At 37.4% G+C, this 72,089-nt stretch overlaps 3 protein-coding genes across 4 annotated transcripts; all 3 read right to left on the bottom strand.

The window, feature by feature from the left end:
• Positions 1-1,800: 1,800 nt before the first annotated feature.
• On the bottom strand, positions 1,801-2,181 carry LOC112194643 (DNA-binding protein HEXBP-like). Its single transcript, XM_024334857.1, has one exon. It carries the CDS (start codon positions 2,179-2,181, stop codon positions 1,801-1,803), a length of 381 nt encoding a protein of 126 aa, XP_024190625.1.
• Positions 2,182-19,619: 17,438 nt separating this feature from the next.
• Positions 19,620-35,276, bottom strand: LOC112192276 (histone acetyltransferase KAT6A). 2 transcript variants are annotated; one of them, XM_040516375.1, is made up of 8 exons: positions 35,033-35,276; positions 34,247-34,448; positions 33,284-33,531; positions 32,712-32,864; positions 32,450-32,606; positions 30,630-30,769; positions 30,494-30,529; positions 19,620-20,905 (listed from the first exon to the last, which is right to left on the bottom strand). In XM_040516375.1, exons 3-8 carry the CDS (start codon positions 33,290-33,292, stop codon positions 20,108-20,110), a joined length of 1,293 nt encoding a protein of 430 aa, XP_040372309.1. In that variant the 5' UTR covers positions 33,293-33,531; positions 34,247-34,448; positions 35,033-35,276; the 3' UTR covers positions 19,620-20,107. The 2 variants fall into 2 exon arrangements, with proteins under 2 accessions (XP_040372309.1, XP_024187698.1); XM_024331930.2 differs by having other exon boundaries at positions 34,338-34,448.
• A 16,316-nt stretch (positions 35,277-51,592) lies between these two features.
• On the bottom strand, positions 51,593-55,077 carry LOC112194642. The gene is made up of 3 exons (XM_024334856.1): positions 52,550-55,077; positions 52,351-52,456; positions 51,593-52,249 (listed from the first exon to the last, which is right to left on the bottom strand). The coding sequence occupies exons 1-3, from the start codon at positions 55,075-55,077 to the stop codon at positions 51,593-51,595; spliced, it is 3,291 nt and encodes a 1,096-aa protein (XP_024190624.1).
• Between the last annotated feature and the right edge of the window lie 17,012 nt (positions 55,078-72,089).

Raw genomic sequence — 72,089 nt, 5'->3', positions numbered from 1 at the left:
GAATAATCGATCGGTATGAAATTGCAAAAATCATAACAATTCCATACGAACTCCAAAATTTGCATATTATATATCGAAACGCTCGTATCAACGAGTAGAACATATATAATACCAAAAACAGTTCCTTAAGTGGCCGGAACACCGCCGGAACGCCACCACAGACGGTGGTGCACCGCCACCAGCCAAAACACATTATTTCACAAAACTCCCAACATCAAAGTTCTTCATCTAAGCATGCTTGTGAATTCTCATAACTAGCTCGAAGTCAGAAAACAAGCTTAAGGGATCGAAAACTACCTCACAAGCCGTGAACAGTAATCCCAACTGAGTTGAACCGATTTCCACGTCAACCGATCAAAACAAACACCATGGATCGATCAGCGAGCTTGTTCTGAACTCAACCCTAGAGGCCTGAAGTCATGAGGTCGCCGGAGTTGTGTTTTCCGGCCGGGTCCGAAAACACAAGGCTGCACCGCCTTGAACTGCCACCGAGATGGAGAATCGCCGTAAGAGAACACCAGAGGGACGACCAGACGGAGGAGACGACCCTGCTGACCAAGTTTCACGGCCAGAGACCGCCGCAGTTGGCCGGAAAAGCCGGGTCGGGTCGGCCGGGTTCGGGTCGGGTCAGGCGGTTTTCTTCGATACTGAGGGAGCGGACGAGAGAGAAGAGAGAGAGAGAAAATTAAAAAGTTTCCGGAAAAGGAAATAATGAAAAAAAATCTCATTTTCCCTTTATATACTAAAACGGAAACTTCTTCCGATAGTCATAACTTCCTCATACGAACTCCGATTTACGCGTTCCGCATGTCCACGAACTCGTAACGACGCGCTCTACAACTTTCGTGAAGGAAGTTTTCGGAGAATCCCAACGTATAAAAAGTCAACCTTTGGCAACCCCCTAAAACCATACTTTTCAAATAATTATTCGCCCGAAACACTTCCGCTCCATCCACGAGCCACGAAACGTCCAAAAATCACAATTTAGATTCCGGAAAATCCTCGGAAAATAAATACGAATTTCTGGGGCATCACATTCTACCCCCCTTAAAGAAATTTCGTCCCGAAATTTTACACGTACCATACCCACAAGTACGCATAGACCAAGCTCAAGTCCAAATCTCAGTTCGCAACAACCTGTTCTTGTCTCACTATACAACATACTTAGCTCAATAATGGATACAGGTACCCTACCTAATATCGCAATACAAATGCATCCTACCATCCCACTTGGAGATAATCTAAACATCTCACCTGTTTCAATCACGTACTAATGCAACAACAATTATGCACAACTACAACACTATGCACAACCACCTAAGATTCCATAGTCCTGTCCTCACAGTATCTGCATCGATATATCATCAATTACAACATTCTCATTGCTAAATTTAAAATGACATTTCATTTCAAATCAATCGATAAAACTCTAGGTTTTTGCCACAGTCAACTATTTGCAAAATCACAATAAGCATTCCAACTATCTCCGAACATAGTAAGATGAGATTCAGCCTCGGCCGAACTACCCATCAATTGTCACATGGTATCGCACATACAAACAAAGTTGTAAAAGACTCCTCTGTTACAACAATGAAAAATGCATCATGCAACATACCACCTAAAACAGTATTTTACAAAAGGAAGCCACACGCAAAAGTCTAACTATGGACATCAGGCAAAGCCTGTCACAGCACACAAAGGAATTAGGTTCTCCACTATCATACTTCGCCTTAGCAAGAAAAGTCTTAAGGCCGATAAGACACCTCCATTCCCTACACTTTGCTGAAAATTAGCATCCACTCAGACATGCCCCAAAGGCTGCTGTCCTCGCTGATTTCCTTGTCCCCTGCCCTGCTGCTGGGTACAATCCCTTGAGAAATGCCCTGTCTGGCCACAAGTAAAACACGCCAAGTTCTTCGGTTTTGTGCAAGCCTTAGCAGTATGGCCAATCTCCTTACAGTTGTAACATCTCAGAGGTGCTCCCTGCCCAACAGGTGCAACCCTAGCAGGTGTAGCCGCTTCCCTAGCTGGCGCCTGCTGATGAGTCCTGCGCCTCTTCCAGAACCCACCCTGAGCATCTGTCCCTTCACTGTTCTCAACAGTTGCCTTTCCCTTCCTTCGGGAGTCCCTCTCAGCAGACTCCTGCTCCTGGAAAATCAAGTTCTCCTGCTCAATGGCCATAGCCTTAGCAAAAATGAGCTCCACAGTCTTCAGTTCCAGAACAGCGACATCGCGCCGGATTGAAGCATTCAGTCCCCACTGAAACTTCATAGCTAAGCTCTCAGCATCCATCTGTCTCACAAAGCGATACAACCTTGAGAACTCAGCCTCATAATCCCTCACACTCTTAGTCCCTTGGACTAACGAGATGAATTCCCTTTCCATCTGCTCCCTCACTGAAGGCGGAAAGTACTTCTTCCTGAACAGTTCCACAAAACCGTCCCAGGTCATGGCGGACACATCCATCACCCTCTGTGTGCCGCTCCACCATACCCGTGCATCGCCTTGGAGCATAAACGCCGCAATCTTCCTCTTCTCAACGTCGTCGCAGACGACCATCTCGAAGTAGGTCTTCATGTTCTCGATCCATTGATCTGCCAACATGTGATCCGTACCTCCCTGGAATGGAACTCCTCCCAACCTCGAAATCTCCTTTGCCAACTTCGACAAACGAGTGGGATCTACAACATTCGCAACCTCCACAACCGGTGGAACAGGCAGCTCAACATTCGATGCCTCGATATCATTCTCAAACATCTCCTCAACAGGAGGAGGAATCCTGCCCCTACCTCTGGCTCCACCCCTGCCTCTGGGTCTACCTCGACCCCTAGCTCGGCCTCCTTGTGAATCCATCACCTAAGAAGCATAACAACCTGTGATTAATACTTGTACAACTTCCAACTACAAGTATAAGTCAACAACATGACTAAATCAACCACCTTACTACGTCAGAAGATACAATTCTATCCCCTACGTAAATCTTGAGTCAAATCTAAAGGTCCTCATTCCTCAAAAGATTATAACTCCTAGAAGCTACCTTAAGCTCCTACACTTGGTTCACTGAGCTAACACTACCCTGATGACTCGCAATCCAACACTCATTGCATACCCAATGACTATATCAATACCGAAGAGCATCAGATGGGGATCCGCTGCAGACGGGCCATCACTCGAGGAGTATTGATTGTCACCAAATATGCACCTTACGCTCTGATACCAAACTGTCACGCCCCTGATTTTACACACACGAAAATCGATATATATAACCCCATAATTATATATGCGTGAACGTCCAGTCATCAATACAAAATACCTGAAATCTTTTTCCCTTAAACTTACACACTTATTGATGCCCTGAACCCTCAAAGTTAATATACACTCACTCCAAAGAGTTATATATTACACAAGCTTACGAATTAAATTGTCAACAACAAGATAAACGTAATGCTCCTCAGAGCTCACTACAACGGAAGTCCAAATAACGGTAAAGTCACAAAATTGGCTTCCTACCGTAAAGCTGCTAGCTCGCTGCCTCAACCTCGATTATCCTAACCTGCAGGATTAACCCCTACACCGATGGAATGGTGCACCGGGTTGCCACACAACACCCCGGTAAGCTTTTGCAAGCCCGTATGAGTAACTCAAACCACACACAACTCACGCCAAAAATAAGGAAAACAACTCACGCTTTGATTCCTTAAAACACGAAATAAAGGAGAATAACTCACACTTTAATTTCCTTTCAAATCGAAATAAAAGAAAGCAACTCACACCTTGTTTCCTTTTAAAACGAAACATAGAAAACAACCCACACTTGAATTCTATCAATAAAACATAGAAAACAACGCACACCTTGAATTCTATCAGTTGTACCATAAGCGTACCATAGAAAGCAACTCACACCTTGATTTCTATCAGTAAAACATAGAAAGCAACTCACTCCTTGATTTCTATCAGTAAAACATAGAAAACAACTCACTCCTTGATTTCTATCAGTAAAACATAGAAAACAACTCACACCTTGTTTTCTATCAAATGTACCATTATCGAACCATAGAAAGCAACTCACACCTTGATTTCTATCAAAACGTTAATAAGGAAAACAACTCACACCTTGTCCCCTTAAAAACCATTAATAAGGAAGCAACTCACACCTTGTTCCCTAAAAATACGTAATGTCATGAGTTGTAAATAACCAATTCCCGTTACCCCATGAATTACCTATATGGCAGACAGATTAGAGCTCTAACTGAAAAACGTAACCACTCGTCCGGCCAAAGACGTGGTCACCTGGTATTCTGCCCAAGGTCTCAGACCTTCGATCCTCGGGCCGCAATGTCCCTTGGAGCAAAACATTAAAGGAGTCGCATCTGACCCAAAATGTTACACAAATCGCAACGCTTTTGAAAACAATCGAAATCAACATTTCCATAATCATTGTTTTCCGAAAAAGCCATAACACAAAACAATAAAAAGCATCAATTCATGCCCATTGTTTTCATACCCAAATCTCAACACTTTTCTCAAATCTCAACGCTTTTCAAAACAAATCGAAATCAATCATTTCCACAAATCATTTGTTTTCCAAAAGCCACACCCCAAAACAATAAAAAACATCATTTCATGCATATTGTTTTCATAAATCCACAAACCACCCAAAACATATATATTTCACGTAAACATATATCTACTAATACATGAATACGTATGTATATACATACATCCCATAATATACATATATACACACGTAATCATCTACTCAAAAGTGCCACTAATACCATCTATAGTTTGCAGTTAACTAAATAACTCTCAAAACAGTATGGTGAACCCGTTCGTGATATGAACTTCGTGAGTTTACTCACCTCAGAATCCCGCTGCGTCTTCTATACAGAACCGAACTAGTACACTATCACCAACAACTCGTCCAATTCACCTTCTAGAAGCACCTATTCACCAATGATCTCAAATCAGTAACGATTCATAACCAATTTTAAGTCCGAAACCCCTGTTTTGAACTAAAATCCCCCAAAGTGGCGCCAATCGAGGCAAAACCACATCCGAGACCTCCCGAAGTCTCTGGAATACGTCCACGATCGATGTGACCAAACCACAAGTCGATCGGACGCTCAAATCCTCACGGATAGAATAATCGATCGGTATGAAATTGCAAAAATCATAACAATTCCATACGAACTCCAAAATTTGCATATTATATATCGAAACGCTCGTATCAACGAGTAGAACATATATAATACCAAAAACAGTTCCTTAAGTGGCCGGAACACCGCCGGAACGCCACCACAGACGGTGGTGCACCGCCACCAGCCAAAACACATTATTTCACAAAACTCCCAACATCAAAGTTCTTCATCTAAGCATGCTTGTGAATTCTCATAACTAGCTCGAAGTCAGAAAACAAGCTTAAGGGATCGAAAACTACCTCACAAGCCGTGAACAGTAATCCCAACTGAGTTGAACCGATTTCCACGTCAACCGATCAAAACAAACACCATGGATCGATCAGCGAGCTTGTTCTGAACTCAACCCTAGAGGCCTGAAGTCATGAGGTCGCCGGAGTTGTGTTTTCCGGCCGGGTCCGAAAACACAAGGCTGCACCGCCTTGAACTGCCACCGAGATGGAGAATCGCCGTAAGAGAACACCAGAGGGACGACCAGACGGAGGAGACGACCCTGCTGACCAAGTTTCACGGCCAGAGACCGCCGCAGTTGGCCGGAAAAGCCGGGTCGGGTCGGCCGGGTTCGGGTCGGGTCAGGCGGTTTTCTTCGATACTGAGGGAGCGGACGAGAGAGAAGAGAGAGAGAGAAAATTAAAAAGTTTCCGGAAAAGGAAATAATGAAAAAAAATCTCATTTTCCCTTTATATACTAAAACGGAAACTTCTTCCGATAGTCATAACTTCCTCATACGAACTCCGATTTACGCGTTCCGCATGTCCACGAACTCGTAACGACGCGCTCTACAACTTTCGTGAAGGAAGTTTTCGGAGAATCCCAACGTATAAAAAGTCAACCTTTGGCAACCCCCTAAAACCATACTTTTCAAATAATTATTCGCCCGAAACACTTCCGCTCCATCCACGAGCCACGAAACGTCCAAAAATCACAATTTAGATTCCGGAAAATCCTCGGAAAATAAATACGAATTTCTGGGGCATCACATTGGTCCACTAACAGTATTGAAACAAAGTAAAAAGTGAAAGTAATTGTCATTTACCGTCCAAATGACTAGTAAACAGGTAAATTAAGGTACGTGACGTAACACTAATAATGCTTTCAAAGCGCCTCAATCAAGGGAGTTTGAGCATAGAGATGAATGTTCTCGATGTGGAGCGTCCGGTCATTGGGCATACATTTGTAGAGCTCGTGAAATTATTGTCACCGCCTACAAAGCATATTGTGAAGCAAGAGAAGCTCACTATGTGGAACAAGAAAGTCAAGAAGGTGATCTAGAGTTAAGGGTTGATGACTTCAAATTTAGCTGGGATCAATAGATTGCCAATTTTGGTTAAATCTTTATTTTTCCAAGAGATGTAACAGGCAATGGCCATATATTTTGTACTAAATGTCATTGGTTTAATTTTTCTTCAACTAGGCTCATCCAAAATGAGTGTGATGTCTAGGAAAGCTTTGAGATAAGTGATACTTAAGCGAGCTTTGCTCCACCGATATCTCTCTACTTACCTGGTCACATTTATTTTAGAGTTATCAAAAGAAGTCAAACGACTACCTCTGTTTTAAATTAGTTAGTTTCGGATTAGATTTTCTTATTGGTTAAGAAACAATGATGTGCATCGTTGGCTTATGAATAAAATTTCAAGTTCTTTTCATTATGACTCAATTTTAATTCTGAGCATATTACTCCGTGACTACGATGGCTGGGCCATTAGGTTTAATTCAAGGACATGGAATGGCCCAAATTCCTCTTGCCAAATGGCACCTTGATTATTGTCACAGAAACTCTCTATGCTCCTAGGGTGAATCGAACCCTATTGAGTTATTTGAGCCAACGGATTCCATGAGAAAATGCATGTAGAGAACGGACAAGAGTTCCTTTGCAATACCTGTAATAATTGCGAATAAAGGTGCATCTTAGAGAAATTTATATGTCTCTCTAGTGGACAGCATGTCACCACTATTCGAGCTATTAAATCCAATAAAATTATGAGAGAAGTTCTCTTGGATTTAGACACATATTGGCTTTGTTACGATATGATGATCCGTCTGCTAAAGACTTCACACGGGCATCCATTCTTTAGAGCGAAACGAAGCAAGAATCAAAGGTTGATTCCTGGACTAAGTGTGACCACCGTCGCCGCTTCTGGTGCCGCCACTGTCCACCGCCAACCTAGAGCCAGTGTAGTCCATATCCTAACGCCATTGTTGGCGTCCATCATGGTGATGGCACCCCAGGTGATGCCGCAATCACCAAATTTTGCTTCTAATAGCGTTTTAGACGCTTAAGCCTAACCAAAATCCTCATTGGTTGCTTCTAAAGCCTCTCGCTCATTCTACAAAGCCTGTTCCTCATGGAAATTAGTACTAAGATCGTCCTATGCAAAGGATACAACAATACTCATTCGGTTCTTACATAGAATCCGAGGGGATTCTGTGGACTTAGTCAACCAATTTGCGGATATTTAAATATTTCATGATGTTGGTTGACACACAAATACGATGGTCACGTGTTGTGCCATTGTCCACTTGTAATGATGCTTACGCTACACTCCTAACACAGATTATATGGTGACAGGCTCACTCTTCGGATCATCCCATTCAATCATTTGACTTGACAATGCTAGAGAGTTTACATTGAAGACTTTTGATGATTATTGCATTGGGACTGATGTTGGACATCATATTCCTATGTACACACCTCAATGGTCTCATAGAAATGACTATGATGGTAGCCAGGACATTGGTAATGAGCACCAATCTCCTTATATTCGCTTGGGGTGATGCAATATCGCATGCAGCTATACTAATTCGTCTACGACCGACCCACCACTCAATATTTCTCTGTGTTATAGCAAGTGACTAGGTACAAGTATTCGTACTTACGCATATATGAGTGTGTCATTTATGTGCCTCTTGCGCCTCCACAACGTACTAAGATGGGTCCTCACAGACGAATGGAAAATACGTTGAATTTGAGACTCCAACCATCGTCCGCCACTGAATATCCTTGCTAGGCAATCTCTATACCGCTAGATTTGCTGATTGTCACCTTGACAAGATAGTTTTCCCAGCGTTAGGGAAAGATAGGAACACGGATGTTCAGCATGAATGACAAAAATTGTCGTGGTATGTCCTCACTAAGTTCTCATCTCGATCCCCGCTAAAGTGACGATATCACACATATCTGCTGCAAATATGTCTGTAAGGATGAACGTCCCTATGAGAGGACGTAGCGCCACCCTACATGGAGGTAAGCATGGCACCAACGCCACAAAGAGTGGCACTCTGGCGTCACAGGCCATGGCCCCAGCTCGGATGTGTGGGAGGCCTGTGGGTTCGAATGATTCTTTGGCACAACTCAATCCTTTGGTCATCGACACTCAAAATCCGTATTGTGAGAATGTTCTAGATTAAAGTTATCATTGGGGGATGCCTCAGCATCAGAACCTATTCCTGAGAATATAGAGCTCTTTGAAAATTATACTAGTGTACATGAGATGTGGGATAAAAAATCTATTATAATTGATGATGTATTCGTGACTTTTGTTGCGCATGAGTTTGTTGAGTCCGATGATATCGAACCATGCTCCGTTGATGAATGAATGCCAATGTAGAGAAAATTGGCCTACACGGAAAATGCGATCCAGGTTAAGTTGGATTCTCTAACGAAGAGGAAGGTTTTTCCTGCCAGTGATGCCAACACTTCCTAACATAAAATCTATTAACTAATGGGTCTTCAGCGTGATGAGAAAAAGAGATGGTAATCTCGCCTTATGGCGCAAAGCTTCTCATAAAATGCCCTTGAATCGACTACGAGGAGACATATTCTCCCGTAATAGATGTCATTGCACTCCACTACCTAGTCAGTTTGGTAGTTTCCGAATAACTGAACATGCAGCTTATAAATGTGGTCACTACGTATCTTTATGGGGATCTAGATATGGAATATAAATGAAGGTTCATGGTGAACTTCATTTACCGAAGTCAAGTGGCTCTAGACCATGGAGTGCGTTTGCAAAGAGGTTGAAACGCTCACTAAGTGACTACTTGATTGGGAAGGAATATGTCTGTTCCATGACAAGTTTCGGATTCTATCACGGTTCTTGTTGGTGACATGATCTTCATTGGAAGACGCTGAACACTTGAAATCCGATTTTGAGATGAAGGATCTTGGGATAACATGATTTTGTCTCGGTTTGGAACTTGAGCACGTGTTGATGGATGCTTAGGCGTTTTGACAAGGTCAAACCTTCAAGCATGCCCATGATCATCCATATTCTTAATCCTAAAAAGGATCATCTTTGTCCGAAGGATGATGTCGAAGATGTGCTAGAGGCAGAAGTGCCCTTCTTAAGTACAATAGGCGCATTATTGTACCTAACTCAATGCACAAGACCGGACATCTCATTTGATGTGAACTAGTTATCTTGATATAACTTTGCGCCAACGCAACGCCACTAGATTGGTATAAAATATATCATTCGACACTTGAGATGTACGATATTGATATGGGCATGCTCTATCCCTACATAGAGATGATGGATTCAGACCCATCACACACTAGGAACGCAGTCAACACTGGCCGGTGTCCTTTATCCCCATCCTAAAACGACATCAGTGTTTTGGAATGTTTTTTTTATGTACCTCTCTGACCCACATGAAGGTCATTTCCAAACTGGTTAAGTGTTCATCATGAGTAAGACTGCGATATCTTGAATGTCTACAGAATAAACTCTAGTCGCTATATCTTCGAACCATGTAAAGATTAGTGCTCTTCACGAAATAGTTCGTGAATGTATACGTATTGGATCCAAAATTACGCATGTTCGAAGCAATTGTGGTTTGAAATCTACCACAAGATGAGCCTTACAAGCATTGAATATGAGTCTTACAAGGAAACACAACTTATTCTCTATTATCAATGAAAACACAACTTATTCTCTCCCAATTTCGTTTCCCTAAAATACATTTGTATTTTAAGAGTAATTTTCTTCTAAATTTTTTCAAATGGGTCGATTACAGAGATGACCATTTTTAAATGTTATATTACCCAACAGGCCACCAAGTTTTTTTTTTTCCTCGTAAATTTTTCATATTAAAAACTATCTTCAATTTTAGATTTCAAAAAGGGCTCTTGACCATTTACTTAATTTGGGCGCAACAAATGCCTACTTACTCCACTTAAAGATTTATGTGCCCACTTACCACCGATTGCCGAAATCTGGTCACCGGTCTGAGGTTCCCAAAGAGTTCACCAGAAACTTTTATTACCCTCCAATAAAACCCAATAAATTTTTATTGAGGGTCAATAAAACAGGATGCCGGACTCCGGTCACCGGTCACTAGTCGCTGGAGGACCCCAAAGAGGTCGTTGGAGATCTTATAGGTCACCAGAGAGGTTGCTGGAAACTTTTATTACCCCTCAATAAAAACCAATAAATTTTTATCGAGGGCCAATAATAATTTATTATGGGGCAATAAAATTTTATTGGGTATTATTGGTGGGCAATAAAACCGAACGCCAGTCCCCAAAGAGGTCGTCAGAGACTTTTATTAGCCTACAATAAAACCCAATAAATTGTTTGGGGCAATAAAGTTTATTGGGTATTATTCGAGGGCAATAAAACTGGACACCGAGGGACTCTCATCATCAGAGTCCCGTGAAGTCTTAGATGATTTATCTCTCTCTAAGTGACAAAGAGATAGAGGGTAAAATTGTCCCAAAAATAAGAAAAAAAAAAACAACAACAACAACAAAAAATACTTAATTGGGTATTAGGGCAAAATATATGTAATTTATTGGGTAAATAGACAATCTCATAAGATGTTTAGATAAGTTGGTTTAGTGTAGCTCAAATTTGGGGAAATTGATATTTTTCCTATCAAAAATCAACATATTTTCTCTATCAAATTTGAGCACCATGTCGATGAAATATTGATTCATCAATCGCCTTACATACAAAAGATGCTTTGGTACTTTAAGGAAGATAAAGTCAAGCCTGTCAGCACTCCGAAGGTCGTCTAGTAGGACCCGCGCAAACTGAATTTCTTTCTGAAACCTGAAATAGGCCATGTGGGGTCCCTCTTAGAAGAAATTCTACTAAAAATTTGGCAGAACTTCCCCTAAAAGTGTACTGCCCAAATAAGCAAAACTGGACATGGAACTTAAATCAACATCCCACCAAGTACTTTTACTATACATTCCAAGTACACCACTTAAAAACATACTTAAACAGTTTGGTAATTAGAGCAATTCTACAAATATAAAACCAATATACAAACATGAGTAGGTTAAACAATCCTACAACAATGTTGAAGGTGGCGAACACTATGCCTCGACGAGCATTTAAAAACCGTTAGAGTGAGTGGACGAAAATAAGTAATTGTAGATAAAGTAAAATGAATATTTAATGTTTTCCCAAATTTATTCTCTTAAAACCCAAGCATGCAGTAAGGATTTGAGAAAATACTTTTAAATACTACAGAAACGAGCATCTCAAAAATAGTGCAAGACTCTTGAAATTACTCTTAATCATCCTTTGTACTGAAATCTCAAAATGTACTGTAAATCAACTCATGTTGTGAATCATCTCGAGACCCTCTCAAAATCTCATTAAAATACTCATGTGATAAAGTACCTCAAAATCTTTCAGAAATTTCGATAATATACTAATACTCAAATCATATTATAAATCTCATCTCAAAACTCTTGAAATCTCGAAAATCTCGATAGAAATACGCATGTCTCCAAAATAGGCGATGACTAGAGGGAACTGCCGACTAGTCATCTCATGCCACCTGAAGGGGACTGCTGACCTAGGAATGCATCAGAGGGTACTGCCGACGAGATGAGGAGGTGATGGTTAGAGGGTACTGCCGACTAACTATCTTATGCCATCTGGAGGGTACGTACTGCCGACTAGATAACGCATCGGAGGGTATTGCCTACCAGAATATTTTGGAGGGTACTGCCGACCAGACTATTACTTGGAGAGGACTACCGACCAGGTAATGCATGCATGCGCTAACATATTTATCTCCTCAAATAAACTGAAATCAATCTCTTTAAAATATTAAACTCATGAAATTTCAATAACTTATTTATACTCAAAGACTTCAATATCATACTCATAATTTCTCATAAACTCATTGGCTTTCTGAAGAGATATCTCAATAATACAATCATAAAACAGATACTCAAAAATTAACAAATGCTTTCAGAAGGAAAACTTAATATTAACTCTGTAATCATCAATAAATCATCAAAAGCATAACTCAAGAAAATCTCGATAAATCAAAGCTCAAAAACTCAATAATTCAATAAATCATAAATAAATCTCATAATAAATAAATGCTCGTAAATAGTACTACTGCATGCATAATTTATTTTATAATCAAATGTCCACTCACAGATTACGACTACAATGGCCATCTCACTATTTCCTCCTCGAACTCAGTCTACACGTCATCCTGACAAAATGATATTATAAATAACTGTTTCTCGATATTCGAAAATAAATAGACGATAATAAGATCGAATCCCTATAAATGATAATTTATCAAAACCTCGAAATCGTGTTAGAACGAGCTTAAACTTCATATGTTACGTTGACTCAATAGTGATAACAACCTATCGAAATCTAAGGTCGATCTAGTGGTCAGATCTTCCCAAATCAAAACCCGAACTTCCCAAAACTTTGGAAATTCCTATCATTTTTTAAAACTGCACCGATTGGTACAAAATCCATATCTACAAGCTCATAACGATATGCTCGACCCAACAAACCAAAATAGAACACCGGGAATGGCTGGACAAGCCCCCATGCTTAGCCACAGGCAGCTGCAAGTGGGCCCCACGTGCCGCCTGTTCCAACCCCAAATTGGGTCACCAAATTTCATCTATATGATCATCTCATCATTCCAATAACTTTCTCAACTATGACAATGATCAATTTTAAGTCTAAGAGTCAGAATTTACCTCGAAAGCTCAAAAACCCTAGATTTTCCTCTGATTGTCGATTAAGCTTTCTTTGGCAAAATTGGAGCTACCCACTTGTTGGGTTTGAACCACAAAGAAGAGGGCTTTAAGATGTGAGTGGTGGTGCGGCCTGAGGTGGCCGAAAAACTGAGATTTGGCCTGAAAACCGAAAACAAGGTCGTTGGAGTTTTTGCTCACTGCGCTTCCAGCTGCTGGAATAGGCTTGTGCTATTGCCACAAAGAAGAAGAGGGAGTCAAGAAGCTTCAGCTGGAAGTGGTTTCACGGCCGGAGGTGGCCGGAATCGGCACCAGCGAGGTTGAGAAGTTTGGCATTTGCTCTCCCCCCCCCCCCCCCCCCAATGCTTAGCCAATGGCAGCTGCAAGTGGGCCCCACGCGCTGCCTGTTCCAACCCAAAATTAGGTCACCAAATTTCATCAATATGATCATCTCATCATTCCAATAACTTTCTCAACTATGACAATGATCAATTTTAAGTTTAGGAGTCGGAATTTACCTCAAAAGCTCAAAAACCCTAGATTTTCTTCTGATTGTCGATTAAGCTTTCTTTGGCAAAATTAGAGCTACCCACTTGTTGGGTTCGAACCACAAAGAAGAGGGCTTTAAGATGTGAGTGGTGGTGCGGCCTGAGGTGGCCGGAAAACTGAGATTTGGCCTGAAAACAGAAAACAAGGTCGTTGGAGTTTTTGCTCACTACGCTTCCTACTGCTGGAATTGGCTTGCGCTATTGCCACAGAGAGGAAGAGGGAGTCAAGGAGCTTCAGCTGGAAGTGGTTTCACAGCCGGAGGTTGCCGGAATCAGCACCAGCGAGGTTGAGAAGTTTGGCATTTGCTCTCTCTCGCTCCCCCCCCCCCCCCCCCCCCCCTCCTTTCTCTCCCTTTCTCCCTCTCTGACTTCCCTAAATGGAAGTCCCCAAAATAGAAACTTCTATTTCTGGAAGCATCAAATATGCTTAAAAGAATTTCCCAAAATTAAAAGACTACCACTGCTTTTAAACCCTTATAACTACTTCGTTACAACTCTGATTTTATCATGCCGCATGTCCAGAACTCGGTTTATCGTGATCTACAACTTTCTATAAGGAAGTTTCCTCAAAACCTGATCCGAACAAAAAGTCAACTCTTGAAACCCTTAAAAAGTTTGAAACAAAGGTAAAAAGTAAAGATAACTATTGTTTACCATCTAAATGATTAGTAAATGGGTAAGTTTGGATACGGGGCGTAATATCGTCTGTAGTCTTGACCCTAAAAATGATCCATTTCATCCCAAGGATGATAACGAAGATATATTAGAGGCTGAAGTGACTCATCTAAGTGCAATAGGCGCATTACTGTACTTAGCACAATGCACAAGATTAGATATTTCATTCGCTATGAATTTGTTAGCTAGATATAGCTTTGCGCCAACTCGACGTCTTTAAACTATTGTAATGAATATCTTTCAATACTTAAAGAGTACGATAGATATGAGCTTATTCTATCTCTACAAAGAGAAAACAAAGGATGAGATGATGATATCAGACTCATCATGCCTCGAAAGCGCTTGCGTCAGTCGGCATTCCTCCTCCCCTCACCAAAATCCAAACAATATTTTTATGGGTTTTGCTGATGCCAGGTACCTCTCTAACCCGTATAAAGGTCGTTCCCAAACCGGTTATGTATTTGCCATGGGAAACACTATGATATCTTGGAGGTCTTATCGCTACTCTTCGAATGATGCAGATATTATAGTTCTTCACGAAGCTGTTCGTGAATGTATATGGCTTAGATCCATAGTTAGGCATATTCGAGAAACATGTGGTCTGAAGTCTACCACAGATGAACCTATGTGCATTTATAAGGATAATGCCACTTTCATTAAACAAATGAAGTAAGGTTTCATCAAGGGCGACAACACTAAGCATATATCGCCTAAATTCTTCTACAATCAGCAACAACAAACTCTCCTCAAGATCAAAGTAAATCAAGTTCGATCTGAGAACAATGTGGGAGACTATTTACTAGTCACTGCCTAAATCCACATTCGAGAACAATGTGGCAGACTTATTGATCAGCCACTGCCTAAATCCACATTCGAGAAACATGTGAAAAGTATTGGTGACAGGACCCGCCCCGGATTTCACCTTGAAAATCCAAGGTGGCCCTGCGGGGCCCACCTCAGAAGAATTTCTACCAAAAATTTAGCGGAACTCTCTCTAAAAGTGGACTACCCAAAAATCTATAGAAAGACATTTACACTTCTAAAATAATCCACCCTTATTCTTCTAGAGCCACCCTGCTCCCTACATCACAACATCTCCCATTTCACAAACAATTCTGAACTTAAGAATATTAATCTCATAGGTTATCAGAGCAATCTAATGTACAGGCGTACAAGAGAATAGAATACAAGATAAAGGACCGATACTTTTATAATGCGGAAGCTATGACAGCTATGCCTCAACCCCAAGTACGCTCGACCTCAAACTAAACTGGCTTGCAAACTGGGCATTTAAAACTGAAGGGCCCAAGGGAAAACATTTAAAAATCGTTAGAGTGAGTGGACGAAAAATAAGTAATTTCAAATGAATAAGTAAAACTTAATGTTTTCCAAAGTTATTCTCTAAAACCTCGCATGCAGTAATAATCTTAGAAATACTTTTAATCATCATTTTTACTGCAATCTTAATCACGTAAAACAAAATAGAGCATCTTGCAATCTCTTAAAATCTCATCCTCACTCCTTTTTAAAACATCATTTTCAAGTGGTTCGTTTGATGACTAGAAAGGACTGCTGTCTAGTCATCTCATGCCATCTGGGAGGGACTGCCACCCAGAAGACGCATCAGAAGGGACTGCCAACCGGAATAGGAGGCGGTGGATAGAAGGGACTGCCAACTAACCACAGGTAGTTAGAAAGGACTGCCAACTAACTACCTCATGTCATCTGGAAGGGACTGCCAACCAAGTGACGCATCGGAAGGGACTGCCAACCAGACTATTACCTAGAAGGGACTGCCAACTAGGTAATGCATGCATGCGCTAACTGATAGCCTCCTCAATAAACTGGAAACAACCTCTTTCAATTACTTGCTTTCGGAAAGAAATCTCAATCTAACTTCAAGGCTGATAAGTGCGGAGCTCAAAGCTCACTAAATCTCGATAATTCAATCATGCTCAAATATTCGATGAAACATTCGTACTCGTAAATTCTCATAAAAACCGATATTCGAAATCAATAATTCTCGTAATATTTTCTTAATCAGTCACTTCCCAAAATTCATTTCCCAACTCAATAACTCAAAAATAAATAGCTTCAAAAATCTATTGAGAGCCCTCGGGAAGGAAATCCACTAAAAAATACCGTAACTCATAGAGCATAATAAATCTCAAGAAATCAAGTCATAAAATCATAACACTCAATAATTCAAATAATAAATTAAACCTCAATCGGAAAAATAATAATATACTGCATGCACATTTAATTTAAAATAAATGTCCACTCACAGTACTATTTAGGCGATCACGCATACGAGTTACTACATCGAGCAATAGCTCAGTATATCGCCCTGTACACAATTAAAATTCATGAATAATGATTCGGCAATTAAATACGATTCCTAAAATCAAATCCTCATAATCATATCTTCACTTCTTCTCAGATTCAACCCAAATTATACCACTAATACCAATTCGTTAATTTAAAGGTTCTAAGGCAGAACCGAGAGATATCCGACGGTCGGATTTTCATAAATCGATAATCAAAACTCATAATCTTTGAAAATTCCTAATAAATTCAAAACCTCACCAATCTTCACCAAACTTCATATATAAGCTCTACAACATTTATAGGATTTAATAGGCTAAAAATTAAATTTAAAACGCGCCTCCACGCGCAACCTACAGTGGCGGCGCGTGGGGTTCACGCGCCACCGGAAACCACCTCCGATGGCCACCAAAATTTGGCAGCACCACCTACTTAACAAACCCAACCTCTTTCTCAAACCTGGAAGAGCTCCAATTTGGCCCGGTGAAAAATTCCAGAAAATTCAAGAACCCTAGGATTTGAAATTTCTTCGATTCGCTCTCTACACCACGAATTGAAGCTAGAAGTTTGAGGGGAAATGACAAATGGCTTGAGGCGCTTCTACTATGCCTGGTTTTGTGGCCGGAGATGGCCAGAATTGGAAGACATTAACGATTGAAGCCGACTGCTACAGTAAAGTTTGGAAGCTCGATTTACGAAATTCTGGCCAAATCGTTGTGAATCACCACCGTAGGCGTGTCAAGGGGGAGGAGGAGCATCGTCCTATGCCCTGGGTTCGTCGTTTGGGTGGCCAGAAGGAGGAGATTGGCTGGAAATCAAAGGGAGGCGAAAGGGAAGAGAGAGCTCGGGGAAGAAGAAGAGAGAGTTACCGAGCTAGGGTGGATTTCCAAAAATGGAAATCTACCAACAGTAATTTCCATATATATATAATTACCATGAACAGTAACTTTCACATTTTAAGCCATAACTTTCACATACGAATTCTGATTTTTATGTACCACATATGCACACCCTCGGTTTAACGTCCTCTACAACTTTCATGAAGGAAATTTTCTCAAATTTTGACCCGAACAAAAAGTCAACTTTTAGGGCCACTAAAAGTATCAAAATAGAGTAAAAAGTTGAAGTAATTGTCGTTTACCGTCCAAATGACTAGTAAACAGTTAATTGAAGATACGGGACGTTACAATTGGTCTACGTAAATTATCCGAACTCCCATGATCACCGCCATTAGGGGGAGGCTCGATGTCTACATGTTTTTATTTCGAAATGTGAAGGGTGTGTTGTACTCTTTTTCCCATTCGACGAAAGTCCTTTTTGTCCCATTAGGGTTTTGTTATTCGGCAAGCTTTTTAATGAGGCAACGTGAGGAGCACGATCGATGACATGTTCGGACAACACAACGGGGAGTGTTGAAGGAATTGTAATTTAGTGTGTGTAGTCCAAACAGGTTTATGTATCCTAGTTGGAATAGGGGTAGAATTTTCTAGATATCCTCGTCTAAATTAGAATAAAATTCCTTATACTCAATGGTATTGTGCTTGTAATCCTCTATAAATAGAGGTCCCTATTATCAATAGAATACACAACAACAACAATTCTCTTGAATTTCTCCTCTCTTTTCCCTTTATTTTACAACATTTTGGTGATACAGTGTGATATGCTTGTGACACATGTGTGACATGGCAGGCCAAGCTCCACAAGGTGATTTGAGACAAAATGGTATGAACATATGTTTTTGGTGATATATAGGTCTGATACATGTTTGATACAATATATATACTCATTTGATACATGTGCTATGTGACAAGTCAAAGGGTGATTTTGTGCAAAATTGAGTGAAAATGTGTTTAGTGATACGTATGTGATACACGAGTGACCTGGCAAGCTAGACTCGCTAGGAGATTTGTTACAAATTAAAGTGAAAACTTGTGATACCGTATTGATACACTTGTTATATATCTGTGACATGGCAAGACAAGCCCTACAAGGTGATTTGAGACAAATACAGGTGTGACTTGATGACTGGACCCGCAAGGTGATCAGATACAAAATAAAATGAAAATGTGTTTTGGTGATACAATGTTGATACATGTGTAACATGGCAGGCTGAGCCCACAAAGAGACTTGGGACAAAATGAAGTGAGATTGTCTTTTGGTGGTACAGTATTGATATATGTGTAACATGGCGGCCCGAGTCTAAAATGTGATTTGAGACAAAATGGAGTGAATATGTCTTTCGATGATGCATGCATGATATAGTGTTGATGCCGGTGTAGTACATATATGACATGGCGAGCAAGAGTCCCTAGGGAGTGGGGAAAAATTGGGTCAAACTGTGTTTTGGTGATACATGTGCGATACAACTTTGATAAAAATGTGATGCAAACTAAAGTAGCAGGCTCAGATCCTGAGAGTGGACAAAATTGAGTGAAAATGTGTTTTTGTGATACTTAGGTACAACTTTGACACAAGTGTGATATAGCTTTGATATAGTTTGACGGGTTGAGCTCGAGCCCCAAGAGTGATTTGGGAAAAAACTAGGTGGAAATGTATTTTGTTGTTACATGTATAATACAGCTCTGATGCAGGTGTAGGAATGTGATTTAGCGCAAAATTGACTTAGCCTCTAGGTCCGTTATCCAAAGAAAAAAAGTATGAATGAGTGTTAACCACAATCGGTTGAAACCATGGTATGTTAATATTTCTCACACATCAACTATTTTTACCACTTTAATAGCTCATTTTACTACTTTAAAGACTCATGTTACTACTTTGAAAACTAATATTACTATTGAGGACTCATTTTACAACTTTAAGGCAATTGTATGCATGTCATACGTCCACACATTCAGTTCTACTTCCAACAGAATCCAGGTTGAGCAATTTAGTGCAACAGTGTAAAGATTAATGCATACGATTATAAGTCGTGCTATAACCACGAATCCAAGTATGTAAGCAACAAAGCATAGTCCCCACTCATAGGGTGGGTCAACAAAATCCGTTTGACTGGGGCTCATGTCAAAGCTAACTGGGTTTCGGCCTCTTGGAGGCACCTGAGGATACTAACAAAGCACATTCCAAAGTACAAATTTTAGTGACGCCCCAAACTCTGGTTTACAACGCCAATGCAATTGGCACAGGTGGTACATTCACGTTAGGCACTTCATGTCAAATTGAAATAGAGCTATCATGAAACTTCCTTTCTAAAAGCCATAAAAGGACTGCAGATATTGACTGAGGGAGGGTAGGCCTAAACATTTAGAAGAAACTTCTATCTACTAATTTACATAATAACACAACACCTATAAGAAATCCCACTGGTTCCATACAGTTTCCAAGAGGAAATCTTGGCTAAACTTGCAGATGTCCTGGCTGATGTCCAGTGCTCATTGTCGAGGAACTGGCTGTGAAGCTGACTGATTACTTTGCCCATAGAACCCCATACCCAACGGCCGATAATAACCTCCACTAGCTGGCTGCACCTGCTGTTGCTGTTGCTGCTGCTGGGGCAGTGACTGTTGTTGGGGTTGCGTGGGCCTCGACAGACCCATTGAAATATGTGGAGGCATGGGGGGCGGAGGTGGCAAATTATTTGATCCATATCCATAAGGCATTACACCCACCATAAGGCCACCAGTTTGGACATACTGATTCGATGGTGGAGTTGCAGAAGATTGAGATGGTGCTGGGGGCAGTGGGGGCGGACCAAAAGGACTTTGCATCTGGTTAGCTTGGGACATAGTTTGCATGCTTGTTGATGGTGCCAGTGGCACACTAGTCATTGTTTGCTGTTGTAGAGGGGTAAAATAGGCTGCACTGCCAACTTCAGCATTGCCATCAGAAACAGACATAGATTTCTCAAGTTTCTGCCTTTTTTCTGGAGAAAACATAGATGCAGCTTCTTCAGCAACCAGAGAAGAAAGAACAGAAGTCAACATTTGTGCAGAGGATGTGGATGCAGCAAGTTTAGCAGCAACAGCAGCTGCTGCTGCTTTCTTGTTCTCTTCATCGGTGATTTTGACAGGAGCAAAAGAAATCACAGGTTGGTTAGGAGGCTGCGATTGGATGCCAGTTGGTTCTAACATCCTTGTAGATTCAGCTGTCATGTTACTGACATTGCTTTGTGGCGACAAAGACAGTCTCCTTCTAATATTGCTTACTTTCTCAATCTGATGTTGTGTAACCTGAGGGGCAAAAAAGTTCCATTAATTCAAGAAACTTTAGATCCATATACTTTCAACACAAAATCTAAAGTGAAACCATGAAAGAACTGCAAAGCATCACTACCAAGCAAACAGATATGAGTTTTATTGTAAGAAAGATAAAAATGAACGGATGCCAGCTCGAGTGGCTCCTAGATTCAAAGTTAGAAATCGGATAACAAAGGGCGAGGCTAATGCAACCACCTTATTCCCTTTCTTTTTATAATAATAATAATACAAAAGTGATAACTACAAATCAATATAAATATATATATATATATATATATATATATACACAGATCATATCCAGAGCGGAGCTCCGCTTTGAAATTAACTTGTGAAGTTAAAGTTTTCGGTCACTTTTCGGTTGCATTCCACATCTCAACCGTTCAGTTTTTAAGTACTAGTGTATAGATCATCTCTGCAAATTTTCAGCCAAATTGATAATAGTTAAGGTATCCAACTCGCTTAAACTAATGGATGGACTAAATCTGTCAACCTGAACCGTACTAGCTTTAAGACAGTTATCAATGCCTTAACGATCATCATTTTGGCTGAAAATTTGCAGAGATGATCTATACACTAGTACCTAAAAACTGAACGGTCGAGATGTGGATATGCGACTGAAAAGTGACCCAAAACTCTAAATGCGCACTTTAATTTCAAAGCGGAGATAGGATATATTCACACGATTAATTTCAAAGCGGAGCTCCGCTCTGGATAGGATCTGTATATATATATATATATCCTATCTCCGCTTTGAAATTAAAGTGCGCATTTAGAGTTTGAGGTCACTTTTCGGTCGCATATCCAAATCTCGACCGCTCAGTTTTTAAGTACTAATGTATAGATCATCTCTGCAAATTTTCAGCCAAAGTGATAATCATTAAGGTATCTAACTCGCTTAAACCAATGGACGAATTGAATCTGTCCAACCTGAACCATACTAGCTTTAAAGCAGTTATCAATGCCTTAACGATCATCAATTTGGCTGAAACAGGAAGATCTTTCCCCCTCTTTGAAACAGGAAGATAAATGTTTGCAGTGAGTAAAAAACTATAAAATGGAGCATTCATTTTGGAAAAGACACAATCAACTCATTTATTGTCAACTCAGCCTTTTTCTATGGACTTTGCTTTCATTTGCCCATTGGAGTTATCAAAAAGCTACCGAAATCAGTGTGACAATTTGGCATAGAGAACTATGGGATACAAGACAACCGCACTGCCTTGGAGCTTCACCATATGCTAACTTAATGGAATTGGATAGCGCCTCTGCAGCAATCTAGTTTTCTGGTTACCGCTTTCTAATATATTGGCAATTAAAGCCTCCTTGTTTCTTCACATGTCTTTTTCATGTGTACTTTGTTTTATGTCGCATCACCTAGGTTATGCAATTGCACATGCAACAAGGTGCAAACAAAAAACTGATAAATCAAAGGTCTCAAGTACTACAATCTCAGAGTACACCACAAAAGAATTAATTAAAGCTTTTAACCTTTACACTCATTCAATATTCATCCGTCATGAGAATTCTTTTTATTAATATCAAAACTAGTTTCAATACCCAAGCTACAAGATATCAACAAGAACAAAACAACACACCACAATTACCCTACACATCATCTAGACGGCTAGACCTGTCAACACTACTTATACAACAATTCCAGCACACCTCAGATCAACCCTCAAAACCATAGAGCAAAGAAATGAACATTCCAGTTCACCTTTACCCTCTCCAAACCTTGTAAATTAAGAAAAGAATGCAGATTACTGAGGAAAAATTACAAAATGCATGCCAGCAGACCCAACTAACCTTTACCATTGTTCAAAACCAATAGGGCTGTAAAGAAACAGATTATCCCAAAATTTTGACTGTCCCTTACATACCAGTTATGAAGTAAGTGTGGGCGTCTTTTCTCAGAAAATATTCAAAATGAAGTCTTTTCTAGTATGGTTAATTATAACATTTTCCAGTATAGCTAATAGTGCAGTAAGCTCCCCAGTTTTATTCTTTTTAAATTTTATATACAATACTCAAGCTCAACGGAGTAGGGAGATTATAGCATCTAACCCAAAGCCAAATGGCAATGAAAAAGGAGAGGCACATTGTATATCATTGGGCAAAGCTTATAATTCCCCCCCCTTGTAGGAATCTATATTCTCATTTGACAAAGCTCAATATCCACACTGTAGGAATCTATATTCTCAACAACATTCAGGCCTTTGCAGAACCTAGTCGCCTTCTGTATTACGAACTCACATGTCACTCGTATCTTTGAGGAATATATCTCCCTGAGACAATGTATTGAAACAGTTATCGCTAGCTTAGTGGCCCCCAAAAAGTTTCACAAATTGCAGATTTATCAGTCTGCCATAACCAAAATGGCCAGCTCCTCCTTTACTGATGAAACATATGCACACAAAAAAAATACTGGTCCACATTCCTGAGAAGATTCTCCAAACTTTTACCATATCGCACAGGGAATATCAAAGACAATGGTAAAATTTACAAAAAGACTCTTGCAACATTCTAACCTCTTCTCCGCTCTTTCGGGAGTACAAGAGTAGTCTTACAAAAAGCTAGTCAATGGATGCCCCATAAGAAGAATACGGCACAACAACTGCAAGCGAGAATTTCAATTTTCTCACACCCCACCTTCAACACCTCCACCCAAATCTGCCTCTCAACAACAACCAAAAGGTGCATAAAAATGCGGATAAACCGTTCCCTTATGTGAAGGCACTTGTCCTTCCATAATGGAAAATTTAGAGAACTTAACAGCCCCAAAATCCACCTTCTCCAACTGTATTCTCACCTTCACATTTTTAACAAAAATAAAACACAAAATAATAAGATAAAACAAAATCCCATTGCACATGGTTGTATGCCTTTACAGATAATCCTTGCAACCAACCAAAATCCCACACGCCTCTTAATCCCTGAAGCACCTTACAGATAATTTTGTAAAAATGGCTCACCAACCTTGTCGGTCTGACACTAAGTAGCACCGATACGGGTACGAGTATCCGGATACGATACGGTGCGATACGTGGATACGACAAATCTTAAATCTTCTAGGATACGGGTACGAGAAGGATACGTCGATTAAATATTTTTTTAATTAATTAATTAATTATATATATATATATATATAATTATAAAAGAACCGTTGCTTTGCTGCCTCCCATCCATAGCCCCATTGTTTTCATCTATCGGAGCGTCTCCTCTAGGACCAATTCTTTACCCATGGATACGCCCACTGTTTTCATCCATAACCCCACTGTTTTCATCTATAAGAGCTTCTCCTCTATCACTCTTGTTCCTGGACAACACAATTCTTTACTCAACCAATTCAATTTTCGATTATATTGAAAATTGAATGAACAATACATTATCCCCAACCTAGAAATCATATACCCAATCAAAAATACCATACCCAAAGATTGAATTCAGAAGAGAAGGAGAAGGAGAAGGATAATAGTCAGAATACCTGTGTGTTTGGGCGAAGTAGAAGAGCAGAAGAAAAACAGATCAACGAAGCCTGGAGAATCACGATGGGTTTGGATTCTCCTTTATTTTTTAATTTTTTTCTTCTATTCTTTAGGGTTAAAAAGTCTATTATGCCCCCGCGTACCCAATTTATTTACAAAAACACGTATCCAAAACAGATACCATCGTATCCAGTGCGTATCTAAACCCGAGCACATTGGATACGCGTATCCAGGCGTATCCAACCCGTATCCGACCCGTATCCCATATCGGTACGGGATTCGCGACCATTTTCACGTATCCGTGCATCCTAGGTCTGACATAACCAATCTTTAGCAACTCTGAATTCCTTGGAGATCAACAAATATAGCCCCATTTAATGCTGCATTTACCATCCCATTGCTAGAGCACTCTAGAACTTACACCCTACTACATTTAAAATGTCCCAGCAGTTCTGACAGAAAGCCTTCTATAACCATCTGAACTAGGTCACTTTCCATTGAAACAATCAAAGTTTTTCTCACTTCTTCAAAGGTCTCTGCAGTCAGCTGCCATCTTCCAAGCTAGTACTGCCCAATCCAATCCTTCAATACCTGTTCTCACCCTTTTATTTCTTGAATGACAACTCCGAAAAAAAATATCAGGTCCTCTATAAAACAATACTCATTCGCAGTCATTTCGATTGCAATATTTTCTTCGACAATTCAGCACGCTACCCTACATATCGCATTCTGTAACCCTAAGAACGTTGGCCTTTTGCCACATAGAAGCGAAAATATCAACCCTGAAGACCTCATTCTGTGATAACATCGAGCCCCATACTTCTACCCTCTGCCTCCTCCGTGTCCACTCTTTGGTCTACAAAGGTTTCCTTTACTTATCCTCCTCCTTAACTTTCTGATCAACAAATGTTCGATCTCCAGCCAGCTCCTCCAACAAACTGTCCTCTCCGGATCGATAAAAGTCACGAACCCTGAAATCCTTTATCTTACACTGAATTGGAAACACAATACGTAGATTCCAATACAGAAACAGTCCGATTGGTCCAAACTTACAGCAGGAAGGAAAATCCAAGGCTATACATCTAACTCCCCCAGTACTACAGAACATTCCTTCTGCTATTTGTGTATTGGTTTCCTGTAACATCACAATATCAACTTGGTTCAAAACACGACTTCCTTAAAAACCCTCTCTTCCTTTGATTTCCTAAATCCTTACAGTTCAACTATTAGCATGCTCTGCCCCACCACTCTACCAGCGCATCTTCCATCACAATTTTGAACTCATGTCTTTTAGCTCATAGTTCTCTGTTTCTCTACACACATTTTTCTTTCCCTTCTGTTGTTGCAATTATTTGGAGACAAACCAGTAGCATATTGTCATTCTGCCAGAAAACTAAGGATAATTCAATAGCAGTACTCCTCTTTCAATTTCTTTTATTTTCTAAAACCAGTTGCACTAAAGGAGTGGAGTCATCCCTCTTAGTCCTGTTTGCCCAATTGCCTCGTACCTGTTATTGCTGCTCCCTCACCCTTGTTCTCACCTAACCAATTCCTGAAATAATAAGTTGACTCCACAATCAGACTTTGCCACCATTAGAAAGTTAGAGCATTCCCACTGCTCAAAAAAGCTCATAGTCTCTTCCATACATTAGCCAGCACTGCTCTCAATATCTGTCTTTCCTCAATAGAACCAAATTCCTAATTACTTCTGTTTTTTCCAAATCTACAAAGTTTAGAGAGCCCTCCTCTTTCATCAATGAAATGTGCAAGTAAAATCAAATTCCTCCTCTTCAGGTCATAGCTAAATTGTGACCCTTTTCATTCCAGTAAAAAGGTCAAGTGACTTGGACACCAAGACTGTCTAAATGATTAAATATTACTAAATTTATACATGCATTTTTTTTGTTTATTAGATAATTCTAAACTAATACATCCATATCATAATCAGAAATATCTAGCTGAGCTGCATGCTGGAATAAGAATGTTTTCTTTTTGTCCAACAGCCATATGATTTCACATTATAAATTTATAATGTCTAAAGATATGAGACGGGATGAAAATTGCCAAACTGAAGTTGCCTATAATGGGTTGAGAACAGCAATCAATTGGCTGTGCTAAATAATGAGCATGCAGCTCCCTGAAGAGCCAGTTTTGTGGGACTTTCCAAAATGGTCCAAAACCTCTTCCGTGGGTGACTTTTTTCATCTCTTGACAACCAAAATATCATTAATGCTTTCCTCGTAGATAAATTTTCACACCAGTCGCATATTTCCACATCCATGGACAAGTGACGGATTCAATTGCATAATGGTGGACACAGATGTGTTGTGAGTATTTTAATTGAGATTACAGCAGTGAATTATCACTGGGATAGTTAGGAGTGGTACACATGAGTGGACCCTGTGAAATGATGGTGCATCAAGCAAAACAGAGTATCGTAGAAAGAGTGAGGGACCGCAATTGCATCTGGTTGGAAGACTTTGTAAGTTTGTAGTTTTTTCCTCGCATTTATCTCTGCCTACACAAGATTCTGTTATTCTCTCTTCATAAAGGTTTTCCATGTATCTGTTATGTTAATGTATCTTCTGTATATAATACCAATCGGAGGAGGTCAATCACACATATTATGCTCAAGTAATTCTTTCAACCATAGTCCAGGAAGAAACATAATATCACTAGGTGCCGCCTAGTGATATTTTGCATGTTTATCTTGTTCACCTATTTTGATATACCACTGCAATTTATTTGCTCATGTGTCTACTTGCAGTAGTGTTATGACAGGTGAATACTATTCCTGAACTGAACTAAATACTAAATACTTTTACTAGTCCATTCAAGAATTAGTGAACTTGTTCAAACCATTCCAGGTCATAAGTGCCCATGTTCCAGGCTTTTCAAGAAACATCTAGTTATTCAAATATAATTTGAAAGCCCAGGCCTATATTTTAACTACTTCTTGGGCCACCTTCACTATAACCTTTCCAGAAAACAAAGTCCATCTATCATCCAAAATATTTATCTCCTTCACAAACCTTGTCTAAAATACCCACTTGTTGCCCCTCATTTTAATCTTTGAATCCTCTTACTGTATGGCCCACACTCAAGTCCATATATAACCACCACTTCTATAATCACAATCAAAGTAGCCAGACCCATAGTCCAAGAAACCTAGATATAGTCTAAAATCAACAGGTGTCATCACTTCAAAACTTTATATATGTACCCAGACTTGCCTTCAAACTGAGCGCCTTAAACCCATCTTCCTACATATTTGAGATCTCACTTCCAATGGATCAAATCATAAATTAACTCTTAGACACTTCTTGTGGGATCAGACTATCAGTAAATTGAACGTACCGTTGTCACACATGATGAATGCAGTGTAACAGCAACAGACACCTCTTCTAATCTAAACTAATTGAGGTCGCTCAAAGACTATAGTGGCCTCATGCAGAGGGAAAATTCTTGCATTGTCATTTCAATAAACCCAACAGACACCACATCGGATTTGGAAATCAAATGAAACTTAAACAGAAGTCTTATACAGTTATACTATTAAGTATTAACCACTTATAGTTACCTACTCTTTTGCATTGTTGCCAAAGCCAATTGCCCCAGGGAAGCAAATCTCTGATGCACACCCACAATCCTAATTCATACCTTCCTACCCTTACTCTCAAGAAAAACCAGGTTCTACTATAGAAAGGAAAATGAACAACCCACTTTCTAAGTTACACATAAGAAAATTCCCCATTTCCAATGAATCATGCACAAATTTCATGTTGCAAGCCACTGCACAATCCTAGCTGAATTGGCAATTGCAGCTAAAAAATTTCTTCTTACTTCAGTCTAACTGATAATCAGTACCCTCTGTGGACCTCTTTGCACCCTGCTTTCCATGCCGCTCTTTTGATGTTCCAGCAGTAGTTGCATCACCCACGATGAAGCCTTCAATTACACTAGAACATAATGTTATTTCTGCACGAATCCGTTTCCCAACCAACTCCTAACCTATTCAAGCACCGACAGATCCAATATACCCCCCTCCTGTTCTGACTAGCGGGATGTTTTTCGAAAGATAACCCTTTTCGAGATTGTGTGATGCCACTTTAAAGCTTTTGCAGTCATTGGGTAGTCAATCACTGAGGTACTATTAAGTATTCCTTTTTTGTTTTGGTGATATTACAAAAGAACTTTCATAAACAAAACAAAGACATACAAAACAGAGGACAAGGAGTCCACTAGACTAACCGAAAGTATGGTCTACATACAAGACGATCATTCAACAATATATAAGTCACAGCTGCATGCCAATTACAAAAGAATGCCTAGACTGAGTAATATGTTACTAACGTCTTGATCTCTAGCATCCGCAGACAAACCCTACTAAGTTTTTTTTTTTTCCCTGTGATATTAACACATAGATCCACAACCTCACCCATATCAATCTATAAACAATTTACCTTCTGGCTAGTTCTCTTTGAATCTCTGAAATGTCTATATGAGCCTCTCAACCCTTGAAGACTCACACTCTGCCCTGCCTCTCATTTCTCAAGCTCTCTTTGAGCCTTCTACTCTCTTTATCTTACTTATTGTCTTATACAGACATGAAATCAGAGAACAAAATGACATAAGAAACCTATTATTGAGCACCACACCCAATCAAAAAAAAAAAAGATTAACCAAAAAAAACAAAAAAAATAGTGCAGGAGACAAGAGATCCATTGTATCCATTGTATAACTCCAGTCTATACCTATCAATCATTCCAAACAATAACAACAGATTCAGCATATACATATGTTGTGTCTAATATTCAGCATCCTCTTTTAAACACCTTAGGATCTAAGTTGTAAGGCACAAGAAGACAGCTGAAATGAAAGCAAACTATTATAGCCAACAAATCTGAAGGAAAAAAAATGAGATAAAAAACCTATTATTGAGCATCACAACCATGACAAAGATGCATTTTCGATGAAAATTACAAGACACAAGAATTCAAAATTTTCAATGAAAACTACAAGACCAAGAAAAATACAATGCAGTTAGACAAGATACCACTAATTGTAACTTCCTGTCTACACCTATCAATCCACTCCAAACAATAATAGATTCAGCACTACCAATTACAACAGAAGTAGAACTAACATACAGCTAATTCAATTCTGAAAATAATGCAGAAGAGGAGCTATGTCTAAAAGATATGTTAATGATTGCATGCAGAGCTTAGCTGCTAATATCTAACTCTCCCTTCATTAGTTCCATAAGATATCCTTAAATCACTGTTCTTTTATTTTTGTTTCTTTTATCCTTCTAATTTACAAGTACTAAAAGATATATTGAAGAGGATAAATCTTTTCTGCAGCACATAAAAATGGTGGCCAGGTAAACTAGGAGACAAATAAACTGAACAAATTCCTAATAAAGCTAACACAAGTTTTGAGCTAGTGGATCCAGATAGTACAAGACTAGATACCACCAACTGGCAGAATTATAGAAACAAAATTGTACCCTACAGACACGTCTCTGTAAAACTCCTATAAACTTATATAGTTATGGCTAACTTAACAAATTGATAATTAGATCCCAGTTTTATAAAAACAAATGTAATCAATCTACACCCTATATACTCATGACACAAGTAGATGCAGATAATGATTAGACCCAAACAAGATACAAAATTATGATATTCTACTCTTATGTCAGTATGTAATTCAAAAACCAGTGTTCTATTCTTTATTAAAAATCAAAAATAGCCATATAGAAAAAGTAAAAGATTTTGTGAAAGACTGTTGACAGAATATTCTTCAGACTCTAGCAAAGCTGCAACAACTAAATCTATCATCTTCCCCTACTTACATCATTAAAGACCTTCCATGAAAAGTTATATCAATTTCAGCTTTAAACATCTTATCTTTTAAACTATGAATCTCAATCTCTACTTACCTAGATGAGAGAATGACATTCAATGAAAAACTACTTCAAAAAATTGATTGTGAAGATGCGTAAATGCACATCATTTCCAATAAGTAAAGGCTTCTTAATTTACAAGGCAACTAAAGAGTGGGGGGCTCTTACTTGTAACTGAGTGCGAACAGCTTCCAGCTTTGGTTCCTGTGAAAATCATATTTACAAGCAACAATCAATATCTGGAATTTAAAAAAACAAAAAATGCAGAAGTGAGAGCATATGTGGAATAATAAAGAATTTGTACTTGGTCCTGAAGTGCTTCTTTAAGCTGCAAAACCAAGGCAGATCTTGTTGCTGCCACAGCTTCAAGCTGTCCAATAGATAGATTAAGTACATCTTCCTGCTCCTTCAGATCATCCAACAATGTAGATCTCTGCTGAGTCCCTGATTACAAAATTAATAAACAGCATAAATGTCTGAGAATTAAGACAATGTATGGAGGAGATTATTAATCAATGGCATCTATAGAAAAAAAAAAGATCAAGGGAAATAAGAACTAGAACAAGAAAGTTGACTAGATAAAGAGAAAGAACCCAACTAACTGAATGCAACAAGGTATTCAAACATCTCCATTGTTTACGCGCATGTAAATCAAACAAGTTGATTGAAGTTTGTGAGGAGGGCTAATCAAAGTTGCTGAAGGAAACGGATTTATAAGCTATTCAATGCAATATAGGATCCATACAATGTTTTGCTGAAGAGGTGTACCAATCAAAGATCTTTCAAAATTTGGGTTCAGGGAGACTTTTGCAAGTGTAAACATTAAGTAGACTTCAATCTTCCATAAATGGAGCCTTGGAATCATTCTCCCTCTCCTCTCATTCCATCCCATTTCAAAAATGTCTAACAGAGGGTTAAGAGCTTCACTGGGTTTTCCAAGGAGGTACAGGTACTCAATTGGGTGCATATTTTGGGTCTGCAATCAAAATCTCGAGTCAAGTTTACTTGTGTCCAATTCAATATTCCTTGCACAACTCCGCTTGTGATTTGTTCAAAAATATGTATAATATTGCATTTTTGTCACTAATATATAGTCTGTACTCTGTTGATGTATGAAGATGTTTCAGAACTACTACCTACTCTTGGTATGCTCTTGTAATTATTCATCTTGGCCTGGTAATTTTTCTAGCATTGAACAAATCCACAGCAATCATAATGGGAACATTTGACAAAAGTTGGGAGTCCACTCCATATGTGTGTGGAAGAAAATAAATAAAAACTGAAAAATAGTGGGTAATTTTTTTTTGAAGAATGTGTGAAGTTTTTTTTTTTTTTGTGAACTGACCTTTTTATCCTTGAATAATTCAGTTTCAAAGGTTTTTTTTTTAATATTTAAGGGCTATAACCACAAAAATAAAATAAAATTCAGTTACAGCGACCAAGCCCTCCTCTTAAATATAGTATAGATTTTTCTTTATTTAGAATTTATCCTTCTTACAATTTAGGCCTCCGCCTTATATTTAAAATAGAAAATAAATTACTTTGTAGAAGGTGATAGGCCCTTGTTATTTATTTTCAGTTAATGGGCAACATTTGCAAACAGTTTATTAATTTAAATGTTCCTTTAGGATTACTAACATTAGCCTGCATCTTCTATAGCTGCACAGTGACACAACCACCCAAATCAACAGGTCCCAAACCAGAAAATGAAGAAAACAGGAGTGAAAGATAGAGACAGAAGGATACAAGAAGTGTTTTCTATGAAGAAATGTCTCAAATGTTAGCTAAACCTCTCTTCTTATAATTTTCAGGAAAGAATTCCAAGATTTAGCAGATATGGGCTGCAGTTATTGTGTTCACTCCCTCTTTCAGTACTGTTATCCCAATTTCCTATATAAATTAATTAATGGAAATCTCAATCTACATGTCACCCACATCTGGTACAAGAGTCCCACACACTAAAAGGCACTAAACTATACCCAATTGAGTGGTAGAAGCAGAAACGTAAAATCCAATAACCAAACTTTGAAAATAAAGACTAAACTTTTAACATTAAAACGGTTGCATTGAGCCATCTAGTTGTTTGATGCACTGATGAACTTAACAACATAATCCAGCTCATACCTTGAGTCAAGTTGTTTTCAACCTCTTCCTCTATTTTACCCACATAATGTGCAGCAACACTACACTTGTTTAAAGCAGCTTCTTCGCTAGCATGTTCATCAAGAACAGGTTGAAGTGCGGTGAGTATCTTTTCTGGTAGACCTCCAACAGCCAATTTCTGATGTTTAGAAGGATGATAAGACATGTTGAAGCTCTAACAGATAAAAATAAAATAAAGGAAACTGAATACAGATCAAACTTAGATGCTATGCCAAGTGCTTACGATTCTAACTGAGTGTGCATCCCTCTTCACTATCTTGATAGGATTTGAAATCTTTCCGTTGCTTATAGGTGGAGGAGGATTCTTTCCCGTCATTTCATCTTTAAGAGTTTGCCCTCGAGAACCAAAAACCTTCCTTTCATCCCATATGTCAACCTGAATAAACCAATGCAGCAGTCCCACCCCCAAAAAAAAATAAGCAAATGAATAAATTATCCAAGAGTGGAAGTTTCCTTGTAGATGAAGAACTATGATTACAATACAATTGGCTCCACAAACATGGTCAGAAAACAATGGGAATGGCCAGATACTAAACTGGTGTTACTTGGGGAATTAAAGCAAACTAAGAATTTTATTAACTGATGGAAGGTGCTAGCACAGCTGGCTAGCTCAGAACCTACTTTCATCGAGTTACAAGCAGAAGAGGATCTTTTAGTAGCCCAGTCCCACTACTTTATACTAAATAATCAAGTTTCAAGTTACGCAAATGCATGCATACAGACATCCAATCACTTGGTCTTTTACTGTTCGGTAAGTCAAACAAAAATTTAAGAGAACATTTATAAACTACTAACCAGTCTCATGGCAGCTTTCTTTCCGTGGTCATCACCATTTTCATAAACATGCTTGAGAGCTGCAGGAAGAACTTTCCAAAATTCATTCACAAACTCACTGCCCTTTCGCCTACTGTTTTGCAATATGTCATTCGCCAGATATAGAAAAGACACACGCTGATCTTTTTGGGAAGAATTGAAATACTTGTCCCATGTTTCAACAATCTGCTTTGCTTTCTTCCGATGAGAAATACACCAACGAGAAAGAGCTGTTTAAATGTTTAAAGAAATGCATAACATATCAAAACATCGATGTGAAGCTCAATGGATTTAGTCCAACATATCTATCTCCACATTCTCATGAAAATTACGGGCACAGTTACTACAATAACTCTAAGAAACAAATAATGTTGACGGTTACATTACCAAAAATTGATAGGGGCCAAAAATTTTACAAAGAAAAATAATTTTGTAGAACCCAACATATCAAAACACAAAGCCAAAAGGATTGCAGAATTGGACAAAATTGTACACTGATATTGATGTTATTCAAAATAGATAACAAAAGATTAACTGCAGGAGATACAGGTTAAACCATCCTGTATGCTCAATTATCATAGTTGAACGATTTATCCAGAGTCACAGAAGCAAACTGCTTAAGAAATTTAGGAGCTGTCTGTTTTCAGAAACAACTGTGGTAAAGCCACTAGCCTTACAGAGCTCATCTTGAGTACAAGCCCCAGGCTTGTGAGCACAAGCCTTAATTACCAAGATGAAAAAGAACTAAAAAAATATATAAAAAAAAAGGGGAAATGAATGTTTCAGTAGGACTGTATATGGTTTTCAGCTAATATAAGGAAGGGGGAGGACTTGTAATACACAAAACTCATTCTCTGAATGAGTTAAAAAAATGCATTCAATAAAAACATAAATTATAAAAAACAAAAAACCAAAAATGTACGACAATTAGTCATGCAATACTACCACAAAAACAAATAAGACTCCCTCAGAAGATGATAAACGAGTCCATGACACTAAAAATCAGATACAGCAAGTAGTATGTTTTTGAGGATACACTCGATGCTTTGTTGTGAATTGTTGAGTTTAGAGAGCTTCTCAGACAGTATATGTCCGTCAAAACCTTCGTTGTTGCTCATCCTGCTGTTGCTCAGTTTTTTTACATCCCCTGTTGCAAAAACGTTATAGTCATGTTAAAAACATGAAAATAGAAGTACCCCAGTAAAATACACCCATTCAAGCAACTGGCTACAACAATTAGATTAACACTCTTTGCAGTATACAATAACAGAGCCTCGTCACAAACATCAAACGTCATTTCAGAAATCCTGGTACTCAGTTCTCTACTATATATTTATCAGGGTCCTAATTCCCCTAATAACATGTATGATAAAAAAAAATTGAACCGGTTTCCTACAAATGTAACTAAAATAGTGCTTACTGTACCAAAGCCAATTACTTTAATCTTTTTTTTGAATAGTAGTAGATAATTCTTATTCAAATTCTTCTCCGACATTACTAGGGTTTCATCCCACATGATTAATAAAAATCAACAGCAAAGGTCATTTCTTAAATCCTGATCTTGGTCCATATTTCCCTGATATCATAGAAATTGACCCATTTGGTTCAAGTTTAACTTGAAATCAACTGAACCTTTAATCCCTTAATACTTGGCAGGTTTATTCAATAATCTCGAGATAGATATGAAAAGGAAAAGAAAAGAAGCAAAATTTCTAGGGTTTCGGGACTTACCAGAGCAGCGGATGCAGAGGTCACTTGGAGTCTTCTTCTTCTTCTTCTTCTTCTTCTTCTTGTTGTCGGCCTGACACGAGGAGATGCTTCGAGGAGTCTTGAACACAAGCAAGTGAGATGCTTCGAGAGAGAGAGAGAGAGAATCTTATTCTGGGCTTTTAGATTCTCTTCGCAACAATTTACAAAACTGTTTTTCGGCTCCACTCCGCGGCTCCCTTCTTTTACTTACCTACAACTCCACTTCTCCATCGCCAAATAAAAATATCAGATAAAATCCAACCGGGAATTTCTTTTTCTTTTTAGTTCTTTTTTCTTTTCTTTTTTTTCTTAATTATTTTTTTTTCTTTTTTCTTTTTTTTAGTGAGAAGGGAATTTGAAAGTTTAAAAATACGATAAAAATAGAAAAGAAAAAATAGAAAATGATAAAAAAAAAAACTCCATCTAGAAAATCCTTGAAAGTTGTTGAACTTTTGAATACCCATAAGATTTGGACAGATTGTTTAAAGTCCTAATTGAATACCAACAAATTTTAAAGGACTTTTTAAAATCTTAATTCAATACCCACAAACTTTTGAAATTCAAAACAATCATCTGGTAGTTAGAATTAGCAAGATGGTTGTTTGTGTGTGTATGATGAGAGTACCTGTGATATGTTTCAAGGAATTCATAATGCAAAAAATTGGCAGTTTGATTAGACCTGTGGTAAGGGTAGATAAGCTTATTTTAGCTCAAGCTCGCAGAAAATTCAGTAGAGTCTGTGTTGAGGTGGATCTGGATAAACCCTTGAAACCATTTGTGGAGTTGGGCTATGAAGCTTTTGGTGTGGTTTATGAGGGCATATCTACAATATGTTTTAATTATGGAGTGTCACCATTGTCCTTATGTTAGTAGATTTAATCAAAATATTGACGAAGTGGTGTTAGCTCAGTGGTTAGAGCACCCACTACCTAGGATCCAAGTCCTAAGTTCGAGTCACCATAAGAGTAGGAGTGAAATCCTTTTATCCTCTTTTTAAAAATAGAAAGAAAAAAAATCAAAATATTAAATTTATTTGAATGAAAATTCAAAACTGAAAATGACTGACCAACTTATCCAAATGGTATGACCTTTCAAACTAAAAGCAACATGGAAGTTGTTGTGCAAAAAGATATGTCTTCTCAAATAGATGCTTCAGACTTCTATAAATACAAAAGCAATCACACCACTTTGCATCCAACTTTTGCATTAGAAATTTTATCCAGTATTCAAAGAATTTCTACATTCCATATTAGAGTTTAAGAGATTGAGAGAAAATAAACACCATATGTGTTTGTTGATCCTCAAGATTGTAGTGCTTTTTCTAGAGGAAGTTTGATCATTGCACTCCTGGGAGACGTTTGCCGATAACTCTTCAAGCACTAACGAGGAGGCAATTTCATCTTAAGTGAATAGAACCAAGTTCTAGCCTCGATCACTATCTGTTAAAGGTTTTTCTAAAATTTTATGCTTTAGTTCTCTTATATCTTATTTGATTTTGAACTTATAGTGGTTTATCATACGTATACTGATTTACAATATAGCAATTTCCTAATTAATTTTCTAACAATCTTAAGACGAAATATTGAATTGCTATATTATATATAATCTTGTAAATACTACTTTTGTGTGGCTGTCCACATAATTATTTTGGGGTCAATTTGTAATATTCACTAGCTAGTATCTTCACGATGTAATATCAAGGAAGCTTGTGAGTGATCACCAAGAAACCATAAGAGTGGTCACCAAGTAACCTTGGGAGTGATCACCAAGTTACTATATGAGTGATCACCAAGTTAGTGTGATCATCAAGTAACTCTATCCCTATTTAAAGGGAAATAATGAGAATGAGAAGACACATCTCTTTCCCCCATCTATTCTTATCTCTTCATATTCTTTACTTTCTAGCAAGCAAGTTATCTCATTTATAACACATTATCAGCATGATAGTCTCTCGTATAAACTCCTGGAGATTCAAGTCATATGGTGCAACTTCGTTCCAGGTAATATTCTAGAGTTTAGCTTGCTTGTTCTTTGTTCATATGGTATTCTCCAATATTTATTATGCCAACCCATGAGGATATGCATAATTCGAATAATGCAATTGCATCTACAACATTGATTGTGCGAGTGGGCATCAATATTCAAGTTGTTCTAGGCATCTTGCTAGACACACATATCAATGAGGTAAGTACACATTCTTTATCATCTTGACTTATTACCATCCTTGTGTTTGTTTATGCTACATTTATATCCATATTCATTTAAAGGAACTGAAAGTTCCTAATTGGTCTATCTCAAACCCAAAGTTTCGAGTGCTAAGAGTTTGAACCCCAAGTTCAAACCACCCAAATTTAGAATACGAAGTTCCTAGTTGGTTTATCTCAAACCCGAAGCTTCGAGTACTAAGTGTTTGACCCGAAGTTCAAACCACCAAACTTTGGAACCCAAAGTTCTACTAATAAATCTCTAACCCGAAGCTTCAAGTATATACATGGCTTATTCATAATCCATTTTTCAACTATATATGTCAGTTTCAAGTGAATTACTTCCTTTGTGAAGTTTAAATTATTTCAATGTCAGGAACCTCAATTCTGACATTCATGGATTCTGACATATCTCATCTTCTTTATATAGGAGATAACAAACTTGGAAAAATGAGAACAATGTGAAATATGTTTGCATTACTTCCAATACTTACAGCCAAAGGCGTATATTGAAAAAATTGGTTGCCCTCTCATATGGTTTATATTAAACAACCACTAAGTCAATTGAGGCATGTCATGTCGTGAACCAGAAGTTCACTGATCAACATGCATTTATGCTTTGGCATGACCGTTTGGGTCACCACGGATCCACCATGATGCGTAGGATCATTACATATTCCAATAGACACCCATTGTTGAATAAGAATAATATTTTGCCAATCAACAATCCTTGCAAAACATGCCCACAAGGAAAGTTGATTATGAGGCCATCTTTTGCAAAGGTTAATCCAAATTCCCAATCATTTTTACAAAGAGTTCAAGGGAAAATTTGTGGGCATATTCAACCGTCTTGTAGACCATTTCGGTATTTTATGGTCATGATTGATGCTACTACAAGATAGTTTGACATGCTAAAAGTAGCACACAATTTAACTCTACAAAATATAGTTGTCAGTATAGAATAAGTATGGATCGTTCAAGTCGGGGATTGAGGGTACACCTGTAATTGAATAAATAAATAAAGAATTAATTCACAAATATAGTGTATTATAAACAAAAATAAAAGAAGAAAAGAATCCTAAAACATAAATTAGGGGTATTAGGGGTGTGAAATCTAAAATTAAAAATGAACAAAAACAAAAATGTAAAATACATATACAAGGGGTGAAACGCAAGGAACAAAGATCAAAACTACAATCATATGAATGAAATCCAATTACAATTTCTATAGTTGATTTTCTATGTCATGAGAAATAAGTTGACCATGTGAAACGTTATTAAGCAAATGATTTCTCATATTTTACTCTTCCTTGAATATTTAATCTAAGTGAAAACACCTAAATTAAACCTATTGAACATGCAATCATAGTCTAGAACTATGGTATGTTATCATTTCTCATACATCAAATAGTTTTATCATTTTAAGGACTTGTGTTACCATTTTAAGAACTAATATTATTATTTTGAGGACTCATACGGTAAACTAAGAAAATTTACTACTTTAAGGACTCATGTTACTACTTTGAGGACTAATATTACTATTTTGTAGACTCATGTGGTAACTAAGAAAATTTACCACTTTAAGGACTCATGTTACTACTTTGAGGACTAATATTACTATTTTGAGAACTCATTTTATCACTTTTAAGGCAATTGTATACATGTCATACGTTAACACATTGTAGAATTTCCCAGTCTAGAAAGCTAGCTACTCAAGAACACATTCAACGCATGAAGAATAAAGAAATGATGTCAATCAAAGTGCACAACCTAGTATGAAAAAGTTCATCTATTTGCAATCCTCCATAATTGGTTTCAACTTTTGTCCAAAGCCTTTACTACTTATGATTTAGGTTTACAAAACTATTAGGTGAATTGTTTATCTAAATCTAGCTCCAATTACATGCAAATCATATAAGTGTCAACCTAAATAAGATAAACATGTAAAAGTTTTCTGTAAAGCAAAACCAATCAAGCAATCTCACATAAGCAACATAGAAACCAACTACAAAGAAATTGCAACTTTTATTCAAGCATAGAGACGGGCTTTAAACTTTGCCCTTAACATTATATGTTAACTAGGAATCATTGTTCACAAATTCAAACAAAAAAAAACTACAGAGTTTACAAGGAAAAAGATTGAATTACACCGTGAAGGGATGAGTGAAGAATACTTGTAGACGTTGAACACTTGAAGAACTTGGAAGCAAGGCTTCAATGGCTAAGGCACAAGGGTGGATGATGGTGGCTAGGACTTGCTCACGGCTTCTTCTTCTTCTCCTCTTTGCTTGAAGACGCAGAACTCTGAAGACTAGAGAATGGAACAGAACTTTTGGTGTGTGAAAAGAATGAAAGAATTGGTATGTGAGATGTCCCAGGGTGCATCTATATATAAGGGATGTCTAAACCTTTTGGATCCTTCTTTTAATTTTCAGAAATTATCTAATTGGTCCACACAACTCCAACCAATTAGATAAATCTATGTCAGCATTCTTGTGTCATCTAACTAATCAGAAGCCTTTAAAATGAAGTAGTTCTTTAAATTGCCAAAATATGGAGAGATATAATCTGATTTTCTTCTTCAAATTCGGCAAATAAGGAGTATGGGCAACAACAAATGTATCTGGATTTGATTCCATTATTTTTGCATGTTGTAATCTCTTGAAACTTTCCTTCATTATCTCTAGGAGTCTCCCTTTGGCCACAATCATGTCTAGATGCATTTAGGATTTAATTGAGATGTCATTATCCAAATATATACTGGAAATTCGACCAAAATTAGTGCGTCTAATTTACTATATACTAAACGTGAGTTCTACTGTAGGGTTGTTCACTCGGGATTCAAAAAGACACTTTTGCCCATCATTTTCTGTTCAGTTACATACCTGCCATTCAGTCTGGGTAAAAACTAAAAAGGCCCCCGGCTGCAGCTCTGGATGCTCTCTCTCTCTCTCCCTCTTCCCTCATGAACTATTACCTGAGAAGGAGAGAATCTTGGATGCTTCTCTGCTCGGCTTAATTTAGGGTTAAATTCGTGCTTACCCAGTTAGTAATTGATTTGACGGTGAAGATACAAAACTCCAGAAACCAATTCCTGACCGATCTCCATCTCCCACTGCTCTCTTAATATTCAAGTTCATCAGACTTCACAACAATCAGGTAATGATTCCTTGCTACATTTTGTGTGCATAGAGACTTTGGGTATTGTTAGATAATCTTAGTTTCCTAGAATTCCTTGATTCATTTTTTTTTTCATGTGATTGATGCTTTTCTGGGTCTGGGTAATTTAGAGACTTGGGAGTGAGTGTTTATGAATTTCCATGTTAGATTGGATGTAATTTCTGGGTTTCTTTTTTTCTTCATTTGTATGAGTGATTGGGAAGAAAAAGAAACAGGCTTGGTTTTTATTTTCAAAATACTAATTTCTCTTCAAACATTATATGTGATCCAATATCCAACCTAACAAAATTTTAATTCAGTTATTTCATACTAATTATCACATCTTTCACATTGCAGACAAGATCTCCTTATCAAGCACAGGAAGTGCCGGATTGCAGAAGTAAAAAGCATATTTATTTATATCGTAGTATTGTACCTTTTTTTGCTGTAATATATGACATATAGTGAATGATTGCCAGATTGTATTTTTTTTCTTTTCTGCTGCATCCATTAGTTGGTGCTAGAATTACTTTGCTTTATTGAAGCATGCAGATTGCTTCTGCAATCTATATCAGTCAAGTTTGTTGGTATTTAGTTGAAGTTGGTTTTGTTTTAATGCACAAATGTTTGCTTTTAAGAAATCTGGAAATTAACATGTCAGAGCTCTACCAAGGTTGCTTTTACTAAATGGTGAACAAAAGTGAATGACTAAAACACAATCATAACTCAAAGGAAAACCTAATCACTAAGGAGCCTCATTGTAACTGGTACACATTCCTATTCCATTAACACACTTGAAACCCAAACCCAAAACCCTTCATGTTGTATCACATGTTTACTTACTTTGAGTTTGTTGGTTTTGTTCTGATCTGTTCCCCAAGTATTCATAAACTCTTCTCAGATGTACTTGCAGTCAATTTTCATTTCTTTTTCAGGCTGAATCTAATCCATCCGTGTAATTTAATTTCAGGGGAAATATTCCGTATTTTTCCTGTTACATGCTCTTTTGGGGAATTTGTTCTTAGTTTGCTGGAAGTCTATGTCATATCTATTTATTAACATTATAAATTGCTAACTATTTTCGTATCGATATCCTAGCTTTCGGAGAAAGCACTGGAAGAATGTGATGATGGTTTAGATTTAGCAATAAGAAGCTTGAATCAGCTATACTTTTGTTTGGCTGCAAATAAATCTGGTGTGCTGTCAGAAGCAGGTTTCCAATCCCAGCCTGAAGGTATGGATAGTTTCTTTTCCTGTTATTTTAGTCGATGTATTGCTTGCTTTTTATCAATCTCGGTGCTTATTGTGAATAGAAGTATCTACTTAAGTCATTCATCCCATCTCCATGAACTGTTGTAATTGCATTGAACTTTTTTTTAATGCTTTTTGTTTGCTTAGGATAGTGTAAGTTGAGATTAAGTGTGTGAAGGGTAAACTATTGCGTACTGGTCTGTATATATGCATAAAGAACATTTCGTCACTTCATTTACAGTTTGAGAACAAGGTTTTAAACCAGCTTTGTCCATATCTACCTATATGACAGTTGACGAAAATATATGATATCTCTTAAATACATAAACAATAACTATATCCTGCATATCTACCTCATTTGTTCAGTCACCGTGTTAGAAGGAAAAACAAGCAGTTAATCCCTCTTTACATACACCTATTTGATTATACACACTCTTCGCACATGTAGAGGGTCAACTGAAGGTCAGCATATTTTCATGATTTTTAAGTAAATTGGATATTAATTCATGAGTTAAACTGATTGTGGCATATACTGGCATTCATGCAGGGTGATAAAATGTAACGTCCCGTATCTCAATTACCCGTTTACTAGTCATTTGGACGGTAAACGACTTTTATTTTCACTTTTACTATCGTTTCAATACGTTTAGTGGCCCTAAAAGTTGACTTTTTGTTCGGGTCAAAATTTGAGAAAAAGTTCTTCATGAAAGTTGTAGGGGACGTTAAACCGAGCGCGTGCATATGTAGTACGTAAAAATTGGACTTAGTATGTGAGAGTTATGGCTAAAAATGTAGAATTTACTGTTCATGGTAAGTTATATATATATGGAAATTACTGTTGGTAGATTTCTATTTTTGGAAACCTACCCAACCGGGTAACTCTCCTTTCTCTCTCTCCCCGACTCTTTCTCCCCTCTCGGCCCGATCTCTTTCCCCTCCGGTTTCTTCCTCCTCCGGCCGACCCAGGACGTAATCCGGCCACCCTCAAGCTCGGTTTCTTCCCCTTGTCACGTCTGTGGAGGTATATTACGGTGATTTGGCCGAAGAAGCTCGATTTGGAGCGGAGGAAGCTACGGTGGCAGTTAGCCATTTTTGCCTATTTCCGGCGATTCAGGCCACCTCCGGTCACCATTTTGCCGTCGAAGGCTCGGTTTTCGACGGAGATCATTTCCCCTAAGGCCTTGCATTCCAATTTGCTGTGTAGAGGCAGAATCGACAACCTAGGGTTTGGAATTTCTGGGTTTTCTTCACCGGTTGATTTCGACTGTTTCAAGGTAAAATTAGATTGTGTTGTAGTTGAGAAAAAGATTGGGCGTGTTGAGTAGTTGTTGCTGCCGAAATTTGGTGGCCATCGGAGGTGGTGGCCTTCGGCGCGTGGGCCCCACGAGCCGTCACTGTAGGTTGCGCGTGGAGGCACGTAGGGGTGCTTTTTAATTTCAATTTTTAGCTTATTAAATTCTATAATTGTTGTAGAGGTTAAATATGTGATTTTGGTTAATTTTGGGAGAAGTTTGACATGGATTATGAATTTCCGAAGTTTGGGAGTTTCGGTTGTTGAATAGTGGGAATCCGACCTTCGGATTTCCCTTGTTCCGATATGGAATACATTAACCGACGGATGGATTTTAATGGTGAAGTTTGATTGGGTGTGGAAGAGGATTGGAGAAGTTGAGGTTGTGGGTTTTGAGATTAATTATTGATTATCGTAAATATTTATCAAATTGTTGTTTACGGATTATAATTGTGTACAGGACGTGATACCGACCTATCGCTCGACGAGGATCCTTACGCTTGGATACCACGCTAGCCGTATATCGTGAGTGGACTTTTGTTTTTAAGTAATTGATGCATGCATTATTTTAAAAAAATATGCTCTATTTATTCATCAATTTACATTTCGGGTATGAGATTATAAGTTGATTTCGTATTATCTCATATTAATACTTTGATTATTGATTCGTTTCCGAAATTGCTTTTGAGTTATAATCTTAATGGTGAAATTATCTTTTTTCCGAGGTGATTTCCGGAATTATTCTCTAATTATATTTTATTTCGATTTGAGACTTTTAAAGGAGTTTCAAAATGGGATTTCGATGGAGTTGTATTTCCTCTTTTTATATCGACTTCGGTTTTGGCATTGAGAATGCCTTGTTGTTGATTTTGGAAATGGATTTTGTTCCGGTTTACGAATAATATTATTTCTGCCTATTTATTTTGAATTTGAGATGATCTTGGCGTGCGGGGTCACGTCTTTATACACTTGGATTCTTATTTCGTGAGATATGTGGGGAAACTATACAGATTTATTGGCTCTCTACGATCTTCTTCCTCACCATACGCGAGTCATGTGAATAGGTCTCCTCCTCACTTACTTTGTGTTTGTGAGTGGTAGTGAGGTAGCTTTCTCCTCCTCACGTGGGTGGTAGTCGAGGTGATATTCTCCTCCTCACACAATCTATGTGTGAATGGAAGTTGAGGTTATTAGTTCTCCTCCTCGCACAATCTATGTGTGAGTGGCAGTCGAGGGTAGGTTGAGCCTGAGGGGCTCCATTCCCGTATGGTGAACCCATTTTCCCCATGTTCTTTTGTTGTTGTTCTTGACTAGCGGAGCTAGTCGGTCTTTTCTTAATTATTGCATGCATCGGAATTTATTTTAAAGAAATAAATGTGGGAAAGTATAAAATCCTTTTTTTTACAAAAATTGTTTATTTTTGTCCACTCACGCTAACGTTCGTTTTTATGTACTTTCCCCTGGGCCCTTCGGTTTCAAATGCCCAGTTCGCAGTATAGCTGTTCGGCTTTAGGAGTTGAGGCTTAGCACCACCGCTGTCACCTATCCCTCGTAGGTTACTTGCTAACCTACTATGTGTATCGTTGTTCTTTTGGTTCTAGATTGCTCTGATAACCTTGAGATTTTTGTATAAACATTGTAACCTATGACGTGGTTGTAATTTGTGTTAATGGGATAATTTGATACTCTAGATTGTGAAGTTGTGCGGTTTTGGGAGCAGGGTGACTCCAGGAGTTTTGGGAGGGTTGTTTAGAAGTGAAATTGAAATTCTACAGGTTTTGGGTTGCCCATTTTTAAGGGAGGTTATGCCGAAATTTTTGGTAAACCTTCTTTAAAGGTGGGTCCCGCGGGGCAACTTCGGATTCCAGGGTGGAATCCGGGGCGGACCCTGTCATAAAATGTCCAAGCCTGAACTATTTGTGACAGCAAAACATCCGGGTCGAAACCAACCAAGAGATTTGTTTGGAAAAAAAAAAATCCATAAATACAAATATAGGCAATGGTGTTCGTCATTCAATTGGAAAATATGATTTACAGTCCAATTGCAGTTGGCTGCAAAGATGTTAGTTGGTTGCTGGCTAATCAAGTTTATCTTTCGATGTACATAAACATCTACTGTGGCTAGCATATCTAACTTTTGAAATCTAGCTAATCAGATTTTTGAACATGTAAAACAATATATAACATTTACATATAATATATAATGTAGCAATGTATATAAATAATGTTTCTAAATTCAGTAGCACTGAATCAAATGATATCGCTCATATTTCCACAGCATCGCGCGGGTGCACTTTCTAGTATAGACTCCAAATATGATTTTTATCCATATTTTCTTGTCAAAAACGACTCCCAATCCATATCACCTTTGTATAGGACGTTTTGGACTTCTTCTAGATACTTCTTGAATGTTCTTGGGCTCTCCTAGTCCACTCAGGTATCCTAGTGTTATCAGGACTCCTTATGCAATCAGGTTTCCTAGTCCAATCAGGACTTCCCATGTCATCAGGACTCTTAGTCCAACAAGGAGTTCCTTGTTCAACTGGGACTCCTTGTCTCATTACGATTCCTTTTCCTGGTTTGAGTAGGTTTCCTAGTCCAACTAGGACTCTACATTTTTTGCCATTTTTCTTCATTTCTCCGAGCATGTTTCCTAGTTGACTTAGGATTCCTACTTTGACTGAGATTCTTTCTCCTTGTTGGATCAGGAATACTTCATTTCTTCATTTCAGTTCATTTTTGCATCCCTTGTGCTTTCCATGTATTTCCAATGTCTCACATGCTTCTCATGTTGTCACGCCCCTGATTTTTAACACAATAAAAATCGATATATAATCCCATAATTATATATGCGTGATGGTTCAGCCATCAATACAAAATACCTGGAAACTTTTTCCCTTTAAACCAAGTACATATTGATGCCCTAAAACCCACTATGTCAATATTGACCCGCTCTACAGAGTCATATATTACATAAGCTTACGAATTAAATTGTCACCACAAAATAAAACGTAAATGCTCCTCAAAGCTTACTACACAACGGAAGTCTTTATCAATGATAAAGTCACAAAAATGGCTTCCTACCGTAAAGCTGCAAAGACGCTACCTCAGCTTCAGCCACGATTATCCTGACCTGCAGGATTAACCCCTACATCATTGAATAGTGCACCAGGTTGCCACACAACAAACCAGGTAAGCTTATGAAAGCTTGTATGAGTAACTCAAAACAATCACTAAACAACTCATACCAAAACACTACACCGCAAAGTGAATCAGACAATAGTCAAATAACTGTTGTCTGAATGAAAAAAGTGCCGTTGTCTAGTAGCCTGTCGTCTGATGGGCCTCAATCAGACAACAGTTAAAAACTATTGTCTGATATTCACTCAGACTACGTGTATAGATGAATATATGTCGTCTGAATTTTCCAAATGGCTGATAATATGGTTAATCTGTTGTAGAGTATGATTTTAGACAACAGTTTATTAATAGGCTGTTGTCTGAAAGAACTTCAGTACAACAATGATTTCAGCAATGTGTTGTGTGTGATGATATCCAACAACCCTTCCTTAACTGACTGATGTATGAAGTATATGAGAGAAAACAACTTTAAGAAAGATGTGTTGTCTGATATGAATCTCAAACAAGAGTACATTTTGTCATCGTTGTGTCGAGTGTAATTAAGACATCAGTGGTTTTAGAAATCTATTGTCCCAAACATTTATCCTACAAGTAGGTTTCACTTCTTTCAGTTGTCTGAATTGCATGGCAAACAACAATGTGTTGTTTGAATATATTGTCTGAAATATGCTCAGACTACACATACAATTTTCTTTTGTTATGTTATCAGAATCTCACTCAACAGTTTGTTCAGTATATGTGTTGCCTAAATGTAGTAGGGACGAGATTTACAATTTGTTTCTATTGTTGCAAGTAGTTCTAGACAATGGCTACTTCATGAATGTGTTGTCTGAATAGATTTCAGACAATGTTTGTTTCTTTTTTATGTACCATTGCGTTGTCTGATAGCTATGGATACTACAATTACTTGTCTTATATGTGTTGTTTGAGTAAAATTAGCACAACTGATTTCTAAAAATAGACAAATATGAAAAATTTTGTACAAATCAGTTCCAACATCATTTAATAGCTGCTATACCACATCATTCTCATACATTGCCATATCCAAAACATACCAAAAATTACAAATTCATGTCTAGACATCACAATCCAGCCATCCCAACCGAAAGTAGCCTCAATTTAGCAAGTAATGTATCTTGTAAAATCAAGGTTACCAAAATACTTCTCCAAACACATAGTACTGCTTACATATAAGTTTTAACTACAAACTTCGCCCACTCCGTTCTGACCTCATCAATATGCTGCTGAGTGTAAGCTGCTTTGCCTCTTCTCTCCCACTAAAACAAATGATTTTGCACTTAGTATCCAATAATGACAATATATCCACTAGAAAACATGCAAAATAACTATGAAACAATTTGAACAGATTCCAAAACTGTAAACTGAACAAATTCCAAAACTGTAAACTGATCCACCACAAGTTGTTTCAAAATTACTATAAAATAATTCAGCAATAGGTGATACAGCTAGCTATGCAACAATGTAGCAATATGTGATACAGTTAGCTATGCAACAATACAGCTAGCTATTGCAACAATACAACAAATCATGAGTCCATATTGTTAACATGCAGCAATACAGCTAGCTTTGCAAATTCTGGAAAATTTTGCATGATACAGCTAGCTATTACAACCAAAATAAGTAATACCAATATAATACAGTTTCGTAACATGCAGCAATGAGTAAAATAAGTATCTCAGCTAGAAGCAACCAAAATTTTAATAAGCATAATCCACAATTTCAATAACCATAATTCAAGCAAGTTTTAGTTACCTTGCTGAAAAAGTCCAAGTTCTTATCCTCCACTATATCCTTCATATATCTCATTATGAAATATCCACAGTCTTTGTCAGTCCATTGCTCTGGAATACCCTAAAAACATATGAAAAAAAAAAAAAAATTCGAATAGTCAACTGCTTAAAACTAACATTATAAAAAAAAAGGTTTCATATATCGTACCGCACAATTTTTCCAAGTAGTTGCTTTTCGGCTTTGATTTTTGACTTGAGCATTATGTATTTTGATGCCGCTTTAATATTAACAAAAAATTATGTTAAAGAACAGAATATGTGCAACCAAAAACATGATATTTAATAGTGGGACTTGTTAAAAACTAACAACTTACTTGTCCACAATGTTCTTCCATTCTCCTATAATGAGTCTCCTCTTCAATGGATCCATGAAGTAGACAGTGTCTTCGTCAGGCTTTATTATGGTCAGCATCCAGTGACAACTTTAAAAGCAGAAAACAACAAAATTCATAGAGTTATATACCAATTGCAATATTCCAGCAGCTTATCAATTTAAAAATGCATTTATACAATATATCAAGATTACATACCCAGAGTTATATGGCAACAAAAAAATCTGGCCACGCTTTGCGTTTTTCATCCTATTGGCTATTGCACGAGAGCGCTCAATTGGATTACCAGACCCAATGGCACCAATATCTGAAGTGTTCATAAATCCTACCATCTCCAACATCTTTGATTTTTTCAACAGACCATAAAGGTAACTACAAATCAAATAATATATAACATTAACACCAATTATCTGGACATGTGTACTCTTAAATTCCAACTAAACCAAGTAAATTACCTCATATAGATGCATATGATGCTCCCTGATACTTCCTTCATGGTAACAAAGTTATTAATATCATTTTTAGCAACAAAAGTTTTTGATGCATGTCCGAAAATCTTTTCATCAAATGTGCAGGTAATTGTCTTCCCACTTGTCAGTGCTTCTTTGGCCCATATGCATACTATTTTAAGGGATGCAGGAATCTGTGGTGCCAATGATGCCATGTCTAGATCTTCCTCATCATCATGTTCTTCTGCCCTTTTTCTCTTCTTGATAGATTTAGTCTTTGCTGCCATCTCCTTATGTAATGAAAAAAGACAAAATTTGTATAAGCATTCTCATTCTCTTCTAAGAGGTCAATATAGGGGAATTTAAATTAAGGGTATAAGTAGAATTTGTTACCTTATGTGCGGGAAAAATTATCAAGTCTTTAGGCCAGGCTACATAAGTCCCGATAGCATCACGAACAATCATTATTTCATCTTTGATTGGAAATGGAAGCAAAGCTTCATCCACTAGAGAGCGTACAATTGACACACGCACGTTTCCCTCCCCCAACGGAACACCATGGATAAGCTGGTCGTTCCTCTCAGCATTGACTTCTATAATCGTTGCAATAGCTACAATATTATTAATTGAACTTGAAGCCAGCTGGCACTCTGTCCCAATTGTCTGTGCCTAAAAAATTATTACAAGGTCAATCTGAGGGCTAAGAGGATAAGAATATGTAGCAGATAAAGAGGCATCTAAGTGGGGCACTATAAGATAGTTGAATATATAACATGGCACCATAACACAATTCAATATAGCACACATTTACAATTACCTGAAATTCAGCCTGCTCGATTTCCAGATCAACCATGGCAGAATTTGAAACTTCCTGCTTCTTAGTAGCATTCAAGTCCACACCATTAGTGGGATTCACATCTTTCAGAAGCTCCTTTTCTTGTTCTAACTCCAAGCATTTTCTAACAGTGCTATGGACAAGATTTTCATTTCCCTTGGCACCCTTCTCATGCAAATTTGAACAACTTCCTTGTCCAAAACCGACTTGCTTGTCAATGGTGGAAACTTTGGGGGAATCTTTTTCCACAATCTTCCCGTCAAACTTTGCTTCTAACCTCTTTAACCTCTCCTCCCAAATTGCTCGTTCTTCAGCCAAAATCTTCTCTCTCTCTTGTTCCATTATCTTTTGAACACTCAACCTAACGCTCTGTTCAACACTTTGTTTTCGACGTTTTGGGAGGTGAAAGTAGGCAGCTTTAGGCACATTTGCTCCTACTCCTCTTATTCTTCCAGAATGTTCAGGATTGCCTAATGCCAATGTCAACACATCATCTGTGCCACAAGTGCTTATCTCTCCCTCAATCTCTTTTTTCTTCAATTCAGCCTGAAAAAGTATAAGTGATTGGGGTGATATATCAGATGGTAGTGATGTTGTATCATTAAATTCATAATGCCTTTAACAAACCAAATATACTTACAATTTTTTTGGCTTTCTCCTTTACTGAAGGATCTTTAAACCCACCGTTCTTATCTTGACGTGCTTTTATCCACATTGTTGCACGATCAAGTTCAAATTCATCCATGGTTCCAGACTGCAAAATTGATTAAATCAATATCTAGGAGCAGATTACATTTAGATAGACAAATCAATATGCACAAACCTAGAAAAATAAAGTTGATTACCAGTTCTTCCTCCAATCCAGCGTATCCTTTACGTGACATCCTATGAGGATACTTGCTTAAAGCTCGTTTCCTTTTTTGTTTTTCATGTAGTTCCTACACAACAATGTCCAGTCAATTAAAGCTTAACTTCTAAACACTAAATGCAAAACCAAAACATTAACATAATAGTTGTTACTTAACTTACCATGAATGAGTCGGACAACCTATCCTTTACAAAAATCTCCTAATCAAGTTGATTAATAAAAAGATAGTCATCTGGACGAGGCTCGATAAGTTCAGGGTTATCCTTATATGGGAGAATGTAGCGAGTGGTCAAGTGGCTCTTAAATTCTCTCCATTTCTGGGATGCTGACGATAAAACCATTTTTTTATTTTCTGGACGCAACAAAAATGCCAACTGCAAACATGAAAATAGTGGAAAGCAAGATATAAGAACCTGAACATGAAAGCATATATGATATTCATCATTTCAGAGATAGCAAAAGAAGGAAAAAAAAAAAAAAAAAACCGGATTCCATACCCCAACGCCTTCCCAGATTTTGTTTTTGTCTTCCATTAACACATCCTTCCATGTAGGTATCGAGATTGGAATCTTCTTGCGAGCTAACACCCCAATATATGACTGCATTTCCTTACCAGCTTTCCCTATGGGTTGTCCTTTCTGGTTAAACTTAACTGTCATCCTCTTTCCAACAATTTTTCGTCTCACAATACGACACATTGTTACACAACCCCGTTTAAGCAACTTCAGTCCTGGCCTATTCATAGCCTTTGAACCCTTCAATCTACTTCGTTGTTTCAATGATGCCTTTGTGTAAGCTTGCACCGAAGCCTTGGTTCTCCTTGTTGCTGCTGCGGATCGCTTGGTTCTAGTAGACTTTGTCATTCTCGATTGAATTTCCCTCATTTTTTTGGCCATTGCCAATGCTTGAGATGAAGGTTTTCGCGTTGAAGGCGCCATTATCTAAAAACAGAAACCAAATACAGTTAGTTTTTCACTTATGATATTATAAATGTATCCTGATAATAATTAACAATAATAGTTCATAACATTTAAGGCTGCGAAAAGTAAATGGGAATTCAACTATTTTGCATTATAAAACCAACAGTCAAGAACACTTCAATACATATTTCAACGTGCATCAAAACTAGCTGCCTATAGTACAAATGAAAATAGAAGAATCCATACATCCCCTAATTTAGATATTTAGATAACTTTAGTTATCATTTATCAACCCATATCCCTTCATTCCCTTCTCGCATGTAGGAGTTCTGCTCATCACCGACTGTATTTTCATCTGTGTTGATGGGTGGCATTGTTGCTATATAGGGCTGCTGCTCAACTTCTAGATTTCCAACCTCTTCTTCTTCAACATCTTCCATGTGAGCATAATCTCTATCAGGACATGTTATAACTACTGACCAGTTCTCATCAATAGGATCCTCTACATACCATACTTGTTTCACATCCTTACCTAAAACAAAAGGATCATCCACATGACCTATCCTATTCAAGTTTACCAACGTAAACCCAAACTCATCTACTTTAATGCCCTTTGCATTTTCAACCCAATCGCACTTGAACACTGGAATTCTGAACTTTTGATAGTCCATCTCCCATATTGATGTTATTACTCCATAAAACTGCATGTCATCACTCTTAGGATTTTTATCCTTTGCACTAGCTACTTGTAAAGCTTCAGCATGTAGAAAAACACCGCTGTTCTGCACTTTTCTAACATTGTCTAGGTCCTTAGTATTGAAACGAACCCCATTAACCATGTAACTAGAAAATGTTGGTACATCTGAATTTACTCCATCTGCAATCCACCTCAACGTTTCTGAGACACGATTATTAGGATCGCCCAATTCTTCGAGAACCTGTGAAATTTTATAAATAAATTAATGCACAACCACTTTGAAGTAATAATCACTAGTGTACATTTGAAATCAAAATTGGTACTTCTGTCTACAACACTAACCCTCTCCTTTATCCACTTGGCAAAAGTTAGATTTTGCTTATCGGTCAGCCACTTTTCATTTTTTTGGAACCTAGGATACATATGCTTCAAAAGCTCCATATGTTCTCTACAAACACAAATATACTTATTAGTACTAAAATTTTGAAGTTAACACATAAATAAAAAATAAATAGTAGCTGAAATGTGTACAAATACTTACTGGAAGTATGGTCTTGCTTCTTCTGTATTCTGTAATACATTAAGGTGTGCTAGCTCCAACTCTCTTCCAAAGATAGATACAACATTAGCACCAGATAAGGGTTTGCTGCAGCTTTCACAAAATATGCCAACCGTTGGGATGCCCACTGTATCTTCACCAGAAAGTACACGATCTGAGCAAAATTCAACTGCTTCTTCAGCAATATAGGACTCAGCAATGCAACCCTCTGGATGGTTTCGATTTCTAACATAACCTTTTAGGGTTTTCATGTACCTTTCAAAAGGGTACATCCACCTAAAGAATACTGGTCCACAAAGCTCAACTTCTCTAACAAGATGAACTGTGAGATGAATCATGATATCAAAGAATGACGGTGGAAAGTATTTCTCAAGCTCACAAACGGTCACAACTAGATCTTCTTGCATTTTCTTCAGCTTTCTAACATCTATGACTTTACTACATATAGCCTTGAAAAAGAGGCAAAATCGAATGATTGCAGTGCGGACTGGTTTCTCCAAACTTGAACGTATGGCAATAGGTAGTAGCTGCTGCATCACCATATGACAATCGTGTGATTTGAGACCAACCAGCCTTAGGTCATCCAAGGAAACAAGACTCCTTATATTTGAACAAGTGCCATAAGGACCCTTCATGTTGAAAAAAGACATGCACATTGCTCTCTTCTCTTCTAGAAGCAGATTCCAACTTGCCAAAGGCAGCTTATCCTTTTTTTTCCCAGGTTTTGGTCCCAAAGCAGTCCTGATACCCATGTCCACCATATCCAACCTAGCAGCGACCCCATCTTTTGATTTTCCAGGAATATTAAACAATGTACCGATAATACTATCACATACGTTTTTCTCAATATGCATGACATCAAGATTATGTCGAATTGGAAGAAATTTCCAATATTCAAGCTCAAAGAATATAGATTTCTTCTTCCAACAAGGTCTGGTTTCATCTTCTAAACCCTTGTAAGTTGGAGGAGGGTATTTTTTACCGAATGGCCAATTCATACCCTCAACCCTTTTTAAGACTTCTTCTCCACTTAAAGGTTCAGGTGCTGTATCAAACTCTGGTAGGTTGTTGAACTGTTTAGTTTGCCTTCGATATGGATGATGGCGTGGTAACCATCTCCGGTGAATAATATGGCTCATTTTCTGTCCATGAGATAACCGATGAGGTTTTGTGTTCTCACAACATATAGGACAACCATTGTAACCCTTAGTAACACTGCCTGATAAGTTCCCATAAGCTGGGAAATCATTAATTCTCCAAAACAGGACAGCTTTGAGTTTAAAGTATTCTCCCCTAAATGCATCATACACTCCATCTATCCCATCCCACAAAACTTTTAAATCATCAATTAAAGGCTGCAAGTACACATCAATGTCGTTTCGGGGTTGTTTGGGTCCAGAAATCAACAATGTTAGCATCATGAACTTTCTTTTCATGCATAGCCATGGGGGGAGGTTATACGTGACAAGTATAACTGGCCAACAAGAATATTTACTACTCAAAGAGCTGTGGGGATTAAAGCCATCAGATGAGAGTGCGAGTATAAGGTTCCTAGGATCATTTCCAAATTCTGGCCATTTTTGGTCTACTAACTTCCATGTAGGGGCATCTGCCGGATGCCGCATAAACTCATCCTTCCACCTTTCATTCGCATACCAAGTTAGGTTTTTGGAAGTTTTTGTCGATTGAAACATGCGCTTAAACCGTGGGATTGGGGGAAAGTACCACAATACCTTCCCCGGTACCCCTTGCTTCTCGACATTGTCTTTGCCTAATTTCCACCTTGACTCCCCACATGTAGGACAACTAATCAAATCAACATGCTCTCCTCTATACAAAATGCAGTAATTAGGACATGCATGTATCTTTTTATAGTCTATTCCCAATGAAACCAAAGTCTTTTTGGCCTCATAATGTGAACCTGGTATCTCGTTACCTTCAGGAAGAAACATTCCGATCATGATCAACATGTCAGAATAGCATGTATCACTCATTCCATGCTTTGCTTTAAGGTTATAGGTTTGTATAAGGGCATTTAACTTGGTGTGCTTGGTACAACCAGGGTACAAAGCTTTATCCCCATCCTCGACTAACTTCATAAAGTCATTCGAGTCTACTGAAAACTGCTCATCCTCCTCAGCATCGAAAAACTGCTCATCCTCACCAGCCCCATTTTCTCCCTGATCTCCTAACTCTATATTATCTGCTCCATCTCCCTCTTCTATCATATCTATAGTAGCTTCAGATAGCCCTTCATTGGCATTCATCATTGCCCTAGAGGGTTCTCCGTGCCATACCCAATCTTTGTAACTCTCATCTATACCATTCCAATTCAAATGATCCTTTATGACCCTAATTGAAAACATCCCATCTGTGTTCCCACATTTAGCACAAGGACAGGATATATTTTCGACATCACTAGCATTCTCGAAAGCAAACTTAAGAAATTCCTCAACACCTAGCTCATACTTGTGTGATCTTCTATCAGCATGCATCCAAGACTTATCCATCTTAAAAGAAAAAAAAAATTGTGTTCAAAACAAGACAAAAAGAAAAAACAAACAAACACAAAATAGAAGAAGCCAATTGAAATTAGATGTAACAACTAGTGACTAGGTTTCCATTCTCATAAATACCATGAGCATATCGAACAATACGTATTATCTCTTTCCTTTAGTGTCCAGATGTAGACCATTGATAAACTTGGGATAACTAAGAAAAACAAACACCAACTATGCATCACATAAGTCACAACCATAAGCTATTATATTGTAAGGCATATATACAACATAAGGCACAGAGACAACTCAACAAACTACAAGGCATGAGGCATATTTATAAGTTCATATCAAATAAGAAAATTAGAGACATACTTTAGGATAGGAATCTTAATTCAGTCTAGCAACCCAGATGACCTTCTTCAAGCCTCAGATCTTGCGGTATCAATCTTCCCTATCAAGAACAACAGATGAACAATTAAAAACTTAGGCAAGGTTGAAATTATAACCAACATGTTATCACTCAGTGCTAATATCAAAATAAATGCAAATTGAAAACAAATGTGAATATGCAATCAACTTGCATATCAACTTATGCAGTCACCTTCATTTAAAAGTAATGTAAACACACGCCCAACCTTTAGGAAAATACAACGATAACACTACACCATAAGGTAGTCCATTGTCTCAAGCTGCTACATAGAGCATGAAAGTTTGACACACTAAATGTGCTACATATCACTATATGAAATACACATTAAATCTGCTACATATCACTATATGCAATACACACTACCAGCCATGTTTCTTAATGGAATTTTATTTTTCATAAAGCATCCATTTTTACACACGAGACGAAACCATTTGATCACCCTTTAGGTATCACCATATTAGTAACATCTAAGGTCCTCACAACTCAATCCCATAAATCAGACATGCCATCAAATTTAGCAATAAAATTCATTTACAGGATTTAGGTGAGCTAATGAAAGCAATATCCATTTGTTTAGAAAGGAAAGATAGAAGTATCTTCAAAGAAAAGAAAACTTACTATCTCCAAACTGGTGGAAGCTTCTTTGGAGTCCTTATCCTTCCTGTTCCACTCCAAATGCTTCCTAATGGAGATTGTCTTCTTAATGAGGTGGTACAAATCTTTTAAAATTGCAGGAGCAAGACCTAACAAAGCACAAGGAAAAGATATTATTCACTCATGTCTCCAAAAGAAAATATAGCAGGGAAATGACAACCTACAAACCAAGCCAAATTAATCAACTATAGTGCAGAAATATAAATTTTAGGTCTAAATAAAGAGGAAACTAAATATGTCAGGACTTGCTACAAATATGAGTAATAATGCTCTATATAAGAGGTAAACTTTTACTAATTACAATTGGAAAAGAAAATCAACAAAACTACAAGTCTGGCAATTAAATGCAAATGATCGCCTATGTATTTCCCAGCCCACAGTTCACAACTTAAAGCTATGTAACTCAAAGAAGTAAAGATTTTTATAGACAATTAATCATTAATATAAGTGTAATATAATGAGCGAGAAGCAGATTGGGAAAATTATACTACATACATGAAGGTTTGACACACTAAACACACACCATAAGCTTAGATATACCAAAATCATCTGGGCATCTCAAAGCCTAAATCTTTAAACACACTAAACACATACGGTAACATAATACCAATCCGTAAGATTTCTAAAACCCAACTTAATTAAAACTAAACCCAAATAGATCAAAAATATGCATATTGAGGAAGAACCAAAGTTCAATACTTTGGTTGGATTTGGGCGTTGTTACGATCTGGCAATTTTAAAAATGAAAATCGATGAAGGTATTTAGATAATCTGAAGCAAACTTCATTAATATTAGAAAAGCATTGAACTTTGAATTGTGAAAATTGTACCCATGAATCAATAAGAAACCATAACATCAGAAAACCCAATTAATAACCCAATCAAGACAACAATATCAGACAAAATGAAGAACTGAATAAGATTGAGAAGTAACAAAAAAGAAGAACTTACAGGGAGGAAGGGAGAGAGAGAGATAGAGATGGAGGCTTAATTGAGAGAGAACCGCTATGGATAAAACCCGCAGTGGAGAGAGAGAGAGGTGGAAAGAGGTAGTCGAAAAAGGAGGCCGTGATCGATGTAGAGAGAGAGAGATCGAGGGGGTGATATTCGCAGCGGTGGTCTTTGATGAGTAGTGATAATCGATTCCTAACTAGCTAGGATTCATGATGAGAGTGGTCTTTGGTGATCTCCGTTTGTTCTGATGAGAGAGTGAGTGAGTGTGCGGGTGTTTTGGATAGTGAGAGCCAGAAAAGGAGGGAAGTTTTTGACCTGAGGGAGGGAACCCAAAATGAGTAGGGTTTCATTAATTGGGTAATAAAAATTTATTTTTTTGGGCTTATCAATTTTTCAGACAACACAAATACATTGTAACTTTTGTCCGGATTTTTTTAAATTTCATCTAACTACTATGTGTTGGTTGAGAAGACAAAACACAACTGATTTAAGGAAAGTGTCGTCTGACTAACTCAGACAACTCCGAAAGTTGATGTGTTGTCTGATAAGTGTCGTCTGATTCACTTTGTGCTGTGGTGAAACTAAGGAAAAAGAACTCACGCCTTGATTCCGTACCAACACTTAATAAAGGAAAACAACTCACTCCTTGGTTCCTTTCAAAACGTAACAATAGAAAACAACTCACTCCTTGATTTCTATCAACACGAAACAAAGAAAGCAACTCACACCTTGATTTCTTTTGAATCGTTAATAAGGAAAACAACTCACACCATGTTTTCTTAAACACCAACTAAAGAAAGCAACTCACACCTTGTTTCCTTAAAATACAAACTCATGAGTTAGATATAACCTTGCACCATTACCCCATGAATTTCATTGGCAGACAGACTAGAGCTCTAACTGAAATCGTAACCACTCGTCCGGCCAAAGACGTGATTACTCGATATACTACCTAAGGTCACCATTTGACCTTAATTCCTTGGGCCTCACTGTCCCTCGGAATAAATTATTTAAAGGAGTTGCTCAGGACTCAAAATGTTACACAAATCTCAATGCTTTACAAAACAATAGAAATCAACATTTCCACAATCATTTGTTTTCCGAAAAGCCATACCCAAAACAATAAAAAGCACCGTTCATGCATATTGTTTTCATCAATCAACACAATCCACAAATATATATATATATATATATATATTTCACGTAAATATATATGTAGTCATCCACTCAGGAATGCCTACTAATACTAACTATACTTTGCAGTTAATAAATAGCTCTCAAAATGATAAAGGTACTCTGTTCGTAAATGAACATTGTGAGATTACTCACCTTGAAATTCCCGCTGCGTTTTCAATACAGAACGAAGCAGCTCAACAACAAATTAACCATCCAAGAATACTTCGTCAAGTACCTAATTGCATACGGTCTCAACTTAGTAACGAATCAGAAACGATTTAAGTTCGAAACCCCCGTTTTGAACTAAAATCCCCAAAAGTGATTCCAATCTAGGCGAAACCACATCCGAGACCACCCAATGTCTCCAGAATACTTCTACGATCGACATGTCAAAACCACAAGTCGATCAAACGCTCAAATTCTCACGGATCGAATCATCGAACGGTCCAAAACTGTAAAAATCACAACATATTCATACGATCTCCAAAAATTACGTATTATATATTGAAACGCTTGTATTGACGAGTAGATGATATATAAAACCAGAAACTATCCATTACATGGCCGGAAGGCAGCCAAAACGCCGCCACAGTCGGTGGCACAACCACCACCGGCCAAAACTCAAAACTAGATTAATCCAACCATCCAAAATGTCAAGAACACCAAATAGAACAACTTTAATACCTGAGGTTTAAGCCAACTCGGCCTAGATAGTGACCTATCTCCCCCACAAGCCTCCGTGAACTGTTCACCGTGAGTTGATCCGATTCCAACGCGAATCGATCAAAACTAACATCTTGGATCGCTTGAGGAGGCTCATACGAACTCAAAACAGGAAGCTTGAAGCCACGACATCGCCCGAGTTACGAATTTTGATCGAGTCCGACTACACTCAAAAGCTACCGCCTTCTAGAGCCGCACACGGTGAGAATCGTCGATAGAGGATGTCATAGGGAGGAGCGCTCGGTGGAGGCGAGTCGGTCTGGGCTTGCTTCACCGGTAGAGGTCGCCGGAAAAGCCTGGTCGGGTCTGTCGGGTACGGGTCAGGTCGAACGGCTGAAGAGAGAGAACGAAGGTTTTGAAAAATTTCTGAAAATAGAAGTTTTCAAAATGAAAATAGTAAGTTTCTGAAAACGGAAACCCCTATTTATAAAATTTTTCCAAAATTCAATCGCTCATAACTTTCTCATACGAACTCCTATTTTTGTGTTCCTCATGTCCACGAACTCGTATTGATGCACTCTACAACTTTCGTGAAGGAAGGTTTAGGAGAATCTCAACATATCAAAAGTCAACCTTGAACCCCCCCCTAAATCCACACTTTTCGAATAATTAATTGTCCGAAACAATTCCACTTCACAAACGACATACGAATAAAGCATATAACAATAATTCGTACAATTGGTCCATTATTAATTACTAAAATTAAATAACGAAAATCTAGGTCATCACACATGTGCTTTTAAGCTCATTTCTTCTTCATCTACTCCAATATACCTAAAAATAGAAACTAAGTTAAAAATGATTAAGTTAAGGAAATAACTAAAAGAAATATGAGGAATTAACTATTAAGACGTCGCATTAAAATGCTCATATCATGGTCACATGTAAATACCATATTTTAGAACATGTAGTTCTAATTAGTAAAACTCAAATCAGAAGTTACGAGTAAATATATGATGGAAACTTAATGTTTCCCAATTATAAAAGGACCAGAAATTCCTCAAATTGGTATTACATGAAAATGGGCGTGCAATCTTTTTTTTTTTTTTTGAAACGGTCTCTTTTCTTATAATTACATGTGAACCTGAAGTTCACTCCACTCTTAGAACCTGAAGCTTCTAATTATATAGACTCGAACCTGTAGTTTCGAGTAGATCTAGAATGAAAAAGTTCTAGTATGTGTCACCCTAGAACCTAAAGTTTCGAGTGAGTTGTTTTTAACATGAGATTATACAAGAACCTGACGTTCTAAATCCTGACACATCCCATTTATAAAAATGTTGTGTCAATAACACAATGCGATCATATTCATGGTCTTTAAAGCTCTGGTAATAACAATAATCTCAAGTCTTATAGATTTGATTGATCGATGACTCCAGAAGAGTTCATCTAGTGAAGCATAGTTGCATTATGCACCTCCAAAAGAGACATGTGTTGGAATAGCTTGCCATCTTGTATGAGTTGTATCATACATAAAGCTAATTTTGACATGGCCAAATCATAATCACAAGAAGTGGAATAATGGCAAATGGAAATACCATATAAGTGGTGCCCTAAAATCATGGGAATATATGCTTTCTATATGTGAGATGGAACTAAGCATTGGGCATATGCATGTTTCGCACACCATACTACAGTGAATTTTTATCAAGCTACTCTGGAAGAGAAGTGACTAAAGTAAGCACTAAGATGCTTTCAACATGCTTGATATTCCACCTTGCTATGTCAAGAGTCCTCCTTTATTTTGGCCCGGACTTCCACCATAATAATATTAAAATATGGTGTTGTGAATATCGTGATCGAAAGACATTAGAACCTGAAGTTTCTTTATCTTTAATCACATGAGAACCTAAAGTTTCTCAAAGGTATCGCCAAAAAGAGATCGAAACTTGAAGTTTCTTGATCCTTGATTATATGAGAGTTTGCAGTTCTTCAGCCATGTTAATGTGGATCCTCTAAATAAGGGTCTGAAGTTCCTTATTTTTTTTATTAAATGTGTTTAAAGTTTATGCTCCTTTTGGAACCTAAAGTTTCAAAAGTTATTTAAATTCGAGCCAAAAGCTTTGAGTATAATTAAAAGGTTACAAAGAGCACAACTATTAGTCTCAAACAAGAAGTTTCGAGTGAAATTCTGTGACATGAAATTCAAAGATGTCACCTTATTAAAGAACCTAGATTTCTAACATTTATGGATCATCATTTCCTTCTAAGTAAATTTAGTAAAAGAAAAAAGGAAATATATGTGCTGCAATAATGCGCATGATCTCTAAAGATCATAAGTAGCTTTCAATATTTATCTTTACCCAGGTAAAGGTAATCTGTCCTAGATCCTGTAGATCTTGGTAGATAGCTCTAGAAGAGCCCACATTTATGTTACCAAAATGAGAGATCTTTGTGTTTGGTACCTTCAGTACTTCAAGTGCGTGGTGTATTTTAAAAAAAAAAACATCCGCTCTCATTTGGATCATATTACATAACAATATGAGGCATATATGGTTATGAACTAGAAGTTCACCACGCCAAATACATTAATTTGGCATGACCAAATTGGTCATTCATGTTGTGTAAGATTACCAACAAGCTCCAATGAGATTCCTTGTCGAGTTCAAACATTGTTGTGTTAAAAAATAGTGATTGCAAAATTTGTTCATGAGGAATTTTGTCAAGGAGCAATGTTGCATGTATGATTTGTTACTTCAATGAGACAATATTCCCGCCGTTAGAGGGATAAAAGAATGTCTTTGATGAACAGTGTGAATTAATCACGTCACATATTAGGCCTTGTACGGGTAATTCATGTTGAGAAAATTTATCATTCACGTATGCGCATGAATCAGTAAATTCATCATGTCTCAAATTGAGCCTTTTACATAAAGTACAAAGGATTTGTTAATCACTAGTTCTGAAGTGAATTGGTTTACAAGTGATAAAATCATGTGCTAAATATAATCCTCATATTATGGAAAACGTGTTGGTCCAAATGACATAATTTTTCTGATGAGATTGTCATACTAAAATGTTAGCACTCTTAACAAAGCAGCATATATAAAGCTTGCAAAAGCTGTTATAGATCATGATGTCATGGTTGGGCATTTTATCAAATATGTCAATCAACTAAGGCGTGGCATATCTATAGGTTCCAAAGTTTAACTACTGTGAAGTGGAGGTCATAAAGCCCTATATCGCTCTAATACTCTAGATGAGGTTATGAGTAAAACAATCCACATTCTCTAAATAAGTTCATCCATGCGATATGACTGTCCTAGAAGAGATACAAGTATATCGAGAAAGGATAAAAGCCCCAAAAGAGGCATGGGTACCCATTTTTAATAAGCTATATGGATAGCTAATGCATGCATATGAGAATAGTGGGATCACAAAATTGATGATCATCGATGATTGATATTATCTATGGTAGCTACCAAAATTATCAAGGGCTATGATGAAATGAAATCACGTTCTCATACAAAATTAGACATGATTATTGGCCAAACTGGAAAATGGCATTTCCAGTATAATTAAATAATATGAAAGTGAAATAGTTGAACCTATAGTTCAAACACCAAACCAAATATTTTCTTAACATGGAAGGTTAAAGATCGGTGTTTCAGATAATGCGAAATTACATCGCTAGTTATGGCACATGGTTTCTCAATTGAGATAAGGGTTATGATTATCAATATAATCTCCATTTATATATACAATTACCTTTGTATCAGTACAATGCCAGATATACTTGTTATGGCAAGTTGGTGTTATGGGGGTTTCATATACCCTAATGCTTTTTGTGCAAAAATCCATCCAAGCTGAGAAATGCTTAAAGTGTATCGCCAGAAGCGATTATTCATGGATTTAAAAGCGTATCACTATCTCTAAAGGTATAGTGTCATAAAGTATATTTATTAATGCTAATTTCTGAAGGACCTAGATTGCCTAAAAAGTAGTCCATAAAGAATCAGAGAGTCATAATCTCAATTATGGTGTTAAAGAGCCTCATGCTCATAGTAAGCAAGGACTGAAAAATCGATAATATCCTCGAAATTTCCATTTTTTTAGGGTCTCGATATATCTTTGACTTACCAAGAGAATATTGTGATAAATTTTTGAAATTTCGCGAAATTTTCGGAAATATTCGAAATTTTTGCAACATTCCTGATATTCTCCCAAAATTCTGAGATTATTGTCACCTTTTGCAATATGTGGGTTGGTCAGAAAGTATTGTGACCAAAATTGAAGCCAAATTTTGACGAGGTCGGGGTTCGAACCTGATACATCGTGGAAACTAGCCTTTGTCCTTATCTAATCCGACTAAATTGTATAACATCTAAACAGGAAAACTAAAATTTATAGGGTCATGAATCGCTCTTTGAGACTTTTTTCTCCCTGCTTATAAATCTTTTGATTATCTAATTTGCTAACTAGTAAACATTTGGCTCTACTAAAAAAAAAAAAAACTTTTCTATGTATTTCTGTGCACCATTTTCTACTTCTTTTCCTATTTGTTTGAAGACCGATGTTTATTCTAACATATCTATTTAATTGTAAAATGTTACTATAATTAATAATTAACTCTCCTAATCTCCTATTTAAGTCATTTTGGGATTTCTCATGTAGAATTTCATTTTTTTGTCATGTCAGTATATCATATTATACTCTAAATTATTACAATCATCCCTCCCAAAAATTACTAAAATCATTATATAATTAAGTTTATCAAACAGTTTTTTTTGAAATACTATAGGTAACTGATCATATAAACATTTCATGAAAATTCATTAATAATTTCCATGTTACTTTCTAGATTTACATCATTTTTTTTCGAAAATTTACTTAGATCAAAATTTTCATTTTTTGGACTATCAATATGTCACGCCCTAAATTTCAAATAAAGAAATTTGAATCTGAAGCACAATAACTTAACAAGCACAAGAAAACACATAGAAAATTCTTCATTTAAATTAAGCGATAAAACAAGCCGAGCTCACCAACATCAAATACGGACTCGTTCTTTAGAGTCACATATTAATGTACAAAGAGTTTACAAATTAAACTGAACAACAATTCAATAAGTAAATACACTCACAACACAACGAAAGAATAAAACTAACGTACACTTCAACATCCAAGCTACAACAGCAACCAACCCTCAGCTTCGATGACTGTTACTCCGACCTGCATAATAAACCCTACACCATGGAATAGTGCACCAGGTTGAAACAACAAACCTGGTAAGCTTTTGCAAGCTTGTGTGAATAAACCTAAATGACCCCAAAAACACCTTTCCGACTGAAGAATAACAATCAACATAATGATTAATTCCAACAACAAAATCCTTTTCTTTTTCTTTTTAGGAACACATATGTCACAACCGTGACAAATCAAATCATTCTAAATGAAAACCGGTAATCCCTGCATAGAAATTTAGTTCAGGAGATCACTGAAAAGCACACATTCCAAAATATTATAGTAACCCATGCGTATAGTTTAGTTCAGGAGATTACCGTAAAATCAACAAAAGAAATCATAGTAATCCAAATCTCACGTATAAACTAAAGAAAGAACACTAGAAACATTCTCTGAAAACTACGTACTCATGTTGTAGTAATCCAGTTACCACCATGATCGCACGCAGACACACCTCTTTCCCCCATCTATTCTTCTCTCTTCATATTCTTTACTTTCTAGCGCAAGTTATCTCATTTTATAACATATAAGAAACTAAACATCTGACTTTTATTTCTTGAGTATTTTACTATATTTTGTTTGTTTTTGTGCCGTGTGCACTATACTAAATTGTGTGGTTTATATCTGTTAAAGGAAAATGGCTGGTGATGATGCTGACGTTACTGGAAACAATAAGGGAAAAGGAATGGCTATTGATGCACCTGTGTTGATTCCTCCTTCCTCCAATCATGGGAGAAACCTGAGAAATTTAGTGGGACAAACTTTAAATGCTGGCAGCAAAAGATGTTATTCTACCTCACTACTCTGAACTTGGCTAAATTTATGAAAGAAAGTGCTCCTGCATCAGGAAGCATTGCAGAAGAGGCTGCTGTTGTAGACGCATGGCATCATGCAAATTTTCTATGCAAGAATTACATTCTTACTGGACTGGACATTGTACTTTACAAAGTGTACAGTGCAATAAAGAATGCTAAAAGCTTGTGGGATTCTTTAGATGACAGGATTTGCCCTGAATTTCACCTTGAAATCTAAGGCGGCCCTACAGAGCCCACTTTAGAAATAACTCTACCGAAAATTCGATAGAGTCCCCTTTAAAATGAACTACCCAAAATCTGTAGAAAACACATTACCCTTCTAACAAACTAACCTTATTCTCCTGGAGCCACCTTGCTCCCTAATTCACGACAAACTCCACAACTCAACGCAAGTCTCAACTTAAGAATATTTAGCCCACAGGTTATCAGAGCAATTGAATACACAAGGTATACAAGAAAATAAAATAAAAAGGTAAGGGAGTGATAAATCCTACAATGCGGAAGCAGTGACAATTATGCCTCAACTCCAAGTACGCCTGACCTCAAATAATCTAGCTTGCAAACTAGGCATTTGAAACCGAATGGCCCAGGGGAAAGTATTGAAAAGAGTGCTTCTATTTACACCTCTCAAATTGGCATCTAGACCTCCCTTAATTTTTGAACAATTTTTATTCCATAATGCCCTTTAAAAAAAAATAGGAAGAAGGGAAAAAAAAAAAAAAAAAACCTCAGCCGTGTGCTAGGTTCTGTGCTTTCTTCTTAACCTTCACAAACTCACTGTACTCTCATTCTCCAACCTTCATCTTCATCATCACAGTTCTAATCATCCCACTACTCTCCTCTCATCCTTTATCTAAAGACATAATTTTCATTCTCTTTCCTATCTCACCGATACTATTACTCACGTAAAGATTGTTGTTGGTTTTTTTTTTTTCTTTTTTCTTGTAACTGATTGATTCTAAGCAATCAATTGAACCATATTTATAATAAAACTTTATTGATTGTTTATCATGGTAGGATTTGACCATGAATGGATATAATATTTATGGTGTACTCGGTTACTCGGTAGTTTAATTATATGCAAGAAGAGAGAAAGAGAAACAAAGAGATTGAGGGAGAAATAGACCTGGAGATGAGGTTGTGGTTGGGTAAGATTCTGGCTATTTTTCTTATTTCTTTCAAAGGGTATTATAGGAAAAAAATAATTTCAAAAATTGAAAGAGGTCCAAATGCTAATTTGGGATGTATGAATAGAAGTTCTCTATTGAAAAACACATTAGTGTGAGTGGACAAAAATAAATAATCAAAATCATTTAAATGGTAAACTTTAATACTTTTCCACGTAATTAAACTTAAAAAAACTGCGATGCATGCAATGTTTAGAAAATATTTTCTTTTAAATCAGAAATCTCATAAAACAACCAGCCTAGCTGGTTAAGTATAAAAACATAAGATTTGGGGAAGATAATATCACTATACAACAAAAGAGTCTCTCGGGCTCTATCCTCAACTTCGATCCACAAACACAAAGTAAGTGAGGAGGAGCCTTGACTGCAACTCATGTGAGGAGGAGAACTAAAATAAAGCAACCCTGTATCGAGGAAAAAAAAAATTCGAAAACCAATAAATCCATAAAATACATAAAGCTTCCCCAAAATCTCGCAAATAAAATCATGAGTATGAATGCCAACCGTACTCGAAGAATCTCATGATAATTCAAATAAATCAACGAAGTGTCCCACACGTCAAAATAATCTCAAATCGATAACAAATAGTGAGATCAAATTACAAATCATAAATTCAAATAATAACCAATTATCGGAGATAAATTATCGAAAGCTCAAAGTCAAACAAATGGTAAAACAAAATCTTTTTCCTAAAGTCAACATCAAAATAAATCACAATTAATTCTCCGAAGTGATCATAAAAAGTAATTCATGAAATAAATCAGAATCAAATTCGAAAATCAAATCATACGTTCGAAATATAATCCAAACCAAATAATATTCGAAACTATTATTTAGAAACGATAATTAAATAAATCATAAATTCAGAAATAATGAATGAAACGATAATTAAATAAATCATAAATTCAGAAATAATCGCATGCATCATTTAAAACCAAAGTCCACTCATAGTACAACATCGACAATCACTATAAAGGTTTCCTCATCGAGCAGTGGCTCAGCACGTCGTCCTGTGTACAACAATACATCTTAAATGACCGAATGGAAAGTCTGAAATAAATTCATAATAAATAAATCAAAAACTCGTTATCTTTGTCCCTCTGAAACCGACAAGTTCCAAAACTCCTCAGAATCAGACCAAACTTCACCCACAATATCGTTTCATCAATTCTAGCATTCTATACTAGAAACAAAAAAAATACAATAGTTGGATCTCCAGAAATCAACACCCGAAACTCCGAAACTTCGCAAATTCCCAATCGATACCAAAGTTCCTCCGATTTCCACCAAACTCATACCACAAGTTCTACATGCTAAAAGGAAGTGAAGGAACCCAACCAACCAAAATAGGAGGCCGGAATCGGCCCAACACGCCCCCACGCACCACCATCTCCGGCCCCCATATTGGGTCTCACCACCTATACCAAAATGTTCCTCACAACATCCACAAAAACTTTCTCAACCACAACATCGATCAATTTTAGGTGTATAGCTCAGAAATTACCTTGAAAGCCCAAAGTCCCTATAATTCCTTATGACCGTTGATTCTTCCTTCTCCGAGAGCGAATTGAAGCTGGTGATAGGAGCAAAAAGTGTGATGATATTATTGAATATGTGCCCCATTTTAGCCTTGTTTCTCCCTTAGTTTAGTGTTTTGAGTCATTAAGTCATTTTGAGAGTCTTGTTGAGTGGTCGGAGTGAAATAGGTGGAAAAAGTAAAATTCATGAAAAATCCTAGCTGGATCAGGATTCCTCACTGTCGACTGTTTTTGAGGTATTTACATTTTAATTCCCTTTATTTCTCTAGAAAATTCTGATATTTTCCTGCTTGTTGTAGGAAACCTTGCCTGGTGGAACTCTTGGAAACAGCAATGATGGAGTCATAAAATAAAGCATTTAAGATATTTGACCAAGCAATGAAGAAGGGAAATAAAGGAGAAAGACGTTTTTAGTTGGGGAATAAAGGAGAAAGACGTTTTCAGTTGAGGAATAAAAGAGAAAGATGTTTCAGCTGGAAAATAAATAAGAGAAAGACGTTTCAGCTTGGAAATTAAATGAACTGCCCCATTATGAGAGGAGTTAAGGCCATAAAGGAGATGTTTCAGTTGGGAAATTAAAGGAATTATGATGTAATCCCATCTGTCCAATGATGAAGGGTATGATCGACAAAAGCCAACCAATGCTCCCTTATAAAAAGGCAACGTCCAGAACAGAATTTTCATCACTTCCTTGCCAAAAACCATTCCAAGACTGCCCAATTCACTCCTTAAACTTCCATCACCTACAAGACCGTGACCACCATCCATCCATCAATCTACAAAGCTCTTAGGGGCTGAGTCAAGGATGCTCCACCACCATAGCAGAGATGAGTTCATCACCGTGTTGCTAAGCCGCTGAGGAAAGCTTCAAAGTGTAACCAAGGGCGTAGCTAGGTAGGGTCGAGGAGGGTCAAACGACCCCGTTGACTTTTGTTTCTCTGTTATAGAGATCTTATATTGTTTGCTTAATATTGCTTGTAAAGTTATTGTTGATCCCTCTAATTCTTATTATTTCTTTCGCTTTTTATGATTTTTTAATCTAGTGTTTGAGTAAAACCATTTTTTGCTATATATCAATGTCACATTTGTAAGAAAATTAAGATTTTTCTTCTTTTTATTTATTTCTTTATTGAGCATAAATTTTTCACCTAAATGTAAACCCTAACTTAAAAGTTGAAACTATATATTTGACCGCGCTTATTACAATCTCTGGCTACGCCACTAAGTGTAACTATGACTGTACTCACAATTTTTGTTTCGGTTTTGTGTGTTTGGATTTGCGAGTTGTGTAATTGGAGACATGAAATTTTCAGAATATTTTTATTAATATTTTTGAGATTTTCAGTTTATTATTGAGTTAATTTCGAGAATTTATGATGCATGTTACAATCTTGTGCCCTTTTACGTGTTTAGGTAATTATCAGAGTTAGGTTCATAAGTTTGCATGCTAGAATAACGGTGAGAGTTCTTGTGTGTTTGCTTAATTTGCCAAGAGTAATTGTTATTTGTTAAGGTGCTGAGTTAAGCAAGTAGCAATTAGTTCTAAAAAGTGGTAAAAACAATGTTCAATGGTTAAACGATTCTGGAAATTACGTGTTAAATTCTATGTCTAATGGTTAATTTGCACGTGTGAGTTGAATCGAGGGTTAGATAATACTACTAGTTAAGAGAATTACGCTGAGTGTTTTTGAAAATTAGTAGTAGTAGGCTTGGTAAGGACTTTTCCGATCCAAGCCTACATTAGAGAGAATCAGATAAATGGATTGATCCGCGGAGGCTTTTCATTTGGGCTCTTATCTAGGCATTTAAGATGGGCACATTTTTGTAGCATGTTGAAATGAATTTTCTGTTTTTACACTTAGTAATTTCCGAGTGGTATTGGTCTAGGTTAGGGAAGTCGATCATTGTATATTTGTTTTGTTTTTATTTTAAGTAGATTAGGAACCAAATTTCAAAACCCCTCATTTTATTCTTTTATTTGTTAATTGGCCTTTTGGTGTAGGTGTACCCTACAATCCCTGGACCAAACGATCCCTGCTTATCCTATACTGACAACTACATTTTGCAGGGTTAAATTGTGAGGCTATTTCAGCCGCATCAATTTTTGGCGTTGTTGCCGGGGATTGTTAAAAGCCCTAGCGTTTAAAGTGTCATCGATTTTGTTGTATATTGAATGCATGCTTGTACTACACTTGTGGAATGGTGACAAATTGCGATTTCGGTTAGGCCAAGCTTTAATTGTGATTTAGTGTAAGTTTTATGAGTGTTACAGAATTAAGCATGTCTTTTATAATTGTTGTATAATATTTAGAAGTGTAAAAGTAAAATAGAATTGGAATTGGTCTACTCATTTCATTTCATAACCCCTTTATATGGGGAGAGAATTACAATGGAAAGAACAATTACAATGATGACATTAACTACTGATTGGTTCGTAATCCATGTTGATTGATGTTAATCGGTAATTGCTTGATTCCATCTCCGTCAATCACTTTGACGAAGGTACACAATATGTTTTTCCTTTAACACTCCCCCTTGTGCCAAGTCAAAGACAAAATGGTGCATGAGTTGTTGCCTCACTAAAAACCTTGCCAAGTAACAATAAAAACCCTGTGGGACAAAAATACACCTTGGTCGAAGGAAAAGAGCACAACGTACCTTTTACATTTGAGTATGACATGTGTGTGTTAGACTCCCCCTGACGTCTACACCTCCCCCTGATACTTACATTAATCTAAGGAGCTTGGAAAGCCTTCGCATTCCTGTGCTTTTCACATGTTTCTCAAATGTGTCCTTAGGCAATGATTTGGCGAACAAATCTGCCACATTCTCCTCAGACCTTACTTGATTCATTTGAATCTTGAGGAGAGTCTGTTGTTGCTGATTGTAGGACAACTTTGGCGATATGTGTTTTGTGTTATCACCCTTAATATAACCTAGCTTCATCTGTTCGATGCAAGCTGCATTGTGTTCGTAAATGCAAGTAAACTCTTCAGTGGTAAAACTCAAACCACTAGTCCCTCGAATATGTGCAATGATAGTTCTTAACCATACACACTCAAGAACCGCCTCATGTAGAACAATGATCTCTGAGTGGTTCGAGGAGGTAGCCACAAAGGTTTGCTTGGTTGATCTCCAAGATATCGCTGTGTTCCCATTGGTAAATACATAACCAGTTTGGGAACGATATGTGGGTCAGATACATATCCAGCATCAGCAAAACAGACCAAAACGTCATTTGGCATTTTAGTGTAGTGAGTGGCGCTTTTGCCATCAACATTTCCTTTAGGGATTGCAGTGCCATATGCGGTCCCTCTTGTCTCTCTGTAGGGAAAGAACAGTCCCAAGTCAATGGTTCCTTTTAGGTATCGAAGATGCTCTTGATACCATTCCAGTGACGCTGCGTTGGCACTGAGCTAAATTTAGCTAACAAGTTCACTGAGAATGCAATGTCTGGTCGAGTAAATTGGACTAAGTACAATAATGCGCCTATTGCATTTAGATAGGGAATTTCAGCTCCCAACACTTGTTCGTCATCTTCCTTTGGACGAAATGGATCTTTCCTTGCATCCAAACTTCGACCGATTATGGGAGTGCTATCAGGATGTGCTTTGTCCATGTTATATCGCCTGACTTTTGGACATATGCAGACTGGTGGACTAATATTCCACAAACTCGGTGTTCTAGTTCAAGACCTAGATAGAATCGAGTTTTCCCAAGATCCTTCATCTCAAATTCGGATTTCAAGTAGCTCGCGGTTTCTCTTATTTCATCAAGAGTACCTGTTATGACATATACTACTACAATTTGCAAATCCGGAACTTGTTTTCTTTATGAATACGCAGGGGCATAATTCATCGTTCTTATATCCCTTCCCAATCAAGTAGTCACTTAGACGGGTATACCACATCCGTCTGGATTGTTTCAATCCGTAAAGTGAGCGTTTCAACTTAATTGCAAACGCACTCTGTGGTTTAGAGTCACTTGACTTGGGTAATGTAAGGCCATTAGTCACTTTTCATATATATCTCTGAATCTAGATCCCCATAGAGACATGCAGTAACTACATCCATGAGCTGCATTTCCAGTCCTTCGGAAATTACTAAGCTAACTAAGTAGCGGAACGTTATAACGTCCATTATAGGAGAGTATGTCTCCTCGTAGTCAATTCCAGGGCGTTGTGAGAAACCTTGCGCCACAAGTCGAGCCTTGTACCTCAGGACTTCATTCTTCTCATTACGCTTTCTGACAAAGACTCATTTATGTCCTACAGGCTTTACACTTGGTGGGGTTAGCACTACCTGACCAAATACCTGTCTCTTTGTCAGAGAATCTAATTCTACCTGGATTGATTCTTTTC

The sequence above is a fragment of the Rosa chinensis genome, chromosome 3 (genome assembly GCF_002994745.2).
Source record: "Rosa chinensis cultivar Old Blush chromosome 3, RchiOBHm-V2, whole genome shotgun sequence".
NCBI lineage: Eukaryota > Viridiplantae > Streptophyta > Magnoliopsida > Rosales > Rosaceae > Rosa > Rosa chinensis.
The sequence above is the reverse complement of the archived record's forward strand: the minus strand, read 5'-3'. Positions and strand labels throughout refer to the sequence as shown.

Coding starts and splice junctions, on each gene's coding strand:
- LOC112194642 (XM_024334856.1), bottom strand. CDS start 55,077: ATGGATAAGTCTTGGATGCATGCTGATAGAAGATCACACAAGTATGAG. Junction 52,457..52,549: donor GAAGCAAGACCATACTTCCA/GTAAGTATTTGT, acceptor TTGTGTTTGTAG/AGAACATATGGAGCTTTTGA. Junction 52,250..52,350: donor CCAAGTGGATAAAGGAGAGG/GTTAGTGTTGTA, acceptor AAAATTTCACAG/GTTCTCGAAGAATTGGGCGA.
- LOC112192276 (XM_024331930.2), bottom strand. CDS start 34,419: ATGAGCAACAACGAAGGTTTTGACGGACATATACTGTCTGAGAAGCTC. Junction 30,770..32,449: donor TGAAAACAACTTGACTCAAG/GTATGAGCTGGA, acceptor TTTTGTAATCAG/GGACTCAGCAGAGATCTACA. Junction 20,906..30,493: donor CTGTTCGCACTCAGTTACAA/GTAAGAGCCCCC, acceptor TTTGCCCCTCAG/GTTACACAACATCAGATTGA.
- LOC112194643 (XM_024334857.1), bottom strand. CDS start 2,181: ATGGCCATTGAGCAGGAGAACTTGATTTTCCAGGAGCAGGAGTCTGCT.